Source organism: Morus notabilis, unplaced genomic scaffold, assembly GCF_000414095.1.
Source record: "Morus notabilis unplaced genomic scaffold, ASM41409v2 Scaffold227, whole genome shotgun sequence".
In the NCBI taxonomy this organism is placed as follows: Eukaryota; Viridiplantae; Streptophyta; class Magnoliopsida; order Rosales; family Moraceae; genus Morus; species Morus notabilis.
Window position 1 is genome coordinate 300,586 of NW_010360247.1, and position 66,384 is coordinate 366,969.

The 66,384-nt window shown below is 31.8% G+C and overlaps 4 protein-coding genes and 1 non-coding gene across 5 annotated transcripts; 2 read left to right on the forward strand and 3 right to left on the reverse strand.

Annotated features, from left to right (window-relative positions):
• Window positions 1-13,390: 13,390 nt before the first annotated feature.
• LOC21401753 (proline-, glutamic acid- and leucine-rich protein 1) lies at window positions 13,391-13,903 on the reverse strand. The gene has a single exon (XM_010096120.2). It carries the CDS (start codon window positions 13,854-13,856, stop codon window positions 13,518-13,520), a length of 339 nt encoding a protein of 112 aa, XP_010094422.1. The 5' UTR covers window positions 13,857-13,903; the 3' UTR covers window positions 13,391-13,517.
• Window positions 13,904-19,596: 5,693 nt separating this feature from the next.
• On the reverse strand, window positions 19,597-22,007 carry LOC21401754 (polygalacturonase At1g48100). Its single transcript, XM_024164279.1, has 7 exons — window positions 21,410-22,007; window positions 21,154-21,321; window positions 20,916-20,951; window positions 20,622-20,829; window positions 20,442-20,523; window positions 20,300-20,351; window positions 19,597-20,203 (listed from the first exon to the last, which is right to left on the reverse strand). The coding sequence occupies exons 1-7, from the start codon at window positions 21,860-21,862 to the stop codon at window positions 19,748-19,750; spliced, it is 1,455 nt and encodes a 484-aa protein (XP_024020047.1). The 5' UTR covers window positions 21,863-22,007; the 3' UTR covers window positions 19,597-19,747.
• Window positions 22,008-33,804: 11,797 nt separating this feature from the next.
• Window positions 33,805-35,269, forward strand: LOC21401755 (probable glutathione S-transferase parA). Its single transcript, XM_010096122.2, has 2 exons — window positions 33,805-34,155; window positions 34,735-35,269. The coding sequence occupies exons 1-2, from the start codon at window positions 33,838-33,840 to the stop codon at window positions 35,074-35,076; spliced, it is 660 nt and encodes a 219-aa protein (XP_010094424.1). The 5' UTR covers window positions 33,805-33,837; the 3' UTR covers window positions 35,077-35,269.
• Window positions 35,270-36,755: 1,486 nt separating this feature from the next.
• On the forward strand, window positions 36,756-36,863 carry LOC112091229. The gene has a single exon (XR_002902046.1). It is a non-coding gene; the product is annotated as a small nucleolar RNA snoR100 (small nucleolar RNA).
• Window positions 36,864-44,428: 7,565 nt separating this feature from the next.
• On the reverse strand, window positions 44,429-49,589 carry LOC21401756 (trans-cinnamate 4-monooxygenase). The gene is made up of 3 exons (XM_010096123.2): window positions 48,662-49,589; window positions 48,427-48,560; window positions 44,429-45,231 (listed from the first exon to the last, which is right to left on the reverse strand). Exons 1-3 carry the CDS (start codon window positions 49,444-49,446, stop codon window positions 44,633-44,635), a joined length of 1,518 nt encoding a protein of 505 aa, XP_010094425.1. The 5' UTR covers window positions 49,447-49,589; the 3' UTR covers window positions 44,429-44,632.
• Between the last annotated feature and the right edge of the window lie 16,795 nt (window positions 49,590-66,384).

Genomic DNA, 66,384 nt, shown 5'->3' on the forward strand with positions numbered 1-66,384 from the left:
GAACAAAGCATATGGAGGATTCTCAAAGCCTTACCACTTTTATTTATTGAATTTTCTCCATTTTAAATTGTTCATAAAATCATCAATAACACTCATTCTTTTTCTTTGTTTGATTGCTTACTTTTCTAACGCTTTTTTTTATTTGCTAATCATTTCTTGTTCAATTTAACACTTCCTTGTGGGATCGACCGTTCAAATTGTACTACAATTAACCGCTTGTTTTTGTATACGTTTGGGCGTAACCAGTCACGAAATCGCAGCCAGAGTGGCAAAGGAAGGAAAGCTCACCCTCATGTTTGATGAACGTGGAGGTACTTGAAAGGCAGTTAGAAACTACGACACCTGGTTTGATAGTGCCGTTGGAATCCATGTTAGGGATGTCTGTGAGCCATTCCACGATGCTTGGAAAGACGTAGACATCCAGCATAAGAGAGAGATTCAGTAGCGCCTGCTGGTATAAATTATTCAACTTCATTGTTTTTTAATTTAATCTAAATTTTAATATAATAAAATCATTTAACATGTTTATATTGTATTACAGGAATGGTTCAACCTCGATTATGACCGCGACGATGGTATACTTAGGTCTGTGGTCGACAGGGAGGCTGCAAAATGTTATAAGGATTGGAAAAGCGACCTCCATGGCTATTTCAAAGATCTTGGTGGTTCACAAAATGAGAGTGCAGTTAGGGCCCACCCTCCCAAAAACCTCAAGAATCCAGATCACTGGGGTCATGTCCGACAAGTTTCAGGTAATTGCATCTCTTTTATATGTTGTTTTTATAAAATATATAATAAAGGTTAATTTTACTAACGCTGAATGTAATCATAAATAGAAAAAATCAGGGATCAATAAACTTAATCGCAACAACTAAAAGTGGTCGAGCTTTCATGGTCAGCTGTCGTACTTTCAACATCGTAAGAACAAAGTAAGTATTTGTTCATAATTTATTCAATATAAATGTCAATTTGGTAATCGATTACACTATATTCATATACATTTAAACTACTATACAGTCTACCACAAGGACTCAACAGCCGATGTCCGTCATTGATAACTGGGGGGACATGCATCGTCGTGGCGATACTTGGGTTAATCCTCAAGCTGAGCAGACTTTTGTAAGTATACTCGTAATATTTAATTATATTTTTTTATTTAAATTGCATTATGTATTTAATTATTTTTCTTATATTATTTGTAGCATCAGATGGAGGGAGAAAGAGAAACGCAGATCCAGACACAATCTGCTACTTCTCGATCATCCACAGCAAGAGGAGGATATTATAGAGTAGTTTCTAAGCACCCACAGAAGACATAAGACTGGAGTGGGTCGCACACTCCCACAAAAAGTTTATCGAGAGGATGCATCGTCATCTGGCTCACGCTCGGTAAGATCTTCTACGACACGTGATGACCCACACGTAGAAGAATACTTGCAATAGAGTTACCAAAAAAACCTCCAGCTGTACGAGAGCGTCAGAATGATGCAGGATTTCATCACTCAAATGCACCCCAACATGACTTTCTCCGCGGTTACTCCTCCTATGTCGTATGTCTGTCCAGGTCATCCGCCTCCAAATCCTTCTGATAATAACGGCGATAATTCTAGTGATGCTGCTAATTTAGGAGATTAGATTTTTATTAATGTAACAATTTGTATTTCCACACATTTCTACTATAATTACATTTTTATTTTATTTTATTAATTACTTTTTACAATAATAATTTTTATTTATATCTTTTATTATTTATTTCCTTTTATTTAATTATTGTTTATTATTATAATATCATGATCTATATTTAATATTGGGTTTGAATATATAGTAATATACAACATTAATTAGTAAAATAATAAAAATTAATTAATTAATTAAAATTTTATTTGCGACGACAAATGTGATCGCAAAAAATATAAGCCACATCAGTTAAATCTACATATTTTACGACGACTTAATTTGAAAAATGTCGTTGTAAAAACTCAATGTCATGTCATCTTAACGATGTAACCAACAAAGTAATTGCAACAAATATAATTGCGACAACTGTTTATCGTGGTAAAAATTATTTTTGTGACGAATCAATTACGACGACTGATTTGTGACGACAAGTGATCGTTACATATTCATTTGTGAGGACTTTTTATTTTTGACAATGACTTTTTATCGTTCCTAATAGCCATTTTTCTTATAGTATGAGTTTAAATTGTACTCACTGGTTGTATATTAAGTCAAAGAAGTTTCATCATTGATCATGACCAATAGGTCTCTCTCTTAATTTTCTACAGTAGGTACTAGGTAGAATACTAGAACTAAAGATGCTACTTATATTGCACTACTTGTGACCCGTGAGGGCCTACAAAAACCAATTGTAAGCTAGAAAATTCATTAAAAAAAATAAAATAAAAAAATAAAAAGGCCAGACATGCCAATAATTATCGAACTTCTCTTCCTAATACTTATATAAACCAAAGAAATTACAGCAACCGTTTGAACTGAACTCCATAAATTCTATTAATCACAACCTTATTTAACTCTTATTAGCCCGGGGAAAAGAAAAGGACAGAATAAGCACGAGCGAAACTACAACTTACATATATAGCTTAACGAGGCACTGAGAAAAGTTCTGACTGCTAAGCATAAATGTGAATAATGTAACATCCAAGTTAACAAAAAGAACGAAGAAATATAAATTAATTACTCACTACGGATAAATGTAAACTAGTGAAAGAACACACACATATATATGAAGGTGGGTTTGGAGCTTCCTTACTATATATGCAGTACGTACTTCTACTAGCTACAATAATATTTATAAATTGTACAAATACATCCTTCAAAATTAATTAACCTATAATGAAAGAGTAAGATCCAAGTCATCTTTGGTGCTAATCTGACGGTCTTCTTTTTCATCAGACCGTACTGCACCGATGACATGAGAATTAGAAGAAGAAGAAGAAGAAGACGAAGAATTCACAAAAGTAACAGCCTTAGGGACCTTAAAGAGAACCTCTGGAATATTATTGGTATTAATGAAGTCTCCACGTTGAAACGAAGGCGGCTCCTTCTCTAATTCCTCAGCCTTCCTTCTCTTAATATCAGTGTTAATATTGTGGACATGTTTGAGATCACGATCCTTATTCTCTGCCTGATTTGATTGATTGATCATGATCAGACGGTCACGAGCCTCTCGCATGCTTCTGATGAGAGCGTAAAACTTGTCTATTTGCTGCTCTTCAGTTGCTAATTCTTCGTCGTTGTCGTCGTTAATTACCTTTTTCCTCTTCTTGCTAATTTCATTAATATTATCGGCCATCGCAAAATTACCTAACCTAGGTTGAGATAGTAGTTTGGGTGGAATATTTCAGAAAGGAATAAAGAGACGAGAAATTGTTTTGGTATGGGGGGGGTGTTTGTGGGTTGTTTCCGCGTTGCTTCTGGTCAAGTATAAATGAAGTCACTATTTGTCGTTGGGTTCAATCATCTCCTCTATTGTTATCAGGGAGAAAGATAAAAATAGGTTAAGATTTGAGATGAATTAAAATTAATAGGTTAATAGTTTACACAAGTTAATAAATATGTCAAATTATTATTTTTGTCAATAACTTGTCTGGTTATGAATCATAACTTAATAAGTTATTATCCATAATTCACGATTTTTGTCTATAACTTGTCTGGTTATGAACCATAACTTGACAAGTTTGTCCATAATTTATCTACTTATGAACCATAACTTGACAAATTATAGCTTATTAATTTCTATAACTAAAAATTAGCCTATATACTTTCTTAAACTTTTCATATTGGCATATTTTTTACTATTTTTGTTGTTATTATTATATTGGGGTTTCTCCTGTCAGACAAAAAAATAAAAGTCATTGATACTTTTATTTTTTTAATTGTTTTTAATTGTTAAATTTATATTAAAATTACATATTTTGTATATTTTTTTAATTTTATTTTATTTTTATCGGATTTAATCATCAAAAAATTAATCTGATTGATAGCACGGTATTTTTCTTTATCTTTTAGGTTTTTTGTCAAATGACCAAGCTGTCATGCCCTTAGCTTCGGTTTATTTTTCGAGCCCATTTATTTTACCGATTTAAATTTAAAATTTAAGTTATATTATAATAAAAATTTTTAAAAATAATCATATTTAATTTTTTTATTATAATAAAAAATTTTCACATAAAATTAAATCAATATTATTCTCACCAAGTCCCCAGATTAAAAGGTGTTTTAGGGAATTTATGTTAGGTAGGGAAGAATCAGTGACGTCAACTGATGACCCTCCTATGCGAATCTGCATTTGCGTCATCCACATGTAACTTGGGCGCTGTTTTCGTTCTTTGTTTTTGGGAAAATATTATACAAAAGTTAACTTCGTACATTCGGGGTTCTCTCTTTATTCTAGCTTTATTTTATTTATCAGAATAATTAAGAAATTATGGTACACCTCTACCAAAGAAACATTTTGTACGCGTGTCAAGTAAAAGAATTATTTTTTTTTATATTTACAACTTTATACACGTGTTGTATTTGTAATATTTTTTCCCTAATTTATATTTCTCTAAGATTTCTCTTTCCTTAGTTTTTTTTTTCTACCTTTCTTTTCTTTTCCACAGGTTTCCGTGTACTGGATTCTATTCAGCAAAAGATGATATGGACTGGATTCCAGCCAAAAAAGGAAAAAAAAAAGATTTGTACTGAAAATGTATAATATTGATCTCCTACCTCATCTCAATTAAATATTTTAAGAGAATATAAGAGAATTAGAAGAAAATAATGGTTTCTTTGAAACTCATTTTAAAATAATTTTATTTTTTATACAAAAATAAAAATAAAAATGTTTTTAATTTTAAATATAAATTATTTTTAAAAATGTGTTTAGTAATTTTTTTAAAAGATTATTTTCAGTATAAAAAAATTCATTAATGTCTCTCTCTACTCAAGAGAGGAGAAAATAAAAATAAAAAATGAAAAATGACTAAAATTATTTTTCATTTCTCTCTCATTTTATACTGAACTAAAAAATCATTTTCATTTTTGTTTTTTATTTATAATTGTGTCAAATACCGTTTTTCTCCTGTTTTTATTTTTTTCTCAAAAAACGTAAAAAATAAAAACAAAAATAACTCCAAACACAGCTTAGTTATTGACCCGTAACTAGTTTCCTGAAGCTTAACTTATATAAGAGAAGAACAATAAAGAAACTTGATCAGTTATATATCTTCACTCCCTCGTTGTGGTATGGGTTTTGTGCAAGGCCGAGGCCTCTCATCTGTTGAGCTTGATTAAATTGTACTAATGGAACTGGTTTCTTTGAGGGTTATACATTGTATTGCAAAGTCTTTGTATTGATTTGAATGAAATTTCACATTCTCTTAAAAATAATATATATATGTATATATGAGGAGAAGGATTGCGAGGAACTTTGGAAAATCAGTGCTATTCTGACGTTAAATACTGCATGATAAGTACTATGTAGTAAATATTAATCTTGTGCCTCATCTTATCCTTGATATATATATATATATATATATTTTTTTTTTTTTTTTTAAATGAGAACTGATAAACTAGCAAGAACAATTTTTTTTTTATTAGACCCAATCGACCCATTTGCAATGTGGAATGTTTAGGATATGTTTGTTTCGCAACTAAAATTAATAGAAAAATATTGTAGTAAAAAATAAACAAATTTAAATTTTTATAAAAAAAAACTATAATAATAAAACTTGAGTTGTAATTTAAATTGTGAAATAAAATAAGACCTCATTTAAAGCGTGTGTCTTGTGCGGTAAATCACTTAGACTCCGTTCACTTTGCTGATTTGAGTTTAAAATTTGAGTTTTTCTACAGTAAAAAGCTCTCACAAACAATTACATCTAACTTTTTTCCTACAGTAAAAAACTATCACATAAAATCACATCTCAATTTAAATTCTAAACTCGAATCAACGAAATAAATGAGACCTAATCTCTACCTCATTTAGCGTGACAGCTTGAGCTTTTTTTTTCTTTTTTTTTTTAAATAGCGAGAAAAACAAAACACACATGTGTTTTAAAAGGATGGATATAGGCGCCGCCCTCATCTGATATTTGTCTCCTTAGTCTCTACCTCATCGCGTATGTTTTTGACCCTAATTAAAAAACAATATTTGATCCACTTTATGTATTATTTAGCAATTAGAAAGAGTCTCCAGAATTAAAGGCACTTTTTTTTATTAAGGCCGACATTTATAATATTTTCAAAAGCTAGAGTTGTAATACAGACGACTTAGCGCATTCTCGCGACATTTTTCTTTATGTAATATAATATTGTACGAGCATTTGTTATACCTAATAAATTAATTAAGGTTTTGTTCATTTTATTGATTCAAATTTTATTACAGTAAAAAATTTTCAGAAAGAGTCATATCTAATTTTTTTATTACAGTAAAAAGTTCTCACATAAAGTTAAATCTCAACTTGAATCAGCAAACTAAACGGGCCTAAGGGGACGTTTGGTTGGAGGATTCAAACCATGATTTGAATTATGGTTCATGGTTCACTACAGTATTTTCTCTCACAAAAAATACACATAAATCGAAAATAATTCTAATCACATGATTCTAATATATGAACTAAACGTCTCATAAGTGTTTGATAAAAAAAAATGTTAATTATGAATAACAAGATCATAAGAGATGACAAAAAAGAAAGTTATTCTATCGGTAATGCGAGATCAGCACCAACATTATATCCAAATAAAATATTAACGAATTTTAATAAAAATCCGACAATTAACAGTATCAATAGAGGAATTTTGTACTGTACCAAAGAATTTTTACTAGGATTATTATATTCCCTCCCCTTATTTTCTCTTTTTGAAATTTGGGGACAAAGGGTTGGAAACTCAACTCATATAGACACGGCAAAGCATGCTCTTGCATGTGAGACCCTATTGCGAAGATAGAGAACTTTTACTAGAAAGTTAAGAATATTGAAATGTTAAATAATTACATTACTAGAAAGTTAAGAATATTGAAATGTTAAATAATTACATTACTGTAGACTGTAGACTAGTAAGACATATTTTCAAAGTGATATTGGACCTTCCTGATGTAGGAACACAACCCGTTAAAAACGATAGCTCACATTTAGTATAAGATTCTAGTTACACCAGAAATTAATATATATGTTACACGGTGACAAATTTTCTTGTCACCCACCCGTATTTGTCGTTGACAAAGGCATATACATACGTACATATATTTGAATGAATATGTGTACGAGTTTTTAATAGTTATATGATAAAAATTTAATCTTATTAATATGATAAGATTCTAATCTTATTATTTGTCATAAATTTTTTTATCAAATAATAAATTTATTACAATTATCTGATTAATTTCTCATAATTAAAAAGCAATGATTGATGATAAATACTAGACTAATCATTAAAACCACACTCAAATATTATTTATATACATGTATATATATATATATATATATTAAATTGCCTGCCTTTCAATGCTTCAATCAACGATATACATAAGTTTTCAAAGGGAATTAGGTAAGAGATAGATGATCATTTAAAATAATTATAAAAAAAACTATTGCCGTTATGGTTTTATTGTAACAAATTAATGGGTTCAAATTGTATGTATCTATAAAGGAAGGAGCCTACTGCTTAAGCTCTTCAAAATCGGTTTTAGACGAATTCCAACGTCACATCCAAGTTTCAAAATCATTCTATCCAATACACATCTGAATATTTGTCTCCTTCATTTCACTAATTCAAGTTTTCAGTTATAAATTTTTATAGTTAAAAGGTCTCAGAAAATGTCACATCTAACTTTTTCTGCTACAATTAAAAACTCTTAAAAAAAATCACATCTTAGCTCGAATTAAAAATTCGAATCCGCGAAACTATTGATTCAAATCGCATTAACTTACGAAATAAACAAACTTTTAATGAGACTCTGGTAATTTAAAACTATATATTATTATTGTATTAAGCACCCTTATTCTTCCCAAAATTAAACCTGCTACTTGATAAAGTAAGTCTCGCTAAATGAATGGATAGTATGAGATTTTACCTCAATCAGAATAAATATTATTTTTTGTTTACTATCTACTAGAAAATTTCTTGTGTTGTTAGGGGCTAGATGGTAAAAGTAGTAAGGATGACTGTGTTATTGGCGTCATCATTGTGACGCGCGGGGTTGGATTGTCGAATTTATTGATGTCAAAGAGGCAATACATTATTGTGAGGTGGACCCTATATACATATATAGGATCAATGAATTTCATCCCCAAAAAAAAAAAAAAAAAAAAGGAATAATGAATTAGAGAGATGCTTGGTGACGTATGTGTGATAACGTCGTCTGGCTGCCCAGCACACAAATTAAAGTATTAATTAATTGATATTTATTTGATTTAATAATTACTAATTAGTTTATATGTAATTAATGATCTTGACCTCCACTTCGATCTAGCACTAGAACATTTGAAAAATTCAGAGGTTGTTCTGTTAGAGTGTAATTTGACTGTAATTTTTGAGTTGAATTTAAGTTATAACTTGAGTTGAAGTTGTAATTCAAATAAAATTGAGTAAAGTTGAATAAAATTAAAACTTAAAAGAACGTAAACTTAAATAAAATTTAAGTTATAACTTGAGTTGAAGTTGTAATTCAAATAAAGTTGAGTAAAGTTGAATAAAATTAAAACTTAAAAGAACGTAAACTTAAATAAAGTTCTAACTTAAGTTTAAACTTTTTCTGAGTTTTGTTGCAAAAAAAATAACCCACAGATTTTAGACTTTTTTGCTTGAGTAAATATTACAACATGCAATGGCGCTATTATATATGACCATGCTTCATCAAATTATTGCTTCAGGAGTACAACTGGATTAATTCTGGGTGTGACAAACCATTTTGATAGAACAAATGGGAAGTGGGCAGTCATCTCATTTGACTGCCCAACTATCATCCAATACAATTAGACGTGGCTTGAATTTTTAATAGTACTAATTTTTCTCGAAGTAAGTAGATTTTTTTTTTTTCCAATTAGTATGTACGTACGTGTACGTAGATTAAGGTGACATTTATTTTAAATTTAAGATCATTATTTTTAATTATGTTATAGTATTTTTTTCTCATAATAAATTTAAATTCTAAAAATTAGAATTATAAATGATAATTTTAAATTTATGATGTTACTTTAATCGATAGGAACCACCCACGTACTCTTTTATATATAGATAAAAATTTATAAAAGGATATATGTACAGGGTGTAAACAACTTCATATCATTAAAAAAAAAAAAAAAGAAATTGAGCCTGCCAGCTTTTAAATTCGCAAAACTACAAAAAACTTCCTGATCACTTGTCCATTATATATTCACATCATATTTATAAAGATGGCATGCTAGTGATCATCACGTGGTCTTGAATGGCGTCAAATATATATGAACTTACGGGATACTTACAATTATTCGCATTGAAGATCGATAAATATATAAATAGTAGGATTAATTTTTAAAATACCTTGAACTATAGACTTTGTGTTAAGTTGTCCCCTAATTTTTAAAATGTAGCATTCTCACCCTTTTATTTATATAAAAGTGACAAAAACAATCATTCTCTTAACATCCGTCTATAAAAATAACTGAATGTCTTGCATAATAATAAAAATAAAAAAATAAAAAAACTCAGAATCTGCACAAAGGACTTGGATTTTTTTAAGTTCAATAAATTCAAATTTCAAAGGTCATTCTGTTTATTGGTTGATCAAACGTGCAAAGCAGCAAAGGCTCCATCAAGAAATGACCAACTCAGATCTCTGTTTGAAACAAACGACGCTGTTGTAGGATAAAATTTTAAACCCTAAATGATGGCATTAAATAATCGAGAGCAGCTCAGTCTTGGCCGTTGGCCGTCACGTCGGACGACTACCCTCTTAGGGGTAAACCGCAAGTTAAGGGTGAGATATTCAAAAGAGGTTGACCGCACCAACAGTTGTAGACAAAGATAGTTCTGAGAGCTCTTATGATGTCGAACATACGCAAGTCGAGAGATGCGACATTTGTTTCGGAATTTGCTATTTGTAATTCAAATATATGAAATTTAAGCAATAAAATCGTTCCGATTGATTGTAAGCTCAATCTTTCAGGAAATCATCCCAAAAGATGAGAAAATTATCCCATAATTAAATAGGGAAGACAGTTGGGACAATGGTCAACAATATAAATAAGTGATTGTAGGTTGAAAAAGGGAGAGGTCTCATTGAGAGCAGTAGAGTGTAATTCTTCTAAAAGGTTAATGGATTCTCTCTTCTCCATAGTGAACGCAACTCTTAAATTAAAAGTGATCCATTATAATTCTCGTGTGTTTTTATTGTTTCAATTGTCTTTGATCGCATTTAAGATTATTAAATTCGCGCAAACCGTTTCAAAATTTATTATATTTCTGTTGACGAATTTTCACCATCAACAATGACCATAGAGAAGGAAAAATGGCAGCGAAAATGGGTGGCGGAGCAAGCACCTCCACCCTCCATCGATTCTCCAAAGCTCTCCTATGTCAAGAAGGACCTCGCCCAAATCCAATTCCTTTGTGCCCGAATGAATCGCTTTTGGTACTCCACTGAAATCGAGATCAATCGAAGACAATCATCAAAAACTTTTTTTTTTATTTCCTCTCCAAATCGTCAGTTTTTCCATCAAATTTATAGACAGAAGATGACATAAGGACTGTTTTTACAACTTTTATATAGACGAGGGAGTGAGAATGCTCCATTTTAAAATTTAAGCGGCAACTTGACACAAGGTTCATAATTCATGGAGTATTTTCAAACATAATCCTAAATAGTAAATAGGAGTCTAGTTATATTATATACTAGTAGCTTACACAGCAATATATATAATATATTTACTCGCCCTGCTCTATGTGAATGCTCTTCCATGGCTCTCACCATGAAACTTCTCTACCATTTCCTCTCTTTACCTCTCCTTTTTCTTTTTTCTTTTTTTTCCCCATGAGAGTCCATTCCTATATTCTAACGTGCAGCTTCTAAAAGCAAAGCCATTTGTAAGGATGACCCCTTTAAAGTTATGTTTTGGTTCAATTGATTCATTGATCATAGAAACAAAGGCCAATTGGGAATAATATTGAAGTCTGAAAAGTTGATGTTTTGGTCCATATGTAGCTGATTTCTGGCAAATTTGGATTGATATTTCGTATATATAAAGTTGGAGAGTTTCATCTTAATCGTATTGAATGTGCTAACATTCCGGATATATAAAATTAAAAGTGAACCACCCAACATTGTTTTTTGACCACAAATCCCGACTACGGACTAGGCCACCCGTGGTATACATGTTAGAATATATGCATATATATGAATATGATTGTTTTAACGGTAAAATATTAATGTGATGATTACAATAAATTAAATAATTAATTAAAAAATCTATAACAATTAATAAAATTAAATTCTTATTAAATTAAGTCATTAAATTTCTATATTTAATAGATAACTATAATAAGAATGTAACCATAAGCTCTTCCATATAAATATATATATATATATATATGTGCAGTTATGTATAGATTATAACATTTTGTTAATATTTATATTTCATCATTGGCCTCGAATTACAACAGTCAAGACCATCCTCGATTGGAGTGGGGAGATGGGGTGCGTGGCTTTGAATCTACTCTTTGGAATTTGGGTGCCCTGTCCTCCTCACTTTAAAAAGAAAATTTAGAGTGTGACATTTTAATTAAATTAGATTAGATTTGTTGTTCTTCTTTAAAAATAAAGTGCAGCATTTCGTCCTTTGGACTTGCAAAATTATATATATGTATATATATATATATATATTATAATATATATTTTTTCCGATTTTGAAAGTACCGAAGCATGTCAACTTTCTTCCTTGGGGAAAAAAGTTGCAAACATCCGTAATTTACACTATATGAAAAATTTATTTCAAGTAATACATACACGTGTTAAAATCCTATACAACTGAAATTACTATTTTGTCCATCTACCCTACAAAAAGTTTATCTTTCTCTCTCTCTTTTTTTTTGCAAGTTATTTGCCCTGATAAATCATAAATATTGTTTCTAATGACGTTATATAGTCATAATTCCTAAAAATAGAGGCAAACATTAATATCTCCAGTTGAATACCAGGCAAAGAATAGCCAAACTCCTTTACATTATCTTTTTCTCCTCGTATACAAGAAACTACTATTAATATGGTCTTTTAAATGTAAGATAAATTTAGAAGTATCATAATATTTAATTTTTTAGAGCTTTTTATAATAGATCATTCTATTAATAGTGCATATTTTTAAAAGTTAAATTTAGTGATCAAAATCTAATTAAAAAATTATTTGAAACATACCGAACCTAATACAAATTTGACAATTAAAAAAGAGCCTAACTAATAGAATATATTTTTTTCATACCCTATTGTAAAATTCTTATAATTTTTTAATCTAAATTTAATGGTATGCGGGATAATTAATGTCGTTGGCATCCATACATGATACATTTTGCGTTTGGTTGGTGAATTCGTATCATTATTCAAATCATGATCGGTTATTTATTATAATATTTTTTCTTATAAAAATCACACATAAATTGAGAATGATTCTAAATTTATAAACTAAACGTTCGTTAATTGTTTATCACGTTCCAAAGTAGAACAAAAACCTCTACAGTTCCACTAGAAGTGCTATGTGAATCATAGTCGCATCAGTTGTCAACAATCAAAAACCTCTATGGCAAACCATCGAACACAGCGTAATCCGTATCCACTTGTGCGTTAATATGATGTAAACTCATATTGATAGCCTCGCAATTACTCAAAGCCTTTCGAGGAGGGAAAATTCTTTTATATAAATAAAGAAAATGGATATAATTTGGGAAAAAAGAAATTGTTTCTAAAACTTTCTAGTATAAATTTTCTCTCTCATTTCTGTTTTCTTTCCCTGAGAAAAGGGTCACGGAAAAAAGAAAAGAATTTAAAATGAACACAATCATTCTGATAATGATTCATGAAGTTCTTGAATTTTTAAGTTAACCATCTCATAATTAACAAATCACACGTTAACTGAAATTAGTGGCGCAAGAAAAATTATAGAAAAAGATTAAACGACTGATTTTGCAACTTAATTCTAATATAATATAGACCAGCAACAATAATATATGCTAATTAACAATACAACTCATAGGTTAATACTCATTGACAAAAGTTTACTCGATCATCTATTCGGAACCCAATTTGAACTACTTAATTAGTTTTCAAATTGTACAACCCAGCTATTAGCTTATTCATCATTTCATCAACCACAAAAAAAAAAAAAAAAAAAAAAAAAAAAAAAAAAAAAACAAAAAAAACACTGAAATGAACTTTTGATGTCGTTACAAATGATCTTCATACCTTCAACGTTGTCTGATCACAATGAAGAAAGAACTGTCTTGCGAAAGCCTTAGATCTAACTCTTCTTTCTGATCATCTCAACTCATTTTTTATTGACTGAAGAAGAACCTACACGTATTGACACAAGAGGGTTTTTTAACCGCTCATCACCATCATGGTGATCTTCCATGAAATCTTCACGTTGGAAAGAGGGCTCCCACACTGCAAATTGCTTCTCTTCCTTTTGGATTATCTGATGATCATCATGATCTGAGCCCTTCATCAAACGTTTGCGAGCCTCGCGAATACTTTTGATGAGAGTATAGAATTTCTCGATCTTTTCTTCTTCTTCTTCTTCTTCTTCTTCTTCTTCTTCTTCTTCTTCTTCTTCTTCTTCTTCGTAAACTTGGCATATCTTCCTCTTCTTGCTTACTCTCTCCATATCTAAAATGTTTTTGTAGAATTAATGCTGAGATTTTTTTTTTTTAAGTGTATAGTTCTTCCCAATATATAAAGACTAGAACATGACTTATAAAGACCTTACTTTCTTGGTTGCTTCTTTGACTCTGAACTGTGGAATGGTCACCGTCATGGTGTTTAATCATTATGTACTGCTGTTTTTTTTTTAAAACTTGTTTACACTGATATTTTAAAGATATTTTAATTATATCAGAAAAAAAACTCGATGTAATATTTTTAAAAAATTTTAATTATAAAAATTTAAAATTTAAAATTTAAATCGGTAAAATAAATGATGCATTTATTTATTTTTTTAAATAATAAAAATCTTTCTATGTTTTGGATTAATTTTTTTTTTTTAAATATAATTACTTAAATGCCACCTTTGTTTTATCTCAAATGGCCATATGCTCGTTACCCGACAAAACACATATATGTATGAATATATGTGATCAATAAACTAATTGCACATTTTTCTTAAAAATAAAGAAATTAAAATGGTTTTTTACTGTAAGATATTCTTATTGACACTCATTTGTGATTTATGAAAGGCGACAAAATATTAATGATAAGATATCTTTTGATCCTCTATCAGAAACTCTTTTGTTTTTTTAGTTGCTGGAAGGGCATCCCCTCGAGAGAGAATCAATGTCCATTTGATTTGATAAATTTTACATTATGATATTGGGTTTGCGTGGGACGGCATCATCGGAGATTTGGACACTTGCTGCGTCATTGCATCTATAAGAGTGACGCAATTACTATTATACTTATAACAATATTATTGTTACGGAATATGGCATTTATTTTTATTGGTTCTTTTTTTAAAGTGAAAAGATAGCATCTGATTATCATTGTCTTTTCCCCCTTTCTCAAAAAATGTTTGAGTTTACAGTGATAAGTTTACCTACAATGTGAGGCACGAGCCTACCAACTATATATAAAAGTTGTTCTATTTAATTATTTTTTATTTCAAGCTTGTAATAAGTATGATTATATTCCACGAAAACTAAAGGGAAATATATGTACTGAACCTATAATAGTCCTGTACACAAGACATTACCATGTGCAATATGTAATCATATATCCGACAAAGTTGGGCATATATATATATATATATATATATATAATTGAGCGCCATCAATTGTATTCGATCGTCAGCTAGCTAGCTAGCTAGTAGCCAACTTTACATTAATATGTAATTACTTATATAAGCTGAAAAGCTAATCACGAAACAACCGAGTATAATTAATCTAGGAATTTCAGTTATACACACACAAACACATATATCAAAAGTACCAGACCATGAACAAGAAGAAAAACCACAACCAAAACGGTCCAAACCAATTAAAAAACCATATAAATCATAACTAAAAACTAGATCAATGACCACATCATGAATGTGAATAATGTGTGTTTTTTATTTATTTAAAAAAAGTGATCGGATTATGCAATCTTTGTTTGGTAGAAATTAATCATATTATGCAATAATCATAACAGAGGCATTAGATATAGGTTTTAATATATATTTATATATATATGTGATATCATCTTGGAGATGAGCTGTTTGGCATTTCTTGGGCCTGGGCCGTCCCAAAAATGTCAGTGTACGCCGTTGCCCCGAAAAGAAAAGGAAATGAGCTGGTTAGTCTTTAACTCTTTTCTGGAAATTAATGAGAGAAAAGGAAAGTGCAGTTAGTTGTATATTTCTTTTTCTTTTAACTATTAACTATTGTCCTTTATTCAAGCAAAAAAAAAAAAAAAAAAAAAAACAAAACTATTGTCCTTTATCTATTTTTTAAAAATGTTTTTGCTGACCTCTTACACGTTGTCGTGGTCTATACTTTCAGTCGTTTGAATTTATTGTCGTTTTCACTATTTACATCATTTTAATAAAAATGTCGTGTTTTCCACTTTATTGTCGTTTTATTTGTTTTTACTATTTTTTCAATTCTCATTGTTGTCGTTTTCCTTAAAGTTTGTTGTGTTTTCATTTGACTGTCGTTTTGATAGTTTTCTTGTTTTATGTTTCTTGCAGCATATTTATCGTTTTTTTACTATCAATGTCGTTTTATGTTTCCTGTCGTTTTTGCTACATTATCGTGTGATTTCCGGCTCCTTTTCTTTTAACTTTTCTATTGCTTGCTTTCTACCTTATTTTATATCGTGTTCATATTGCTGTCGTTCGTTTCTAGTTTTTGTCCTTTGATTTATTTTTTCTAAGTATATTTACAGTGTCGTTTTCTTATTATATGTCATTTTCATATTAACGTCTTCTATTTTTTTTTTTTTTTTGACAACTTGTTATTGTCTTTTTCAAACGTAACAAATTTCTCATTTTAAATGCATATAGCACAATACTCCCTTTAGTACTCACTCGGAACGTACGTAAATTCCGGCCACGTTCTGTTTGGCATACGAGAAAACTGCGAAATGTAATTTTAGATAGTTTTTTTTTTTTTTTTTGTTCTCACTTTGATGCGACCCCATTACTAGATTTCACAGGGAAAGAAGCGTTACGAAATACTATTGATCAGCCTCTCAACAAACTCAAGATTAGATCTATCAGTTCTACGTAAATGCTATTGAACTCATGATTTATCTGGATCCTCTTGCAATTAACCACTAATGAGTCGTGTTAATAATTTGCTAGATGTGTGCAAAAATCTCTTTTGCATGTGCCTCACATTTCTTTTCTTCCGTCCATTGCGAGGCACCATGAAATGAATCTACAACTACAAGAAAATTATCATTCCGCTACCCAAAAAAAAAAAAAAATAATAGCAACTTTCCGCAATCAAAATTTGGTCGCCGCTAGATATGATTCGAAGAAAAGGTTTAGCAACCAATTTTGGTAGCTAATAGATATGCATTAATTTAATAGACATGCTTTAATTGTGACCAAAACAAAACTTGATCATTGATATCATAGCGACTATATACATATATTTAGTAAAATAATACTTATATGTGCGTATAAGATAATGTTCGTAGTAGTGGGTAGAGGTGTGGTGTTAGTGGGGTAGATAATAGATTCCTTTCTCTTTATTTGTTTTTTGGTAAACTTTAGGCAGCCTTCTATGACCATATATATATATATATATATATATATATATTATGTGACAATATTAGCAGACGATGTTTATGGCAGTTAGATCTTCTGGTGCTTTTAGCACTTTTCCGAAGCTGCAAAAGACAAAAGCACTACTATTAAGTCTTCCTGGGCTCCTGCCCCATACAATCGAGCACTCCAAAATTATAACATTTAACACCCAATTTCTGAAACCCTTGACATCAATAATTTTTCATCAGATTGTTTGCTTTTCCAGAGATGGGATAGTTTTTGAGGATGCTTGGCCCTGGTCTCTCAGATTCCGATATGGAGAGTCCCATGTAAGATAAACTTTCCATTATAGTACGAAGAAAAGATAGTAAAAGAAGCAATATTGCATCACGGTTTTTGGAGAGCTTTGAAAGTACCTCTCGCTGGATAGAGATTGGATTCCTAGAGAAACTTCATGCGTAGATAATTACAAAATATATGGAAAATACTTTCTTTTTCTCAAAATAAAAAGGGAAACAAGTATTTAGTGTACTCACGTCTCCATCCAACGATTATTTAGTAATCTATTGGGATCACAAGTAGAGCGGGAAAAAGTCTGACCATAAATACTTTCATCAACTAACATATAAAGTGTTCAAAATCACATCAGACTAAGTCATATTAGACAGGCCAAAAATAGACACAATTCCCACCTCACTACATATAAGGAGAATTGATCCGTAGATACTATATTAGAGAAAATAAGTTTATCTTTTACCGTTATGCCACCACTATCAGTTACCAGTGAAAATAAATGTGTATTTAAGATCTCTCAGTGACCGTAAATTTTTGTATTTTAATTTAGAATTGGATCTGCAACATTTAAAAAAAGAAAAATAAATAAATAAATAACAAAGCCATAGCTGATTAACTATAAATGTATGTTAATAATGATGATGATGATGATTGTGATGACGATGATGAGGAGGCGGAATTAGGTCAAAGATTAAAAAAATAATTCCACATTTTGTTATTCAACATCCTTAGTTCGTTATTTTTGTTGACTGTAATGTACTAATCCCTCTCAACTTCATTACATAAGGATAACATTTAACCGCCTATTACTATAAGCATCACCAAAAATTGTAAAAGTTTTAAACTAATGGATAAAGCAAATAAAATGCGCTTTCAAACTCTTGTGTATATATATATATATATGTGCGTGTGTGTGTGTGTGCGCGTGTACTAACTAAAAAAAAATAAATCTATGATTTATGTCAATTGATATGAAGAGTACTAATTGGCAAGGACTTAGCAAATATTGTCAAGACGACTATAAGATTGAGAGTCATTAATGAGTCGTATAGAGAAAAAGGTATATTTGTTGGGTGGGTGGAGAGAATACTGAGTGGATTAAAGCCCCGTGCACCGACTGGCAACTTTTTCAGGGCACTTAAGTCTACCCTCTCTACCCTTCTCATATCATATATATCATAATACTCCCAATCATGATAAACCCTCCCAATCCCTACGCGTGCAAAACAAAGTATGCAAAAGAGGGCTTTTTTTTTTTCACTTCAAATACCAAAGTTAGTGGCGCATCCGACAATATATACCTGTTTATATTCTTCTCTTACATTACTACCATATATTATATTATATTCTATTTTTATATAGTGGTTCTTTATTCAGTTGGTTGTAATAGGATAAGAAATGAGAAAAGCTGTTAATGGTTTAGTTAGCTATATGGCATATTCTGTTTGATTGTATTTTAAGATATAAATAGGCAAATAGAGTATTTTATTGGACAGCATTTTTCATAACCGAAAATAGGAGAGAGAAAATAAGAGAGATTTATGAGAAAGGGGATTTTTCTCTGTAATTCAATTCTTCTCTTTTCTGGTGAATAAAAGCAACTTGTTCTTCTGTGGAAATTCCATGGTGTGTTAATGTCCTGGTATAAAAGATTTACAAAGAGATGAGGCAAGATTATTAACATATATTATATTATATTATATCATATTATATACATTACGTTATATGTGTATATATCTACATGTCAGTCTCATTTTCTGTATTTATACTCTGGATACTTTCTTGTATCCTAGCTAGCTACTTTTGCACCAATTTTGAAAGTTTGGAATATTCTACTTTTTCATTCGTTTTATAAAGTAAAAGGGCCTCTTAATAATAAATAACTTTCTCATGATTCCGCCGCATCCATATATATCCTTGTTTCATCAACTTGTCATTTGATGACAAAATGTTATATGATCTAGGTACTTGATGTCGCCATTGTATATTTTATTTGTTTACTTTTCAATTTTTTTTTCTTTTTTTTTTTAGTAAGAAAGATAAGCAATGAATAGATTGAAGAGACCAATGATATTTGCTAGAAATTTCCCATCGCATGTTTAGAACAAATTTTACAAGGCAAAGTAGAAATATTAGCAGAGTCGAAATAATTGTAAGAGTGCATTGGTATTTCTGCAAAAAAATTTCACACAATTATGTCAAATACATTACTTGCAAAGTACTCCTAAAACCTCTATAAAAGCAATACCAAATTGGTCCTTAGGTGGAATAGCATATAATATACTTCTATTACATAGATATGCAAGAGCAAAAACCAAGCATATCTTTTAAGTTACTCCAAATGACACTCCATATATGGGGGATGAGCAAATATAAGAACCCAACTCCTACATATATATCCTGACCATAGAATCAGATTTATTATTATCATGATTCCCTTTCAAATTATATACATATATTTATATATAATATTGGTTTAGTACATATTAAACTAGCCATGCATGAAAGTAAATAAATCATGAGCAATAACCCTTGTCACTATTGTCCAATTTGGAGTTAGGAACACCCTCCAACAAGCAGGAAACTGGTGGAATAGTGAGTGTCTGCAATTCTCCATAAGCATTCCAACAAAAAGGGTCCAAAACTATGTCCCCAGTAGCCGGAAGAAGCTCAACCTCGGAGAGTGTCAAGTTGGCGCATGGCACAGAATCACTGCACCCAAAATGCATTGGTGGACTCCGGACATCATATGTGCCCTTTATGTTGTCGTACAATATGTCTGATACGAATACTGCCGAGGTCTGGTTGGCACAATTCTTTGGCAGGCAATAGAATTGGTCTATTATAATTGGGTTCCTCACATTGTCCATGTGAATGTTACTGAATGTCACTCCAGATACTGCTCCAGATCCACCTTGCCATGTCTTGATCCTGACTCCGTTGTTCGACGCTTTTATCACCGAGTCTTTGACCTAGTAACACAAAGTCGGATAATTTTTTTGTTTTTCAGTGGGGACACAATACGAAAAATAGAAAAGATTTTTTTTTTGGTCAAATAATTTTCGTACCGTGATATTCGTCACACATGCCCATGAGTTGTGATTGCCTAGACTCCCAATGCTGAGGTGGAAAATGTAAAGAATTTTATAAGCTGAAAGAAAATACATAAATCTTGATCTTACGGGTAAAAAGTACTGATTAGAGTAATACCTTATTCCATGACCGGGTCCACAAGTGACGTTCCTTATGTTTACATCATGACAGCCTGATCCAATTGATACACAGTCGTCACCTTTAGAGAAGATCATTAAATAATTAGTATTTTTTGAGAAGCTTTCTGATCGAGATTAATTAACGGATAACTGAAATTAATTAGGTGAGGTTTTAGACCATTAGAAATGACTGAATTGTAGATTTCAACACCAATTGTGTTCTCTATGTGAATCCCATCAGTATTCGGACTCAGTGCAGGGGCTGTTATAGAGATAGATTCTATATGAACATTCTGGCAGCTGTCGAATCGGAAATGGAACTGCGGGCTGTTCTTGATCCTAAGTCCTTGTACTGTCAAGTTGGAGCTCATGAAAAACCTGATTGCCTGCATCACAATTCAAGTTCTCAGTTCTCACTTAGCAAAAACTTTAAACTATATATAGATGTTGGCAAGACATTTATTTAACTTACAATGGGGCTATCACATGGTCCAGTTCCATTCTTTCCCTGTGACACGTTTGATGAAATATTTCAAAATTTTAGTAATGACAAATGAACAATGATACACATAATGAAAAAATTTATTTATGCAAGTTCTATAAAATTAATATTAACTATTTCGTGCGGAATTGAGAAGAAATTACAATTGAGTGTCATGAAACTGGTTTTTTTTTTTTTCGATTTTATTTAGGAATAAGCAGAGACATACCTTGTGGGGTTTGCAGGGGAGATCCCACCATTTCTGACCTCTTCCATCAATTAGGCCACCTCCTTGCAATGCCATTTCATTGATTCTATAGAAGACAAGCCATTGGCGTCTACTGCTGTTATTTGGCCACGAATCAGGTCCGTCCGGAGGCATTACAGTTCCATCAACCTTAAGTCACCATTTTGTACCAAAACTGGTTAGTCTTATTCTTTTCTAAGAAATTGGCTCAAAGAAATAAAAACCAAAATGCCAATACCTGAAACACAAGGCTTGATTTGCAAGGACCAGTGAAAATGGTGGACTGAATCATGAAGGAGAATCCCTTGGGAACAAGGATAAGTGAGGAAGCAGAGTCACTCTGGCAGGCGGTGTCCCATGCCATCTTGAATGCATCCGTGTCATCCGTCACCCCATCTCCAGCCGCGCCAAATTTTCTCACGTCGAAAACTCCACTAGAATTCGTAATTGGACTGTCATCATTGTAAGGTGGCTCAGCAGGCTCAGGAACAGGCATGGGTGTCGGGGGCTCAGGTGCCACGGGCTCGGGTGTTGGTGAAGTTGAAGGAGGTTGTGATATATGTGATCCTTTGTGATGGTGAAAGTGCTTGTGTTTCAAATGGTGCTTCCTAGCTTGTGTCAAGTGGACTAAGCAAAGGAGGGAAATGCATAACAACAGCACAACCAAATTAGACAAACGAAAATCCTTCATGTTTAGTTAATACTTAAGCTCACTTGAATTTCAAGAATTGGGACCAAAATCTGAAAAGTCGTGCTGCCAATAGGAAATGTTGCGAAAACCAAGCTAACCAAGCTAACTCAAAGGATAGTGGTAATTGCTGCAAGTGAGTGAGTGACCACAGTGTGAGAGACTCAGAGTGAATAGAGTAAGTTAAACTAAGCAAGAGAACAAGTTGCCAAAGTAGTTTATTAAGGTTTTTAAACTAGGGAATGCATATATGAAACATATACACCACAAAGGTAGAATATATGTATATATATAATAGGGATAGTTAGTGGAAGCTGCTTCAAACTTTTTACCTGCACCTTACGTTTGTTTTTTAACATATTTTGGGGGCGGGAACCGACCAATTCCATATAGGCATTTGGCTTTGGCTTTTTTTATTATTATTATTATTTATTTATTTTGGAGTTTGTGGAGTGTGCATATGACAGGTTCAGAGAGAGAGAGAGAGAGAGAGAGAGAGAAAGAGAAAAAAAAAAAAAAAAAAAAAAGGTAAACGGAATAACAGAAAAGATGCGATGGGGAAGGCAGTCGATAATAAGCTACCCATGTTCTTCCCATAACTGTCACTTTCTCTGGTTCCGGAATATACATGTATATAATATTATGGCTATTTCAAGTTTCAACGGTGATATGCACAACACTAGCACTAGTTTCCCAATTTTTTTAATCAATAAGTTCTTTTTTCTTTCCATGCGTATGTTGATTTGGAGCTTGGAGTATGGACAACTTTCATTTCAAACAAGGAATTTTTGTAGATATGTGATGACACTATAATCACAGGCCAAGTCCCAATGAAGATTCTAGAAGTAGTTAAATTAAGCATAACGATATTCAGATTTAATGGGGCTGCAAAGGGAACACTATTAAATACAACTCAATGCACTAGACTATGACTGCCACTGGTATTTATTCTCAATACACACAATACAAGAAAACCTAATTATAGTCAAAGAAGTAAGTATCAATAATTTTATCATTATTTCTTCAACATTATTGTAAATGTAGGTTTTGGATGGAAGCTATGTCCATGTGGAATTTTGGCATAATATCGACACAATTTATACATGGTTTAGTTTTTATCCATGTTGGCATCCGTCTCGATATTGTTCAATAAAAAAATTTCAATATTTTTGTTGGTGTCGATATTTTTATTCTTAATTATGTTGCATCATTAAAAAATAAATAAATCTTTTTTGAGTTATTCAGAAGAAGAAATGATCAAGTAACAAACAATGTACTTTACCAATCTTTTGTTCGGAAAAAATTAGCTTTCAGATTAGATGACATTCAAGTAAAAAAAAGAAGAGAAAAGAAAAAAGTATCACCCGCGCATAAATTGTTAATTTATTAGAGAGTACAATATTGGTCCTTGCGGATATCAAGTGGACAGTTGAATGGCCTTTAAGATGTAGACTAATTTGTATAATTAAGGGAAGTTAAAATGGAAAGTGGATTATTAGTTTAGTAAACGTGAGAAGCAAACAGCCGCTGTTCCTATTGTGGGTGATTTTCCAAATTGGATTGGAGCAATAGGAGCTTCATTTGTGGTGGATTTGTGGCCCTGCTCGATCGACTGTAACATTAAAAAATTTGAACCATGAAATACTCAACTTTTATCTCAAAACCGACCAATTCGATTGCACGAGAGTTTCGTCATCACGTTTGAATTTTGATTTTGTAACTAAAAGAATAAGTTATTTATTACCATTAATAAAACTTTCACATAGTAATATCGTATTTGTTGTTATAGTGTCGAAATTATCGATTGTATATTAGAGCATCATTATATTGTTTGTGTTTTAGTTTTTCAACAAGAAAAATAATATTTAATTATGGCGTACATATCAGTGCATCAAAATTGCCACATAACAACGAGAGATTTAATAACTTTATTTTTATTATTAAATGAGTTTATGTTACTCATTATGTCTGTTGTGATGCATCATCGATAACGATGAGTATAACAATGTACATTTTAAATATAAATATATTACTGCGGATGTGGGTGGCATGGCTTAGCCGAAAAGGTTTTCAGTGATCTTTTTAATGTTTGGTTGGGCAGGCAGTCCACCACTACTTGTTCCACTTAGGAACTTTCTTCGGCCGACCATATTGATCCTTAATGTTGCTTGCATTGCATTGCATGAACTGCGCTTCTTTTCTGGGTTTCTTGGTTTCTACTTCAATTATGACTAGGTCCACTTGGGATCCCTCCTTTTTGGCTCAAATGGCTTGGTGGATTTCTATCTATAATTTGGAACTTAGATATGCCTTGAGTTCTAAGTTTCATCTTAATTGCTGGCGAATATTAGCAAGTCATTTTAATTTGTGGCCTAACTTATACTAATCTAAATTCAACTAATTGATTCTCCTCCACAATTTTTTCTGATCATAAACATTCTCCTCGTCCTCTATGTAGCTACTTAATTATAACTTTATTGTTGTGTTTTTTATTCGCGTTGCTCATTTAGAGAGAGATATTGTGATTCTCCATTTAGTCATTTTCTTGGCATTGGAAGACACTGCTGAAGAATGAAAGTAGGAGTTGGAGATGCTGCAACAAAAGAAAATGTGACTATAAATATTGATATAAATTCACTTTATTTGTATATATAAATAATGTAGAACTCGAGTTTATTTTACCCTTTATACATCCTATGATATAAATTGTACTTTCTAATAACTTAAATTTTTATCTTAAAAATATAAAAGAGTTTAATGTCGTTATAAATGTATATTTGCTTTTACATTTAAATAATGTAAAATTCTGGTATATTTTATCTTTATTTTTTTTCTTTTTGATAAAAACATAGATTTGGGTATGTTTTATCTTTACAAATATGAAAATCACGTGATAAATGATATTATGGAGGTCCCAACAAAATGAAATATGACGTCAAATATTAAACAGAGTAATGAGTTTCAAGCTTCATCTTAATTTAAGAGCGAGTCATTTTAATTCATAGCCTAGTTAATGCTAAACTAAATTCAACTAAACAATCGAATTTATTTCATTAATGCAAACTGTTGCACCATGGTCGAGATTTCATACCAGAGTCGTCGAGGGTTCCATAAGTCAGGATTGAGTTTAGTCGTCGAGAGGTATCAGTTTAGTCGTTGAGTTTATTTTATTAATGTGATTTTATTGAAATAATGTGAATAATTACAAGAAAATGATTAGTTGACTAAATGGCATAAGTCGGCTAGTTGATCCTAAAATGCCTCAAACCTTATTAAAATTTCATGTTGCAGGCCTAATCCTTCGCATGCCTAGGCTTTGGCTGGCATGGGCTGTGGGCCTCAAAAATGAGGCCCAGTCCAGATCTTTCTGTCGTGCCGGGTCGGTGTATAACAGTATAAGGTCAGGTCATACCGAATTAACTACTGTAATGGGCTGGACTGGACCGTCTCAATCCAATTGACATTTCTACTCTAGAGTAGTAATTTCTTCCAATTTTTGAGTAGTTGAGTCTCCGCTTTTTTCCTTGGGGGTTGCACTTGCCGCGAGCTATTTATTCAGTTGCTAATAAGGTGTTATTTTCATTTTTCTACTGTTGTATATATATATATATATATGGTTGTTTATTGTTTTTCTACGACAGTATTAAGTACTTATTGTAATTTTCATTTTATTTTCATCAATAAATAGAGTGGAGAACTTGGTGTGAGATAGGTATCTAGCAGGTTGACTAATTAGAATAAAGATATATGCAAAATGTCACGTTGACTAATTAAAAATTATTAATTTGGTGATGGAAGACAGGCTGTGTGAAAAGAATACAGTTTTGGTTTGCCCTCGAATCTTTTCTTCTTTTTTTTTTCCTTTTTGAAATGAAAAATAAATGCAACTAATTCTTGCCTACCAATGAGATTTCTGGTTTGACCAAAAATTCAAGAATGAGAAAGAAATATGCCGAGGTGGCCACTCGCGCGTCAGTTAATTCCCAGCCAAGTGCGTCAACCAGCGTGCGTCAGCGAGCCACAGCAGCATATCTGCTGTAGAGTTCGCGCCCCATATCTCCCACGTGCACCTGCCTGCCTAGTCCTCTCCCAGATCGCCACGTCTCCAAGCTATTACTGCATCCAATCGACAACCGCCATGTGTCACCTGTGAGTCAGGGCGCTTTTTGGGTTGTTTCCTTGTGTTGCTTGCGTGTGATTCTAGAGGCAATTTTTTTGAGGGATTCTAGAGGCCTTTTTTTTTTTTTTTTTTTTTAACTGACAAAAAAAAAACTTTTTTCTAGAGGCTTCAAAAATTTTTGAAGCTTCTGAAAGCCAGCGAGAGCCGCAATTTTGAAAGGGGCTCGACTGTTGAAGGTTGAGTTATGGATTTGTTCTCTTTTAAATTAAGATTTTGTGTTAAAAAATAAATTAATATGAGAAAAAATATTATAATAAAAAAAATTAAATTTAAATTTTTATTAAAATTTTTTTTGACTTAGTGAAATAAATGGGGCCATAACTTAACCTTCCATAGTGATTTATTTGCAGAGTTATCATCAAATGAAAAAATAAAGAATTGATCTTTAAAGAGTGTATGAGTCTCGATATTTACCCTTTATTCTTAATAAATATCCTTTTGTTAGTGTAATTATTTGATTAAAAAGATTATGAATCAAGAGTAAAGGGTAAAAATCTTAACTCATGCACTTTCAATGAGTATTTGTTAAGATTATCCTTATCAAATTGTTCAAAAACAATTTTGCCCCTGTTTGGTTCGCTACTTAGAATTTTATTGATTTGAACGGAAAAGTTCAAATTGTATGGTTTAAATTGTAGTTTGAATTGATATTTTGATGTGCAGTTAAAATTTTAATTTGAACAGGGAATAAAATTTGAATTTGTATTTTGGTAGGTGTGAAAGTAGAGAGAGTGGGCACCTTTTTACTGTTCAAAAATAATTTAAACGTCTGAACTTGGGGGGGGGGGGGGGGGGGGGGGGAGTTTTAACTTAGTTTAAACAGCGAATGTAATTCAAACTACATGTTTACCAAATATTAATTCAAACTTTATTCACTGTTCAAACCGAGTTAAACTAAATTAAACTGGTAAAACAAACAAGGCTTTATTTTTCACGCAGATAGTACTACTACATTTTATCTTAGCAAGCCCCACACATGGGCGTTCGGTTGTCGATTCTAGTGGCCAAGGTTGTCGGTTAAACCGAATCGACCGACCATTATTACACACTTAAAAAAAATAGATTTTTGTACAAGTGGAGGTTCAAACCTTCAACCTAGAGAGTAGAAGAACATCAACTAAATACTAAACCACATTATCCTCTTTGGTATTATTGTGGTATCAATAATATTTATTAATATTTTATGCTTTTCAGACTTTGTCAACTAACAACTGAAGTTGTAAAAGGTAGAACTACTGTGAGCGGTCTAAACTTCGACCATTATTTCTTTCTTTATATTGTAAAGGAGATCCAAGTTCTTTTCCTCCTTTTTTCCCAATGTCAAGTAAAAAAAAAATAAAGCGAGAATGATTTTTTTTTAGAAATGTTAGAGGGGAATCCATCAAGGTTTTTGGCTCGCAATAAAGAATAGATGAAAAAAATACTATCTCAACTACTCTATATAAAGGAAGTGATAAAAAAATATATATATATATATATATATTGTTTAAATTTTTGGACGGGTTTCAACAAAAGTTTTTTTTCTCTTAATTTTGACTATATTAATAGTTGAAAATGATAAAAAAAAAATATATATATATATATTGTTTAAATTTTTTTAATAAATTTTGATTTTGGTAGGAACCGGCCATAGTTCGGACAGTTAACCGACTAAAGTCTCTTTTCTTTAGTTTGGTTTCAGTTTTAATTTTTAGAAAATTGACGTGGTCGGTTCGGTTATCAAACCGAACCGACCAAAACCATTTTAAACCGAGCAGTCTTATTTCCACTGCATGTCAAAAGTTCCAAGTACGAATGAAGGGAAACCAAAAAATTATCATCAATTTTCAAATGTCCAATATCCAATCACTTTTTTCCTTTAAATGACCGGGTCTTGTTAGCTTCTATGAGTTAATAAGAGGAAATTAAACTTACGTTTAAAATGCATGAATTTAAATTTTTACTTTTATAATTTATTAGCATTTTTTTATTAATATAATTATTTGATTATAGGGTATTATTTAACATCAAGAGATAGTTGTCTCATCTTTCTTTTACATCCAAGATGGCAATTTGCCATCGATCATGCTTGGACTACTTCAGACTTCTTGCCGTTTATTGGACTTCTAAAGACCCAAGACAATAAATTGGGCCGGAAAGCCCAAATGACGGTTCAATTTTGGAAGGCAATAGTTTTTTTGTTTTTTTTTTTTTTTGTTTTTTGTTTTTTGTTTTTGTTTTGGAGTAGGGAAGGCAAGAGAGTTTGATCAATAAATCTTTCTGTTTTTCTTCTCGTGGTTGCTAAAGTTTTGTAAGTCATCTTCTCGCACAACCTTATATAAAATAACATTAATATTTAAATTTAAGACTTTAAAGCATCCAAAGTATTATTATATAATTTATAATTATAATTCCAAGACTACATATATTCGTTTCTCTAGCTATATACATGAACTCAAGTCTTCTACGCAACAAAACCATAAACGTTATTAAACTTATCACTAATTAAGCACACAAGGATTTCTTAGATTTGCATGCGTTGGATTTGTGATGGGTATAATATCTAGCCACAACCACTTGCGATTGGCCTACTCACCCGAGCAACTATCAAATTCAAAGGAACACAACACTAGACAGCACAAAAATTACCAAATCATTACATATATGTACTTAAAAAGATAATAATAATAATAATAAAGAAACGCACATTTCTAGTGAAAAAGGCAATGATCATTTTTCATTATACTCAAATACAAGATCAGTCAAATCTCAAAGTACAGAAAGCGTATTGTAATCTAATCTCACTAGTCAAATCTCAAACAGAATTATATATCACTAACTAGCCATTAGATCTTAAAGATCGTATTATTATATTAGCATGCGCTAGTACGTACTTTAAATGATGATCAGAACCAGGACAAATCTATGATCATCAAAAGATCAACTACTCCGGAAGGAGATCGATTAATCTAAAAAAGAGACAGTCCGGTGATCTCACCCCCGCGACTGCGCTCTTTCTTGAGCCTTTTCTTCGTGATCCTCATTTGCTTGATCTTCTCCATCTCGTCGGCGCTGTTAATCTTGGCATCTGCAATCGCAGCAGAAGAGGCCGGAGACTCGGCAGCAGAAGAAGCAACGACTTCGTCGGAGCTCTTGATCGTCTTCTTGCAGCTGGAGGTCGCCATCAAGAAACAAAGATAGCTATCAAGGCAGGAGTACTTAATCTTGTCGGCGGAAAGCTTGCGCGCCTCCAGAGGATTGTTCCAGTAGTCGGCCCCGTGACGAGTGAACCACGGAATATTCTTCCTCTCCGGCCTATCGATTATCATGTCCCTTCGGATGACCTTCTCGACGATGTCGTCCAGATTATGCTGATCGAAGAAATTGAGCTCAGGGCGGCTTCTGCGCGCGATGTCCACAACGTCGACGGCATTCTCGATCTTGACTCCGTGGATCTTCTCGAGGTTCTCGGTCAGAGCGACGGCATTGAAGGCGACCGCACGAACCCTAGGGTTCTCGAAGAACGAGTTGAGGTATTTCGCCGTAAATTTGTCCGCGTCGTATCTCGGGGGGAAGAGGTAGAGAAGACAGTGAGATCCGACGCAGAGAGAGAGGAGGCCGAAGGCGGAGGACTCATCGCCGGATTCGCGGTAGGCGGAGACGCCGATGAGGATCGTGTCGCCGTCGCTGGCGCTCGGAGAAGACTTCAGCACGTTTTTGAGCCACTTGGAGAGATTGAGAATGTTCTCCGTGAAGACGGTGAGGATGCGGTGGTCGCCGATGTGAACGCTGTAGACGTCGTAGCCGCGCTTGCTGTCGTCGGGCTTTTTGGCGCTCTCCACTGTGATTTCGATCGCCATTGATGTTTCTTGCTGAAGAAGGATGATCGGAGATTGTTGTAGAGAGAGAGAGATAGAATGAGAGTGGAAAGAAAGAAGTGCGTAGTATACTTGTTATATTGGAGGTTAGACTGTTTCAGTGTGGGTGTGACCGAGTGAGGAATGACGATGCTTTGAGCGTGGCAAATTGTTTCGTAACGGATTGGCGGTTATGTCAATTTCGAGGGGAAAAAAGAAAAACTTCTAACTAATTTGGTTTTCGTCAATTATTCCTAACTACTTCAGCATAGTATATATAAATATAAATATATATATATATATATATATCTATATATAAGGATAGTGCTTCCGTCCAGGAGGATGGAGCATTCGTATAATTACTATCAATTACATTTGAGGGTCTTGATTTACCGTATGAACTTTTACAAGTCTCGTTTGAATGCCCCATATCCGGTTAAGCTCCATTTAACATTAGAAATAGAACGACTTGTCGTTTTTTTTTTTTTCGTTTGCATTCCGACTCTCCAAATATACATCTTCTTACTTCCCTCATTCTCTCTTCTATATATAAATATATTGTGTCTCTATAAACCAAGACCACGACCTCAATATCTGCTCTTTTTTTTCCCCTTTTTTGAGCCAAGACGATTTGCTCTTGTAATAAAAGAAGAGAAGAGGCCTTACACTCCATTGGGTAAGAAAGAAAGAAAAGAGAATGATAAAAAAAAAAAACACATAAAAAAAAAAGAAAATATGAAGGAAAGTAAAGGAGTTGATTTTTTTTTATATTGTTTAGAATGATAAAAATTAATTGCCCCATAACAACTTTTATCTACCTTATTTTCCTTTCTCATCTTTCTTCTTAGTAAACAACTCACTTTATCATTTTTCGTTTAATAGTCCATTTACCTACTTCCTTCATTTATCTTTTCTATTATATTCGTACGGATAAAGAGAGAGAGAAAAAAAAAAGCACAGACCTCTTATTTCGCTTACATCGTACATGCCACATTGTTTATTGAGTTTCTCTTAAATGACATTAAACTGGAATGTCAAAATACTTAATCTGATAATTACAGATTATAAAAATAAGAAAGTTCACTACTTTATGAGCTTTCTCTTTATGATATCTGTTAATATATATATATATATATAACATATTACTAGGAACGATGAAGAAGACAACATAATATAGAGTAAATTTTATAAATTCTATCCGAATTTAGGTCAATTTTTCATTTTGACCTTCGAATTTCGAAAACTATCGTATGCTATGTAATTAATTCTCTATGCTGATGTTACGTTGTCGTTTGCAATATTACATCCATTCAATAAACAAATATTTCAGCTTCACCTATCCCACGCTACATTACGTTTGAGCCACTCAAAATAAAAGATATTTACAGAATTGACAGGTCAAAGCATGGTTCCATTGGCGGTAACCGGTTCCCAACAATAAACAATAACGATGCATTTAGTAGGAGGGATTTTTTTTAGCTTCATTTATTTTATCATTATTATAAATATTTCTTCAATATTTATTTACAAAAGTCCCCTGTTTATATGTAATATTAGATGTTATTAGAGTATTAACAAGTATCCAAGCACTCGAACATACACATGTAAGCACTAGACCAACAACACGGCGATCCATAATGATACAAAACATCAGGTACAATAAATTTATACTTTCTTTCCTCACACTTTACTTTTATGATTCAATTTTATTAATCATTTTTATAAACAACTTTTTTTCAACAGAAATGAACAACTACAGGCTATGGGGACATAAAGCCGATTAATTTGATGAAAATGTACTCAAAACACTGAAGGCACCACTTGTGGCAGTTTTCTCAGCAATGTTGACGAAACAATATCTAGGTATTTTTAAATTACTTTATTATAACATTTTTATATACATATATAAAAAAATATAGCATACATTTATTATTTACTCTATTATATTTCTAGGTAACTCATATGTTTCAAGTACATTAGCAACACTTTTCTATATTGACCCAGACATCCTAGAAACAACAACATTAAAGACAAGGTAAACACACACACACACACACATATATATATATATAGATTATATTCTAATAAATTTATCATATTAGATAATCATAAATTATATTTATATTTTCCTTAACTTATTCGTACTTTTATACATACAGATTTTCCCATCAAAATCAACAAATTGAATTCCTACCACCACCAAAAACACTTATCCAAACAATTGAAGAACAAACATCAGCAAACAGAAGAACAATAAACGAACTCAAATAAACATCAGCAAACATAAGAACAATAAACGAGCTCAAAACATTGGATGCACGAAATAATCTGGTCAGTACTATTAACTTTTCGATTATTTTTTTACTACACTTAGTAAAAAATTTAAAACCACAATATTTTATCTTTTATGCAGGGTGGGAAATTCACTGTAAGAGCGACCATAGTAAACTTTTTAACATCTCAAGGATGGTTCTACAATTCTTGCCCCAGATGTTATCGACAACTAAAATAGGCAAGAATAGGTTGGTGGTGCGACAATCATGGCCATATAAAATCAACACCATCTCCATGGTAATTAAATTTATTACCATATCATTTGTATTTATTATATATCTTTACTTACTTTAACGAAAAATTAATAACATTAAAAACAGATTTATATACATGTTACAGGTACAGATTAACAATCCAAATTGAATATCATACTGGAGACATGGAAGTTATCACTTTTGGTAAAACCGCTCAGGCATTAATAAAAAAATCGTGTTCTGCACTAACAATTGACGAAGGCTTTACTGATCCATTTATAATACCACCAGCTATAGATCAGATCCGAGGACAATCAAAAATCTTCCAAGTCTTCTTTCAACAACGAGGCACCCAAATGAGCACATTAATTTCCAAAATATTTGAAGACATCCAGGTCCCATCATCGCCACCAAAACAGTTAACTACAAGAACAGAAGATCCACAAAGGTAAATAATGTTTTTTTAAAATTTTTTATCAACTATATATAAATAATATTTTTATTATATTTATCACAATTTTAAAAATCTTATTATTTTTCAGCCCACAAGCAATACCATCATCACAGCTATCAATATCAACCACATTTGATCCACACACTCCAACACCAAACAAACCTGGTACAAGGTAAGCATAATTCAACACAATATATATTATCAATTAATTTAAAAACATATCTACCAATTATTCTATTTTTTCAGCCCTGAATCAAGAACAACAAGACAATCCGCAAAACGCCCAAAAACAATGTAATATAAATATTTTTATAATATTTATTTTATACTATATAATTTAACCATCTTTATTTCTCTTAACACTTATATTTACAACTAATTTTCTCATTTTTATATTTGCAGCTGAAAGAAATTAAATGATCAAGAACCACAACAGCGTTATTTTTTATTCTGTATAATCTGTATATATATAAATATTATAAATAATAATACTATATATGCTTATATAAATATGTTTGTACAAATTTTATATTTATCATATAATATAATACTGTATAATACATGTATATATATAAATATCTTTTAAATACAACTATCATATAATATAATACTCTATTCCGTAGCAACACGCGAATTTCATGCTCGTATCATCTAAAGGAAACAATAGTCAGAGTTGTGGTCTACAAGACAAAATTGTCTTAGTGCACTGAATGAATACATATATAATGACGTATATATATGCCCACGTTCTCTCCTCCTCTCCTCTACCAAAAATGTTAATTTACTAAATAACATTGAAAGAAACTAACAGTTGAAGCTCAAGCATAAGCGATGACGTAGTGAGCGAGTTTGAAAAACATACGGAACTTTGTTACTGTTGATAAACTATAACTATAAATACTTAAGAATCTGTGTACATTATTAGTACACAATCCCACAAAGTACTTTTAAGATTTGATCAGCCAAAATTAATAAGGAAAATGGAAGACAAAGTGGTGTTGTTGGATTTCTGGCCAAGCCTTTATGGAATGAGAGTGAGAATCGCCTTGGCCGAGAAAGGGGTCCAATATGAGGCCAAGGAAGAGAACATATTGTTGGAGAAAAGCCCTCAGCTTCTTGAGATGAACCCGGTTCACAAGAAGATCCCAGTTCTCATTCACAATGGTAAACCCGTTTGTGAATCTCTCAATATCGTTCGTTACATTGACGAAGTTTGGAACCACAATTCTCCTCTGCTTCCCTCTGACCCTTACCAAAAAGCCCAGGCCATGTTTTGGGCTGACTATATTGACAAAAAGGTTAGGATATGTACTTGTAGTTTCTTGGGTTTTTTTTCCTTTTTTTTTTTTTTTTTTTTTTTTTTTTTTTTTTTTTTTCTTTTTCACGTGAACTTTAACTGAATTGGCAAGTTGTTACTTGTTACATGAGCTTTTAATTGTGGTAAATTAACCTATAAATTTAATCAAATGTGGGTCTTAAATTAATAAATGAAGTGAAAAGTTTGAAGGAAACATCCTGATACGACTTGTGCCGGTTATTTTTGAATTTTTCAGTTTCTTTTTTAAACGAGCTTGTGTAAGGGTATTTCTATTAAAGTTTTAACAATTTATGATTTATTTATAGACTCTTTGTAATACTTATTCAAATAAAGAGTAACTTGTCTAAATTGAAAGTTTAAAAGTAACTTAACATTGGCAAAAGGTCAAGGAACAATGTACGAAATAAATAATTTATAACAATTGTAATCTATATTGCCTCAAAAGAATTATTTTGTTACATCTGAATTCATCCAAAAAAAATAACTGTTACATCTGAATTTATTATACATTACACTAAATCTAACATATGGTTTGTGGTGGGATGATGAAATATTGCAGATATTCATTCTTGTAAAGCAAGTGTTGAAAGCAAAAGGGGAAGAACAAGAGGCAACAAGGAAGGAGTTTATAGAGTGCTTGAAGACCGTAGAAGGAGAGCTTGGAGACAAGCGTTATTTTGGTGGCGAGAGATTTGGTTTCATCGATCTTGTACTGATTCCCATCACGACCAGGTTTTACTCCTTGGAAGTTTGTGCGAATCTCAGTATAGATTCGGAGTGTCCCAAGCTTATAGGTTGGGCCAAAAGATGCATAGAAAAGCAGAGTGTGGCAAAGTCACTCCCCGACCCTCATAAGATCTATGGTTATATTTTGCTTCTCAAGGAGAAATATTGGTTTTAGAGTAGCTTCACAAAATAAGAAGAACAATAGTATTCATCTTCATAGCATAAACCTCTATAGCTCATGGAAAGAGGGATCCACTTATTCATTTAATCTTATAGAGATGAATAGGAGTTCTCAAATAAGAAATACAAAAAAAAAAAAGTATCTATTACTTATATACTAGACCTACTAGTTCTAGTGAAATCAAACCGGGGGAAAAAATAAATAAAAGAAATGGTACTATTTTTTTTTTTTTTGACTATTTAGTTGAGTTTTTTGTTTGCTTATTGTTCATATGTTTTTATCATCACTGAGCTAATAAATGAAATGAGTTGCCTAAGACCTTTTGGACTAGAGACACTAGGGGGTTTTGGGTGGGGTGGAGTTTAGATTGGGGGTTGTAGGTTCAATCTTGTGTTGTATAAAATAAATAAATGAGTTTACACTTATGATTTGTGCCTTTTAATGGTTCATTCACTGCCAACCAAAGTTGTCCTTTCTCTTTCTATAATCTTGTGCTGCCCCTAATTGATGATTAAGGCCGTTAATCCTCGATGATGATTGTATTTTGCCATCCTTTAGCTTGAGTTTATTTCTTGTAGTTCGTGCTTTCTGGCGTGGTATTTTTTTTTTTTTTTTTTTATAGAGATTCTAATGCGGAGTACAAATATATGCATGTTATGTTCAGATTTAAATATATAACTTACAAGATTTTTTTCACTAAAAAAATGAACTATTGAAAAAGTTTTGTTTTCAGCACTTACAAAATGTCTCTTACACATTTTCTAACCTGATCTGATTTTGACAAGATTGAATGATCATAAACTAACTCTATTAGTAAGAAAACCTTACTTAAGAAAGTCCCAATAACTTATGTGATCAATTGTTTATTTTTCCGTAGTCATTATCACTTTTTTTTTCAGTCTATCATTCATTTTTTTTCAAAGGAATTCATTCATTCTTATTACAAGTTGTTTCAAGAATTTATGTTGTTTTATTTTTTATTTCTTTTTTAGGGGAAGTTGTTTTATTTATTTTCATTGTCCCGTTCGCAATTTTGTTCTCATTTGTATATATGATGTCGTCTTATTATATTTGTGTCGTTTCATTTGTCTTCTAGCTTTCTAGTTTATAGTTGTTACTTTTCTTTTTCATTCATGATTCTCCATTTTTTTTTGTTTTGTGTTTGTATATTACTATATGTGTTGTATGTGCGAGTGTTTTTCTTTTATTTTTTATTTTTTCGGAATGTTGTTTGTTGTTTTCCGTTTCTTGTCGTTCAAAAATTTTATTGTCGTGCTAGAAGTTTGTTGTCGTTGCATACTCCACTTGAATTGTGGGCTTTTAGACTTCGGGCCGTTGACCCATAAAACTAAATGGTGGTCCTGCTGTAAATTTGACAAATCAAAGATGGCGTTTTCGTACTCTTAACGCTGATGAAACACAAACCCTAGTTCTCCCCCTCCCTATAAATAAAGGATGAAGAAGAGTCTAAGCATCGTGGGGTGGCTGAGCTGACCAAATGTATTGTTAGGTGCTTTATTTTTTATATTAGATTTGTTCTTAAACGTCTCTGTTTCGTTTTTTGTTTTCCTTTTAATTGTTTAATCTTTTTTTTTTTTGTTCGATCCGAAAATGATTCATTTGATCAAATGAAATCCGTGCACAATAAGCCGATGCTCTGGAAGAGTAAAACTGGATGAAGGTAGCATGGTAGTGTGCACGGAAATGGAATTATGGGTGAACATGTCTGCTCTCTCTGACGCTTTCGCTTTGATTTGAGGGCCTGGTTCCTACCCACATCTTCAATTCTGTCTTTGCTCACAGTTTTTAGAGACCAATCTTTTTTTTTTTTTTTTTTGTGTTTTACTTTTTGCGAGAGGTTGTTTTTCTTGCAGTAGGTTATACCCTGAATTGTATTTTAGAAAATTCCAGCCTCCAAATAGAGGGCTGATCTTTTCTCCTCTTGAATAAATGCCTATGTAAAACACTTTTATAAAAAGCACATTATAATTAGCAGATTGCTCATTCGTTTTTTTTCTTTTTTACACAGAATCCAATACATATGATTATAAGAATTATTATTATGAGTCTGTTAAATTTTACGATCATTTTTAGTTTTCTTCCTCAATTTTAAAACTCTCATTTTATTTTTAAATTTTAAATTGTTTTTAAGCTTTTTTTTAACCTCTTTGATTAAAGAGTTTTGCAAATTAATTCCTCAATCTTTTAGTAATTTGCTTCTTAAATTTTTATATTCATTGCAATATCAGTCCAATTAAAAATGGAGTTAAAATTTTAAACGATATCTTTCATGTCAGAATTTAGTGAAGATAATTGTGATCTTTTTTCATCAAATTAAACTCCTTATACACATTATTAATGATTTCTTGTAAAAAAAATTAGAGGATTAATTCAATACAAAAAGATAAGAATTACCCTTATTTAACATTGTCAAAATTTTAAATTTGTTTTTCGTTAAATTAACAATACAATGAATTTTAAAGTTGTAGGGGTGAACTGCTAAGAAAAAAGTTTTGGGATCAATTTACTAAACTTGTAAAGTTAGGGGTGTCCATACAGATAGAGAGAAAAAAAAGAGTAATAGTCTTATGCTATTTTTGATTGATCCCTCAACTTTAAAAACTCTAATTTTGCTCTTTGAATTCTGAATTGTTACTAAGCTTTTTTTTTTCTTATACCTCAATTTTACGAGTTTGACAAATTAGTTTTTTAACTTTTTTTTTTGGGCAACTTATTTCTTAAACTTTAAAATTTATTATAATATTAATCAAATTAAACATGAAGTTAAAATTTTAGATGATATCTTCTACGTGAGTTTTTAAGAAGAATAATTTTACTTTTTTTTTACATTGAATTGAACCTTTTATACACACCATCAATGATTTTTTTTTTTTTTTGAAATTTGGGGACTCAATTTTTGTTTGAAAACTAGTTAACTCTAAATTTGAAAAAAGCTTTCGCTCATGACGTGCATATGAGTGAGGATCAATTTGATGCAAAAAATAAGAATTGCCCTCATTTAATACTCATGTGGAAGAAACTGATCATATTTTTAACTTTGCTTTTAGTTTAATCAACATCACAAGGAATTTTAAAGTTTAAGGGGTGAACTGACAAAAAAAAAGTTTAAAGACTAATTTAACAAACTCATAAAGTTAAAGAGGTGTCCATATAAAAAAGACTTGTCTCCACTTAACTTCTTATATTAGAATTTCTCTTAAATACAAATAGGAAAAAAAAGATTAATACAGTCATATGTTATTTCTGATTGAACACACTTAACCATTTTTTGATATGATTTTTACAAAAATTCTTACAAAAGGGCTTAAATGAGATTAATTTAAAATTGAGGGCACAAAATGAGAATTTTTAAAATTTAAGGGGTAAATTAAAAATGAATTTAAAATTCAAGTGGTACTAGTGATAATAATACAAATAATGAGCATACTTTCAAATTAAATATTCAATTACAGCAGCTAAATTTAAAATAAATTGCTGCAAAATGATCTTTAAAAAAATCATTTGTATTTGAGAGTCCATTTCTTTCTTGCTCGAGAAATTCGTGAATAAGAGCAAATATTTCCAAAATCTGTCTTAGTCTTCTACGAGAACTTAAGTTTTACACTATGTTTGGTAAAGAAGAAACGTAAAAGGTGGAGAGATTTTGGGAGAGAAAATAAAAAAAGTGAGTTGTTTGGTAAAAGAGAAAAAATGAGGGAAGAGAAATTATAAGGAAAAATAGTACTAAAGTCCAATAACAGTACATGACTCGAGGACACAAAACTACCCAAAAACCCAATGATACAATTGATAATGTTATGTTTTTTGTTGGCATTTATGGCAACAATGTTGAAGAAAATATTCAGCAATTCTGATTACTTATTTTGTAATTAAAATGTGTCAGATATAATTGAATTTCAAAAAAGATTCTATGAGATAAGTTTCAAAGATAGATGCGTCTATTGACACGTCAATAAATACTAGCACCACTCTTTATGTCACTCTTTTTATCACTCTTTAGGCCCGTTTAGTTCGCTGATTTGAGTTTTTAATTCGAGTTGAGATGTGACTTTATGTGAGAGCTTTTTACTGTAGTAAAAAAGTTAGATGTGATTGTTTGTGAAAGTTTTTTACTATAGAAAAACTCGAATTCTAAACTCGAATCAGCGAAATAAACGGGGCCTTTGCGTTCACAGTTTGACTCACAAATTTTATTAATATAATATATTATTATTTAAATGAAAAATTAGATAGTGAATGAAGTTAACGTGTCAAACAGTGAATGTAAAGAGTAACAAAAAAAATGATGTTAGTATTTCTCTTAATACCCTTCATTTTACCTTTTTTTTTTTTTTTTAAGAACCCTCATTTTACTTTTTACGCACATATTTTTATTAAATTTGTTATTTCTAAATTTCCTGTTAATAAAATTACTTTTTAAGATAATATTTTTTTATAAAAAAAATACTCATTCCACACCCTACCTTTTATATATATATATATATATATATATATATATATATATATATTACCTCATAATTAAAGAGACCGTGCATATATGGCCGATAGGTCTTATTCCACGTAAACATGCGAAGATTTTCTTAACCGTGAATATCATAATTACTTAGGTGATGAGTTTTTACTCTCTCGAAATTAACATTGTTCGGAAAAAAAAAATCAACCGTGAAGAAAAAACAGAATAATATAAAATTATGTTGTTGGTAACTAATGAAGAATATTGTAATTATGAGCTTGTGCAGATCAAAACAAAATTTATCAGAAAGATCTATTAAAACAAGACCTGTTAGAACGAGTTTTAAACAATAGTGTATTACAAGACGAGTAAATGCAAATCAAATTGAAGACCGTAAAACAAACTGAACGACTTAAATTCAAAAATTTGATGTATTAAAAAGAAGAGAAAATGAGACAAGTATCTCTTATAATATATGAGTTTTAAATTTTTATTTTTTATACTTGATTAAGATTTTTTAGTCAAAAAATTATATTAGCTAAAAGAAATGTAAATGATAAAAATATTAGAACAATGCATGCAAAGAGTGAGTTCACCGATTTTCTCTAAAAAGAATGTAAGGGGTAGATGAATTAGTTACCATTTGTTTTTCCAAATTTAATAACTATTTTTAACTTCTTTTTTTTTCACAATTTAGTAGAATTGACAAGGGAATAAATATGGTTGAAAAAGGAAATGGCTGTTTAATCTTTAAAAAAGAAAAGTAGGTGAAAAAGGGAAAAATAATTCAATTTAGTTTAAGAGACTTTTTTAAAATTTTAAGAGGGGTGTAATAAGTATAATTGAAGTGGTTTAAGAGCGGGTGTGTGAAAAGTAGATTAGGGAGGGAACGCACCCTCTAAAAAATGTGTTAGCTAAAATCATGAGGAGATAAAGTTGAATTTTTATGTGGATATCTACTGAGGATTTACTACAACTTTTAAAAATTTGAAAAGATTATATTTTATTTGGTCGAGCAAAAAAGTAAAAAGAAAATAACTACTAGTTTAATTAGAAATAAATTCGAGTTCTACTTGAATTTACTATTCAACTTTGAGAAGGAGTCTGTATGGATTGCTCTATATAAGTCATAAATCAGATGAAATTGATGGCTTTCTGAGGCATTTGTCTAAGAGGTCCACATTTAACGTTGTTTGAGAGAAGAATTTGCAGTGTTTGGAAGAAGACACTCTCGAGTGTTAAAGAGATTTCAATCAATCATCATTTTTTGGAAGAAGTAGTCATCTTCGGGAGAGGAAGATATGCGATTTGAAAGGAGTTTAAGTTAGCAAACATTAAAGATTAGTGGTGCTTATTGAAAAAGTTCATCAACTTGATTTTACATGAAAGCGACAAAATCAAGAAGGGAATCTTTGTTTATATAAGTCCGATTGGTATTTGTATTCGTTGAGACTTAATGAATTGTTCAATATTTGAACATAGTCTCGTGGATGCAAGTTTTTGCCGAACCATGTAAAATTTCCTAATTTTATTCTTTAATTTATGCTTTCGTTAAAATAATGTCACGCCCCCAAACCGGGGTTAGTGACTTAGATACTTGTTTAGAAACTTAAACCTGTTTAAGAGACTGATTAGCAAATAATGTTGCAAATATTTTAATTTTTCAAATCTAAAACATCCAGGTATTTCCAAACAAGCCCCCTGCATTCAAGAAGAATTTAATTTCAAGAAAGGTGGTGGAATTTCTAACCAAACCAGTTTAAAACCACGTTCCTGGTATCAAGTCAGGAATTTCCACATGTGTTTGGCATACATGAATATAAACAAAAGTAAATGTGACATCAACCACAGTTTAACAATATTTAATTTTACAATCCATAATCTTTTATACATGCCTTGAGATAAAAGATAAGAGGAAATATAACTCTTCACTTCCCGAGGTCAAGTCACGTCACCGGTAGTAGCTACCTACTCCGCACTACTCCTCGCGTCGCCTGGAGGGGTTTAATATATATTTGAAAACAAGAAAAGTGAGCGAAATGCCCAGTAAGATATAATTTTATAAAGCATTTAAAATAAAAATACTCACGGTCTGAAGATATACACCCGGAACCGGTCATCCCTTTTTAGAAAAGGAAATACTCACATAGTATAAAATGTATGTATAATGAAAGTGTGCAGCTCATCATACCACTAAACAAGAAGCGATAAAATGTATGTCTAGTGAAAAGTGCAGAGTCATAGTTCCACTAAACAAGAATTGAATCCGTACGGGTTTCGGGACCTGCCCCCAAGGATGCGATTCCCACATCCCGATCTCTGAGGCCACCATGCGTTGTATCATTCCTTAAAATATTTCATTTTAATAAATGATACTCTTTAAAATCTCATTTCTAAAATCATTGAAAAACTTAATAGCATTCTCATGCTATTTCTTTAAAATCATTTTCTTTAAACATATTTTGTTCTAAAACATTTTCATTGGCCAAAATAATTTATAATGAGACTAACAAGGATATGGACAAAAATATCCTACCTCTAAGATGTCAAACCTGGGCTAGCCTTCCGTTCTCCTAGCCTCCGCTTTCCTTAAAGCTTTAATACTTAATATTCTCCACTAGCTTTATCACAAAAGTAATATCTTAGGAAATATTTCTCATTCCTAAAACGAATTAAGTTCAATCATGTTTGATTATTTTCTATTAGTGTGCCTTGATTTAAATCCAAGTTTTACAAATGATTTTATAATTCAGTTTGAGAGTTCTTTAAAATTAGAATCTAATCCATAGGTTTGGTTTTCCTATTTAATTTTAGTTTAAAAACAAGTTTTTAAAGAAATTTTGACTGCATGCCGGCATAAATAGGAAAAATGCCAAACCTGTAATTCAAGTCCAACTTTAATATATATTCTCCAGAATCCATCAAAATCAGTTTCCAATCAATTAAACAAGTCCAATAATTAAAAATCCCCAAATTTCATTCAATTTCAACAACAATTGTTCAAATTCAAACCCTAACTCAAAATTATTCAAATCTAACTAAAATTAAACTTTCTCAAGCTTAAAATTCGAATCAAAGAGTGGGTTTCAAAGGATTTTACCTCAAATTAGTTGCTCAAGCTTTGTCTCCCTCAATTTCTCTGTTTTTCATTTTTTTTTGTTTTTTTTGTGGTGGTTCTCGGCCAAACTGCCGAGAGAGGGAGGGAGAGAGAGAAAGCAAGGGAGAGAGAGAGAGAACGCCGGCGGGAGAAAGCCCGGAGAAGGAGGTGGCCGGTGGTGGAAGAAAATAGAGAGAGAGAGGGGCTGGCGTTGGTGAGAACAGAGAAGAAGGAAGAAAAAAAAAAAGAAAGAGGGGGGGGCTGCACGGGAAGGGAGAGGGGGAAAAGAAAAAAAAGAAAAAGGAAAAAAAGAAAAGAAAAGGAAAAGAAAAAAAAAATGAAAAAAAGGAAAAATGCATAAAAATTTAAGTGTATTTTTAAAAAATTTTGAAGTAAAATTATAAATACTGAAAATAATTTAAAGTCCATTAATTAATTATAAAAATTAAATTAGACACACTAATAATTTATAATTTAATATAATTAAATATGTTTAATTCTAAAGCACGTTATAAATAAATAATTTGATATTTATTACATCCGGTAGATTGTCAAAAAAAACGGATCTTCCAAATAAAATAACCCATAACCACAAGTCATTTGACTCCTATATTTATTATTATTATTATTGTGCCCCTTAAAAAAAAAAAAAAAGAAAGAAAGAAATAAGAGCTGTAGTTGCACGATCACATCCATAATCTTGGGGCCCACGTGGAAAATTTCACTCAAGGAATTCAAACATGCCTTCTCCAATATTGGTCCCATTAATTGTACATCAATACTAATTTGCTAGATCACATGATAAACGAGAGCCGGAAGCTCTCTTCAGTCTTCAATTCTTCTTATTACCATACGCGTAGAGTGGTATGGCTCTCTGGAATTCGCATTTATAGATTAGCAGGCAACAACAAATGGTCCTCCATTTTCTTTTTTTTACCAAATGATACCAATTATAATTCTGATTGGAAGTTCCAGTTCTTCTGTTTTATGAGCATCAATTTAAGTAGTAATTTCTCCAAGGTGAAAACATAATCCTTACATGTTGGCAGCTTGTTTTTCGCTGAGTTAAAGCTTTGGTTATGTAAGAGTAAGTTGGCAGTATTTGCTCCATTGATCTAAAGTCTTGGTGACACACTGCTTGCAAACTTTTTTGCACTTTCATTCTAATATGAATGCGATTTTTTTGTTTCGGACATTATCCTTCTTCATTTAAACAAATCTAGGTCTTTCGTTATTTTAAAAGCTAAGACATAAGCAAAACCTATTACAATCTTCCTACTCATGGTACCACAAAAAGAAGACTGCAACAGTTTTACCTTTCTATTAGCAGAAAAAAAAAAAAAGAAGAAAAATCAGAAATACCATTTAATATGACAAAAAATATTACTTATATCACTTCACTAAAAAATAAATATAAGTAATTATTATTTAATTAATAAAAAAAAATAAAAAACTACAATGACACTTAATTATTTAGAGTATTAGTATAATAATAATTCTTCACAAAATTATGACAAACCATTTACTTTTTTGAAAGCGTATATTTTTTTTTTCGCATTAAGGTTTGATTTTTTGTTTGTCGTTTCTCTCATGATTTCATGTTATTAGTAACTATTGGTTTTCTCGTCATCCCTTGGGCGAAAAGTTTTAGTTTATGTGAAACAGAAAAAGCAGGGTACATTATAAAGTAACGAGATAGGACAATTAGAAGTCAACTGTGAAACATCCTGAATCTTAACCATATTTCTAATGTTTGCCACGAGGCTTGAAATTAGTTCAAACAACAAAATAAAGAAAAAACTTATCACTTATTGCAAACTTGATGATGTTCGATAAATTTACAGTCACAGCCCACATGTATGTCACATAATTCAATTTAACATTCAGCTCAAAATTATCTTCTTTCACTTGGAGAGAAATTCTTGGTTACAACCACACAAACATCAAAAACTAGGTCCGGCTGGGACATGTAAAATAATCTAAACCGACCTCGGCTTCAAGACAATGGTGGAGTGCTTTAATATGTGCAAGCTGAACTGTCCACCTTTCTCGGATGTGTCAATCTTAGACTGTCCTGCTGGCGGCAAGAGCTCAAAATTCTGCACCAAACGCCCCAAAGTAATGCCGAGAATTGGCAAGGCGAGGATGATTCCGGGGCAGCTCCTTCTGCCGACGCCGAAAGGAAGGTAGCGGAAGTCATTGCCATTGGCCTCGACCTTGGCTTCCTCCTGCAGGAAGCGCTCGGGGCGGAACTCCTCGGGGTTCTTCCAGTTGGCGGGGTTGTTGGCGAGCCACCAGGCGTTGACGAGGATCTTGCTCTCTGCGGGGATGTCGTAGCCGCCGAGCTTGGCGTCGTGGAGGTTCATGTGGGGGACAAGGAGAGGGATGGCCATGCGCAGCCGCAGGGTTTCCTTGATCACGGCCTGCAGGTAAGGCAGCTTGAGCATGTCTGGCTCGGTGATCTGCACGCCTCGTCCAAGGACAGTGTCTAGCTCATCACGCAACTTCCTTTGAATTTCTGGATGGTTCACTAGCTCGGCAATGCCCCACTCGATTGACCATAGAGTTGTCTCAATTGCTGTTTTCGTCACAATGATTGACAACAACAACAAAAAAATCTTAGTTAGCTAGCTAGCACTTGATACTTCAAAATCATGAAAACTTAACAAAAGGTGCTGTTTTTTGCAAGTGATCACTTTATTTCGGCGTGTGCGATATTTGGAAAGGTTCAAAAATGGTGGAAACCTCACCATGAATCATACTGTGGCCGGAACTACAGTACGACCGAATTTTTTTGTTATTATTGTACCATTGAAATTTAAGTTGCTTTTATTACGTGGAACCAAAAGGAAAACAATTGACTTTCAAATGTTTCCACGGTTGATTTGGTGTTGGTGGTACTTTAAAGCGTCTCTCAATATAATCACATACCAGTCCCAGAAGTCTAAAAATGTTTGGTAAAGGTTGAGAAACAGAAGGCGGTTGCTTGTTTTTTATAATAAAATATGCAGTGAACCAAAAGCATTAATGATGGAGTGGATTTCTATAGCCGTAAAGGGATCCCTGACCTATGTATTACATTGCAAGCAACCTTATAATAATACATGTATGATCTATGAAGCCAATATTTAGTTCGTAACAATGAACGTAATTGTCCCACTTTGGTTAGTGGGCTTGTAGTGCTCAAAACTCATAGATATCCTTGTTCTCGTTCCTATCTACCTACCCCAAGGCACAAATCACCGAACCTTGTGGGATGTTTGTTTCAAGAGTTCATTTCTGATTCTAAATCATGATTTTTTATTCTCTATAGTGTTTTTCTCTCACAAAAAAATTAAATTTTAAAAATTAAAATCATAAATAAGAACCAAACGTCCTATAAGAGGTTCAGGGAATTCATTACCATTACGGACAGAAATGGAAAAACGTGTCAAACAAAACTTGTGTAAAACCGAGGTAAAGAATAGGTGGGGATAAGCTTATAATATCTTGTGGGCTAGGCAAAAATGAGAGTTTCTCCGGTAGAATAAAAAAAATAAACTACTAATAATTTTTTTATTTTTAACTGATAGATCTATATATTTTAATGTGATTTTAATTAAATTTAATATTTAAAAATTAATTCTATCGATAAAGAGGTCCTACAAAAGAAATCTCAAAAAATTATTTGATTTCAACAAATTATTTCCTCCATGGTTAGTACGAGTTGAAAAGGGTGGGAAAGAAAGACTGAAAGGAAGCAAGGAAGGGTGATGACGAGGGGAATTAGAATCCTAAAGGATTAACTTCACGTGGTAGGACGCCAAAAGGAAAAGTCAGTTACACCTAACTCCTAAGTTGAGAAAAACTACCTAAGCTTTTTGATATATTAATTTCAGTCATTTATTAAATAATTTTTCTGGGGACTATAAAATACATAAAATACTGGGTGCTGCAAGTTGCTTATTTTAATATTTAGTAGATTACTGGATATACGCGATCATCTTATCCCATCCATAATTGAAGGGTAAAACATCATATCTTATGAACAACTACATGAAAGTACGCAACTTATAGTGCATAAAGTGTGATATTCAAACTCCATAATTCGGTGAGCAATATCTGAGTTTGGTCTGCAGAAGATTTTGCAAAGAAAAAATGGGACTCGAGTCACTGGACTGCTCATAATGACAACTGTTTTTGAGCTACAGATGTCCCCAAAGAGAATTGTGCCAAACTTCTTTTATTTTTATTTTTTTTTCTTTTCAGGAGGAGAGAGGAATTGACACCCTTTTATGTGCCCCTTTCATGTACTTTTTAATAAATATCATGTAACGTCGTTAAAATAGTCCGTCAAAATTTCAGATTGTATCAATTAAAACGTTTGACAGTTATTTAACGTATAGTCCGAGCAGGGAGAGGGCTTTTAAAGGCTGTACAGAGGAGGGAGAGAATCAGAAATGTTTCCTTTTCCCTTTTCAAAAGGCAGTGTGCCCGAAAGCCCAAACCCAATCCAATTTTTACCTCACCAATTGCGGAAAAGTAAGAGGGTGTTTGGTAGAGGGATTCGTTTCCTGATTCGAATAATAATTCATGATTCGTTATAATATTTTTTCTCATAAAAAATTCACGTAAATCAAAAATTATTCGAATCACATGATTTGAATTTTCCAACCAAACGTCCTCTAAATCAGATTGCCAACCAAATAAAAAAATATATATCCTGATTGGTCAAAACGCCCACTAGACATAAGAGCCTTTTTTCTATTGGGAAATCTCCTCTTTTTCTTTTTCTTTTTTTGATAAAAAGTAAACGCCCTTTTACAAATAATAATGAAGTATGGAACCTGTTCTCGAGTCAGTAGTTGTAATGTTTGTAAAGAACAACTTTAACTCTCCCGATAATGTAAAAATATAAATAAATAAAAATTCAATAGTGTATTTACAAATCTTAGTTCAAATATTTTGATAATTTTTAGTTTTAATGTAATATAATAGTTTAGAATTGCATAATATTAACGATGATTTTTTTTTTTAATTCCCATCCATGGAATCTAGCATGAAAATAGCACTTTCATTAAAAAAAATGCTTGAAGGAGCATAGTGATATCTATGATTTCCACAGGAAGGAATAGGATGCTTAAATTAATAATAAATAAAATTTTCTATTTTCTACGTTGTTTGGACGCACTAGTGCATTAAATATACTTAAATAATTAGGTAGAAAAATTTAAACACAGGAGAATAAGTATTTTGGCAGCTATAAATAAAACCTTTTTTTTTCTGAGATTGCCAATCATGCCTGTGCGCAACATAAATAAAAGGTTCTACCAAAAAAAAATCATAAATAAAAGCTTTTCTACTAAGAAAAAAAAAACAAAACATTAAAGAAACGTACCATATATCCTCAACAATTAAAATTAACATCCTAAAGGCGAGTCTTTTAAAGGTAATGCACATTTATGGTCCATCCGTTTCTATATTTATCATGTCATGTTGCGTAACACATCCAACAAGGTCTGAAGATTTTATTATCAATATGTAGATGTAATTTTTACCTCAAATGTTCATTTCTTTATCGTTTCCAATAATATAAAAGTCAGTGTACTTTCCAATAATAATTATTGTTTTCTATAAAATGAACCATTAACCTCCAAGACAAAACTACCCTTCCTATTTTCAATATTCGATCAAGAAAACATTAACCTTATTGGAGGGCATATCAGTAAATAACCAACCATAATAAGACTAACAAAATAAAAACAAGTGTAAATTAGGAACAGAAACCACTTACCGGCAACGTTGATGTTCTCAACAATGTAAAGAACATTGTCCTCGTTGATCTCTCCCTTCTGCTGAGCTTCCAAAATATGGTCAATCGCGCATTTCAATCCTTCATTATCCGTGCTCTTCGGGCTCGACAACTTCCTGTTCATAATAACAATCCCAAAACGACATCAAAAATAAAACCAAAATAAACAAATGAATACGACAATAAAAAAAATAAAAAATAAAAAAAAAAGACATACTTCCTCTCATCAACGAAGTAATCCTTAAAGAGCTTAAGCCTATTCTCCTTGACTTCCTTACAGATCTTCAAGTATCCCCTAAGGAAAGGCCTCAAGATTGGAATAAAATCTCCATAGTTATACTCAAAGCTCTGAGCCAAACGACTTCTCTCACCATTCAAAGCCTTGAGCTTGTTAAACAAGGGGTCTTCCTCGCTGTCAAATCTTCGGTCGAACATGATTCTGTACATGTTGTTGTACATCATGAGCTGCAACCGCCTCCTCAAAACGATGCCGTTTCTGGCCGCCTCGGGGTTCTTCTTCACGTCCTCCACCACGCTCGCAGCCTCCGACTCCCACCCGTACCGGTACTGCTGGACCACCTTGTTGGTGAAGAAAGGGACGGTCATGATCCGCCTCATCTTCCTCCAGTGCTCACCGTACACCGTGAACACCATATCCTGGCCCTTCCCGGTGAAGATATCAAACACGACGTTTCGGGTTCTCGACCCGAACTCGACCCCCTGAGTGTGGAGCACCTCCTTGGCAAGCTCCGGCGATGATACGATCACGAGGTTTCGCTGCCCCATTCGGAGGAGGAAGATGTCGCCGAATTTCTTCGCCAGATCGGTCAGGTTCCGGTGGTTAAGGTCGTCGCCGACTTGGAGCCAGTTTCCGAATACCGGCACGGGGATGGGCCCAGGCGGGAGCTTGAACCGCTTCCCGCGGAGCTTGGAGATCACGATGGCGACTATTACTGCTGCAAAAAGGCCCAGAAGGGTCTTCTCCAGCAGGAGGAGATCCATGGCTGCCTACGAACGAATGAGGAGAGAGAAAGTGAAGAGACAGAGCAAAACAGAAGTTTGAGTTTTTTTCCTTCCCTGGTGGATGGGTTATAGGTGACGGGTTTTTATAAGCGGTTGTGTGTCATATTAAATTATATATATATGTGTGTGTGTATGTATGTGTGTGTGTGTATATATATATATATATATATATATATATATATAAAGACGGCTGAGAACGTTAGGTGAATCGTGTGGTGGAAATGGTGTGGGTGTGATGACTGATGAGGGTGGGATCGTGGAGTGGGTAAGAACAAGACCATCAGGCTGTTACTTGACGGCGTTAGGTGTCTGACGGCGACTTTTTTTTTTTTTTTTTTTGGGTCGGAGAATGTTAGAAGAGGAGTGTAAGAAATTGGGCATTTTAAGGGAGTAGGTAAGATGGAAGGGGGTTGGTGGGCGAAAATGTGTCAAATATTAGGTTCTGCTTCCGCATCATCCGTACGCCACCACTTTTGCCACCACGTTTCTCACCACTCGATTTGCGTTACGTCATAAATTGCTTTCATTTGTGGTGGTGATCGTCTGGGGAGGAGTTGACAATTCATAAACGTGCAATCTTGATAGTTTCTTGGTTGAAAATGAATTATTTACATGTTACTCTTGTGGTCACCACAACACTGAATCCTTTGCCTTTTCTTTCTTTTTTTTTTTTTTTTCTTTTCAATGTGTTATTAATTAACTAAGATCGAAAACAGAATCATTTAATGTTTTTTTATTTCCTTTTTTGTTCAGCAACGTATATTTGTTTATTGAAGAATGGTTGTGATGTGATTCCACCCGTTCGATTACTTGATTTGCGTGGCTTCACGTGAACCTTCAACTCTGCTGCATGAAATATAGGCCTCGTTCATTTCACCGATTCGAGTTTTCAGTTTTAGGTTTCTACAGTAAAAAATTTTCAAAAAATATCACATCTAACTTTTTTTGTTACAGTCAAAAACTCTCACAAAATGTTATATCTCAATTCGAATTAAAAATTTAAATCCGTAAAGTGAACGAGGCCATAATAATGAGCCCACAACTCGTAAATGATACACCGAAAATTGTTCTCCAGCACTCAGCTGAGTTTTTCCAAATATTCTCTTAAGAAAAAAGAGAGAGAAATTGATTGCGAATTTTCCAAAAAGAAAAAAATAAAAACTAAATATGACAGTTTCTAGTTTCACCTTAGAAAAGGAAGTTACCAAATACAAATGCTGAGGTTGCGGCTGGAGGGCACGAAGTATGAACTGGTGGGTCCACCAGATTTGTTTGTGTGGTATGTGGTTAAATGACATAGGACAAATTATACAATTACCTTTCGAACTATAGGCCAAATGCTCTTCAAATTTTAATTTATAACATTCATTTTTTCCTTTCTATTAAAATTTTGACAGAAAATAATATGTGGCCCTCATTTACAATAAGAGTAATAGAATTAAAAGTACAATTACAAAATTGCCTATAAAATGATGTGCAATTATACAGTATTTTTTTTATACCTCTCAACTTTCTCATTTATCAGAGATGGAATCTCACCACATGTTAAAACCTATTTCCTAAATTAATCTATAGCAAACGAAGCATTAAATGAGCAGAAGATCTTGATTTTTATAAGCTTGTTCAATGTGAAATTGATGAAACACTAGCTTTTCTTTTTTAGACGAGAGGACAAAGATTCGAAGGGACAAAAAGGTCGGGCTGCCATTTATCTCTAACAATAAAGTAGATGTTTATTTTATAGATTCAGAATCATTTTTAATTTACGTGTGTTTTTTATAGGAAAAAATACTGTAACAAACTACAAATTATTATTCGAATCATAGCACGAATCCACCAACTAAACGCACTGAAAGTTAAAATATGGATTCGTTCGTTTTTGCTTCTTTTTTTTTCCAGTGGTTCTTAGATCTAAACAAACCCATCTTACAAATTACATTCGAATTCATCCCATAACCTTCAAATTAGAAATTCTCAATTTGCATCGCGACCGTCATGACAATGGAGGTCGACCCAAGCGGGTGCCCTCCTCCCATGCGCTTCGCGGCGCCTTGCCTTGCCTTTGGGTGGCGATGGGTTGGAGTTGTTGGGGACTCCATCACCGTGGTCGTGGCCATCGTTGGTGTGAACGAAGGGGTACTGTTTGACGATAAGGAACAAGACTGTCAAGGAGATGATTTTTTTTATTAAAAAAAAAAATTGCATTTAAATTTTTCTGGTTTGGACCTTTCTTTTTTTTTTTTTTTTTTTTTTTTTTTTTTTGTGTTGTTTTTTTTTTTTTTCTGTTACAATTCGGTGTTCTTTCGGGAGAAGCTCATAACATGTTTAAAGAAAGGAATGTAAAGGTAATGAATTTTACCACTAGTTCTTTAAAGATATTGTATTGCATATCTGTTATATCCTTCTTCAACTTGAGAAAATATTGATAATGAGCGTACAAATGAATCAAATTCGTCATTAAAAAAACTGAATGTTGCATCTATTATTGCTTTTACTAAAATGCCCTCAATTTTGTTAAAATTTTAACATAAGGGTAAAATTTATAAGAGTTTTAAGGCCTCGTTCGTTTCGCTGATTCGAGTTTTGCTACAGTCAAAAGCTCTCACAAACAATCACATCTAACTTTTTTGCTCTCACATACAATCACATCTCAACTCAAATTCTAAACTCGAATCATCGAAACGAACGAGACCTAAAATTTAAAAATAATGGATGTTATAAATTAAAGTTCGGAGAGTGTTTTATAGTAAGGCTTATAGTTCGACGTGCAACTTTGTAATTTGTCTAATGATATAATAAAAGAGAATAACTTTTTTTATACCCTATACCCGGCTGACCGGGACCCTACTCACTCATATAATTGTGGGGTTCACATGAGTCTTATAAATGGACTCTATCACTATAGAAATGATTGGCCCGGACCTAATGGGACTCTTTAGTATTGCTCAATAATATTATGTTTGGTAAGAGGGAGAGAACATAAGATGGAAAGAAAAAAGACGAGGAATAGAAAATAAGAATGGCGATAAAGAAAATGATTTTCTTTTGTTTTTGTTGGTTTGGTATGAAAGAAGAAAAAGAAAATGAGTTAGTGTATAATAACTATTTGAGATATTCTCTAATACGTCAACATACCGATAGGTTAGGTTTTTTAACCGTTGGATCCAACGGTTATAAAAACCTAACATATTGATACACTAGGCGTACCAGAGAATCTCCCTAACTATTTTATATATTTAAAATTATAATGTTAATCTATAATTGTGGTTAAAAAAGTAATTTCATCTTGTTATAAAAGTGAAAATTTTCCCTTCTAAAATCTCTTTATTGTGGAAACATAAAATATGGTAGTCCCACTTGCACTATTTTCCCTTCTAATTTCTCTCCCCTCTTTTATCTCTCCTACCAAACAACCTATTTAGCAATTTTATCTTCTAAAATCTATCCACATTCTTCCTTTCTTTCACTTTTTATCCCTACCAAACATACGTCGGATGATCAAATACAACTCCTTGTTAATTGGGGCACACTGAAAAGTTTTAGGGTCCTATATGTAAATATGTATAAAAATTTGAGACAAATGTTTTTAAGAATTTACTTTTTGTCTCGCAAATTTTAAAATAATATAATTTTGTCCCAATTTTCAAAATTTTTACGTAAAGACCCCTAACCTTATCAACACATTACCAAAACTAGGAATAGATTAGAAAATTTAATCATATGCTTTCCTACACCCTCCACCCTCCATTCCTTCCAATCCCCTAAAACTATCCTATCAAATGTTGTTCTATCTTGCATGGTAAACAAGCCTTGTATGCATAATACAACTGTAGCAATATTTTAATATCGTATCTAATTATATTTTACTAGTTTATACATTTGATTTGGTAGTTCGTAGTTTCTTATGTCAATGCTATATTTGGAACCAAAAGATATGAAAAGTGACTATTATATTTTGTGATCAAATGGATAATGCTATTACAAATGTTATGTCTACTTTTTTCATAATTATTAAGTTTTAGAAGTTATAAAAGTAAATTTTTTTTAATTTTCAAATAATCCGAAAATAAATTATCATTGTGATAATTAAATCAAAAGGAGGATATATACATATATATAAATATATATTATATATAAACTAATACCAATTAAATGCTAAAATCTATCATGTTTAGTATGTAAAATTTAGTAGCAAATATCGCATATGTTAAATTTAGCGGAAAAAAAAAACATTACATTGCATAAGGATTTTCCTTCTCAAATATTAAACTTTGAGATTATCACGTTAGTTTTGTAACATTTTTATTGCAAATGTAAATACTAATATCATGTTGTATTTGACACTAAAAAGTATGAAAATGAAATATATATTTGATGTTATTATGAAAATGAAATATATATTTGATGTTATTCTATTTTGTGCTCAAATATATAATTTTTATTTCAAATGTTAGATACACTTTTTTTTAGAATAAGAGTCTTTCTATGGTAAGGCCTCTTATCGGTGGTCTACACCAGTTGGATTAGGTGAAAAAATTAAATCAAAATGAAAAAGTATGTAGAACAAATAGTTTATATCACAAATTTAATGATTAAAAAAAACTTACAGATAGTTTAATTTTTTCAAGCCATATAATAGAAATCTCTTTAAAATAAATTTAAAATCATAATATTGTAATGATTAAATGAAAGGTTAAGACAACAGCCAACAACAATTAAATGCCAAAATTTGATGTAGTTTTATTTGGTGCTAAATTTATTACTAAATATAGCATAAGCCAAATTTAGTACCAAAAATAGTATTACACTAGAATTTTTTTATTACGTATATTAAATAAAGTAGAAGCATTTACATTAAAATATTACGTCGTTCCTGCCAATATTTCTCCTGAGAATCCAACTTTGTATGTTAGAGTAGTTTAACTGGATGTTATTATTCTAGAAGATTAATCAAAATCAATTTTTTATTAATTTCAGCTGCAATTCTTTTCATGATTTTATTTTTCAGAAAAATAATATTCATGGTCCTTTAATAAGGATCAATCATAAAAAATATATATTTTATAAAAAATAGTAATAGAAAAAAAAAAAACAATGATCTATTTTACCCGGTCTGGATTTAGGAAAACGAAAGGCGTCTAGGCCTCAGTTCCTCACCAAGCTGCTTATGCGAATAGAGTATTTGCAATTCTTTAGCCTTGTTTGACGTTTGATTGTAAGTTTATAGGTCCATAGATTAGGTAATAACTCAGCCAATGAGCAAGTTGAAAAGGAAATATTTATAGGTGTGTTTTAATGTATACTTTAATATATATATATATATATATATATACACACACACACTAGTGATATCACGCGCGGATTTAAGACATTGGTTAAATAAATTGTTGAAAAAGAAAAAAAAAAGAAAGATTTAAAGCAAAAAGTAATGAAAAAAACCTAAAAAGTTTAAAAGCCCGAAAGTAGTAAAAAGAAAAAAAGTTTCACTTGAAGACAGGGAAAATTTTTTTTGCGGAATATTTTGCAAATACTAACGGATAAACTTATCCTCTTTCAATAATGTAATAAGGATCAGCAAAGTGCTTCCTACATTAGTTTAAAAAACCGTTAAATTTTGGATTATTTCTCTGCTTATAACAGACGATTCTTTACAATGAAGCAAAAGCAGATTGCAGCTAAACAAAAATAATGACAACATGTGAAGATTCTTCATTTTAGTGTCTGTAGACCATCAATTTCCTGTTATGACAATAATTTGAAAACCAATGCTTAGACATATTGAGCATTTTTCAACTTGATATGGAAAATCAAAGTCCTTTGCTTTCGTTTTCAATTCATCATAGAAAATAATGAAGAATAGGACGTGCAATGCATCCACTCTCTTCCAAAATACAAATAAACAACAACTGTAGAATGGTTCAAGTAAGCTAGCAAACGTTCATGATCAAGAAAAGAGTAAGTGCCCAAAAATAAAAGCTATCAATCTTTAAAAATAAAAAGTCAACTAGAGGGAAAAGCGTACTATTGATTCTGTACTTCTTGATGAGGTTGAACATTTGATCCATGATTAAAGAGACGTTTGGTTGGTGGATTCATACCATGATTTGAATTATGATTCATAATTCGCTACAGTGTTTTCTCTTACAAAAAATACACATAAATTAAAAATAGTTATAATCTCTTGAACCAAACGTCTCATTTTCAAACTCCCTCCTCATGACTCAGTCAATGTGACATGTACGAAAAGTCAAAACACATGAAGTGAGAAAAAAAATCTTATATTTTTCTATTGAATATGGAGAAAGACTCTATCGCTCTGTCTTGACCTCCAGATCTGAATCATGTTTCATAATTTTTACATATATATATTTTATATTTTAATGTAATTTTAATCAAATTTAATAATAAAATAAAATCATTTTGTTACTTGTTATATTGAAACATGTTATTGGTATTTTTTTATCTTTAATAATATTAAAATGATATTTCAATGTTTTAAAAAATGTTTGTTTAGTATTTTAAGGTTAATTTTTAAGATGTAAAATATTTCTACTTAATATGTAAATTTATTTTTACAAATGATTTTATACCTCAATGACTCTAAAAGCATGAATTAAGCTCGAAAAATAAAACGGACATGTACAAAGTAAGGCAGTAAACGCATATCAAAATAAATCCACACATACGGCAGTGATCTATCATCTATGAAACATAATTAAGAAGTAAAGCCAAAAAAAAAAAGCCCCCTTTTATTTTCGGCTTTCCGTACCCTTCCGCCAAAAACTGACGTTAAATTTAACGGCATTTGTTTAATAAATTGGTAATGAATATGTCTGACTTTTACCCAAAAAAAAAAAAGAACATGTCTGACTTCTTATTCTTGTGCTTGACGAGACGTTATGGCTCCCAGCCTCCCACATGCTATCTACCCCGGTACGCCAAAGCTCTATCTTTCGCGTTGATTTTTAAGAAAAAGATTATATTTTCTATTTTCTTGAAAGCTAACTTATTATTATTATTTTTTAAATTTGGTTTGATGGAAATTAATCTGTCTTCTTCACGCTGCTTTCATCTTACACTTTCGACAACCAAGTCTTTGCTTGATTATCCTATTTATTTATGTTTTCTTATAGATATACTTGGATTGAATTGCTGACTTGGCCATTCTTGCTTTCTTGTCCCACGTCATTGAAGGAAAAAGAAATGCGAGCTAGGATGCAGCCAAAACTGTGTTCCATGATCAGCTAAAAAAAGAAAAACAAAATAAAATACATCATTGAATGAAAAATGTTAACCTTATCAGTTTTTTAAAAGGAAAAATATATTTCAAAGTTGAGAAAGTCAATACAAACACCAATTCATAAGCAATGAATGCTTAGGCATTCACCAATTCGAGTTTTTAATTATAATTTTATTACAGTTAAAAGTTTTTATAAAAAAATCACATTTAATTTTTCTATTACAGTAAAAAATTCTCACGTAAAATCACATATCAACTCAAATTAAAAATTTAAATTAACGAATTAAACGAAATTAGAGAAAAATAATGTGTATTGGGTATTTCTGTTCATCCTGAACCAGGCCTAAGAGATGACTTAGGATTAGAGGAGGTGGAGCCCATAACCCCTCTAATCCCAAATCATCTCAACTCGAGATGAATATAAACGACAAGTGGTATCATTTTTGTCTAAGTACCGAATTTGTGGTTCACCTCTAATTTTCTCTTAAAAATTAAGGCCAAGAGAATATATACATCTATCTCTTAGAAAAGAATATATACATATATGTATATATATGTATATATATATATGAGGAATAGGTCTGGATAACATTGGGTACTCCACACGTGCCGGAAGGAACTGACTTTAGGCCCCGTTCATTTCACTGATTCGAGTTTAGAATTCGAGTTTTACTACAGTAAAAAACTCTCACAAACAATCACATCTAACTTTTTTACTACAGTAAAAAGCTCTCATATAAAATCACATCTCAACTCAAATCAGCAAACTAAACGGGCTTTTTATCTGAGTGTTGATCCAAATTCTCAAAAGTCACGTTATCCATGTACTTAAATTTACAATGTAAAAAAATAATTTGCAATCGTACTTGCTTGAACATCTGTTGTCCAAACTGGGATTGCAAGATTTATTGCATCTAGCACGTTTATCTTCTCTGGATTTGAGATCCCAATTTCATAACCCTCTAAAAGTTTTGAATAAAATCAGTGGCCATAATGCATCTTAAAAGCTCGTGTGTGTGATACATAATATAATGACAATTCGTAATTCAGTAATTAGGTAATATTCGTATAATCACAATACACAATATTAAGTTTAATGTTTTGATTAAAAAAAGTAAATTAAATTTTTATTAATTAATGTTTAAATTCATAAAGTATTAATTTATTGATTTAATAATATTTCGAGCAATTAATAAATTATCATGATTTTAAGGCATTAATTTATAGAAGTTTAACTGCAGAAGCAAATGGTCCCCACCCTCATGTAGGTGCAAACGGAGCAGCTGAAAAGTCTCTAATATTTTGATTTTACTCTTAAAAGTGTTTAGATCTTGATTTTACCCTTTTATTTTTTATTAATACATTTTTTAATCAAATAACTATGTTAATAAAAAAGTACTAAAAGTAAGTGATAAAATTAAAGACTAACGCACTTTTTAAGAGCAAATTTAACAATTTTCTATATAATTAATAATGAAGCTAATTAATCATCTAAAATTCTTGGAAAAAGAAAAGCCCAATCCGGGAAATGAATATAATCTAACGAATTTCAAAGCAAATATAAAGAGAGAGAAGACAGAGACAAAATCAACCTTTAAGTTATGAGACGAGTTCCAAGGCTTACCTACTACCGTTGAAAAGGATGTGGTGGGACAATGTAGCAGCGCAACACCTACCTCTTCCAACTAAGCCACCACCATCACCACAACCACAACAGCGTCAATCTGCTCAAAACTCAAGCCTACCTCCTAAGTCCCACCACTCCAGAATTTTCTAACTAAGTTCATCCACGTGACCGCCTTGTCGCTTGCATTAGCATATATTGATGGCAACAACAACTTGTGTTCGTACTTTCTATTTTTTTTTAAGAGAAATAGTAGGAAATAGGTCAATATGAAAAGCTTAAGAAAATATATATGTCATTTTTTAGTTATAGAAATTAATAGGCCATAACTTGTCAAGTTATGGTTAATAACCAGATAAGTTATGGATAAACTTGTCAAGTTATGGTTCATAACCAAATAAGTTATGGACAATAACTTGTCAAGTTATGGCTCATAACCAGACAAGTTATAGACGGAAACAGTAATTTGGCATATTTATTAACTTATGTAAATTATTGGCCTATTAATTTTAATTCATCTCAAATCTTAGCCTATTCTATTCTTTCATCCTTTTTTTAATGAGTTATCTTGTTTCTTTTCGTTTTCTTAAATAACTACTAGAGTTATCTTGAAAGTTTGGGCCTAGTCCAAATTTAAGAATTTTAGGTCTACTAGGGGGCGTTTGGTATGCGGGAATCAGTAGGAATCATATTCCCAGAAAAGTGATGGAGGATAATATAATTCTTAGGAATAATACATTACTGTGTTTGGTTCCACACAGGAATCTTTTTCAAATTCTCAGAAATATTACATTATTGTGTTTGGTTGTTCACATAGAAGAAGATCTTTATTAATAAATAAAAAAATTAATAAAAATAATAAAATAATAATAATATAATAATAATATAATAATAATAAATAAAATAATAATATTATTAATATTAATATAATAATAATATTATTAAAATAATATTAATAAAAAAATAATAATATTTATTATTATTATTTTAATAATAATATTATTATATTAATATTAATAATATGAATATATTAATAATATTATTTTATTTATTTATTATTATTATATTAATATTAATATTTTATTATATTATTTTTAATAATAATAATAATATTATTAAATATAATAATAATAATAATAATAATAATAATTATTATTATTATTATTATAAATATAATAATAATTATTATTATAATAAGATTCCCATGATTTTGAGATTCCTGAGAATTTGAATAACACCATGTTGGGTGGTATTCAGATTACCTTAAAATGAGGGAAAGTGAATCCCATGGTAATCACTTTACTGGGAATCTAAATATTATAATTCTTGTACCAAACATGGTAATATTACAGATTCTCATTCCCATCCTTAAGATTACTACATACCAAACGCCCCCTAGAGTTATCTTGAAAGTTTGAGCCTAGTCCAAATTTAAGAAGGGAGAAAAAAAGAAATATATCAAGACTTGAGATGAATTAAAATTAATAGACCAATAGTTTACATAAGTTAATAAATAGGCCAAATTACTGTTTTCGTCCATAACTTGTCTGGTTATAAACCATAACTTGACAAGTTATTCACAATTTTTGTCCATAACTTGTCTGGCTATGAACTATAATTTGATAAGTTTGTCCATAACTTATCTGGTTATAAACCATAACTTGACAAATTATGGCCTATTAATTTCTATAACTAAAAATTAGCCTATATACTTTCTTAAGGTTTTCATATTGGCATATTTTCTACTATTTTCCATTTAAGAATTTTAGGTCACATTGGTCCGGTCCTATAAAGAAGGTCCACTAATTTAATCTTAGGCCCCGTTTGGTTGGGGGATTGGGGTCTAAAGATTAGAATCATGTGCTCAAATCTATGTTTGGTGTCGTATTGGACTGAGATCATAACTTGAGTTATGGATTATTTTTGGGGTCCTGATTCAAAATCAGGCCCTCCCCTGATTCAGCCCACAACTCCAATCTTTGCACAGTAACGACACTGTGCTCTGTGGAGTTAATTCCCAACGCTCATTGTAGTGACCAAGAAAAAAATCCCATAATTTTAATAATATAATTCATGTATTCAAGTCAAGGATTTTCCGGGAAAATCATTATACTATGTACATTTTGTGATTGAAGGATTTAGGGAATTAACATCTGCATTCCTAAATTCTGTAGCAGATTTCACGTTAAGTTCACATTTTTCCGATCAAGTAAATTCGATCGATAAATTCTCACCGTACTTTAAAACGGAAGAATTTCCAGTATAGATACAGTTAGAGAATCTTAATTTTAAGAATCTCCCAGCACAGTACAACCTAGCATCCAGAACCCGTATACAGGAGAAAATAACTGTCAGTATGAGTTTGGACAGTTTTAATGAGTAAGTTAAGGGAATGGACAAAAGTACAAGGTGTAGGTTAGTGTGTGTGATTTGATGAGATGTGATGAGAGAGGTGAATAGGACTAATGATTAGTTTTTTTTTCTCCTTTTTCTCTTCACTTGGCCGGCCATCCTTAGGAAGTTATATCCAAAAATTTTGGTTATATGTTGAGTGTGTTAGAAGGCTACAAGTTAAGGTGATGGGATGGTAGTGGTTGAAGGGGAATTAATGGCAATTTTGACTTCTCCTTTTCTCCTTCCATAACCGGCCAAGATTGGGGAAAATTGAACCAAAATTTGGTTGATTGAGAGAGTTGATGTGGTGTTAAAAAAAATAATTTCCAAGTGCCTATAAAAGGAACCACCATAGGATAAGCCTCATTTTTTTCCCTAGCTTTTCTCTCCCCCTCAAAATCCGGCCATACCATACTCCTCCACTCTTTCTCAAATATTTTCTCCTACTCCCCCAATCTTGAGCCACTACAAACCATAGAAGAAGAAGAAGGAGACCAAAGGGTCTAGGAGGAGTCTAGACAAGCATTTTTTCAAAGGGTATAACTCTAAATCCTTTTTTTATGTTTTAGTAAAGTTTGAAATGTAGAAATATTCCTCTTAAATTTCCTTATACTTTCTAGTTCCAAGCCAATAACAAATCTTAGAGGAGTTCAAAGTTTTCAAGGGAGAGAGATAGTTCTTCAAGGGTAAGCTCTCAAACTCTTCTCCATTAATTTCTAGCCAACTTTAAGCTTGGATTTGTGGATGTAAATTTGAGGTTCTTGAGGAGATGAGTTGTAATAAGGGTGTGTGAGTTTTATGTTGGTTTTGTGAGTTTTGAGGTTAGCTTGATGTGGTATGTCTATGCTTGATTTAAGTTGCTTATTTTCGGATTAGAGGAAAAAAAATTTCGGTGACTTTGACCGCGAAAATGAGGGCCATAGAGTGAGATTTTTCAATGTTTTAAAGCTTGAACTTATAGCCCTGGATGTGTTGAACAATTTCGGTTACTATGACTAAACCTAATTTTAACTCTAAAACCAAGTTTGAAGTCATTTTGCAAAAACGGACAATCTGTCCAACACAGTTTCAAAAAAAAACTGGCAGCCACCAATTCAGCCAAACGGGACCCTTAAAGGCTGAATTTTGATTTTTCACAAAAGTGACAATTTTAGTTTTCGACGAGAGGAAGAAATTTAACGAAGAAAAGATTTTCAAAATCCGACCCTAAGAGGTACTAAAACACAGATTCCCGAAACGGCACAGTTTTTGACTGAAACAGTTTAAAACAAAACAACAGCTACGGTTTTCAGCCAAACGAGGCCTTTAGAGGCCGAATTTCAATCTTCACCAAAAACGACAATTTTAGATCTCGACGAGACGAGAAATTGTCGCGAAGAACAAAATTTTGAAATCCGACTCTAAGATACAGTAAAACGTAGATTTCAGAAACTGCACAGTTTTTAACGAGACAAAACTAAAACAGTGGCGGTTTCAACAAAAGTCATAAAAGAACCCGAGATAGAATTTTAGTAAAATACAATGACATTAAACCTCATTTTAATGAAAGTATTCATAAAGGAATTTTTCAAGGAAAAATGATTTCTTTAAAGAACGTAGAGGTTTACCGACGAATTATCCCGACGGGCACCTACGAGCCCAATACGATAGGTCCGTAGAATTTCGAATATTTAATGTGGGTCCAACGCCCACATTAGTTTAAGAGACTCCGTTGGAGTATAAATTTCAGCGGCGTAAAAGTTAGAATGCCATGTATAAGTCCTAGGCCGAATTGGGCCTTAATATCATACCAAGGGAAATCTAGGAAAATAAGATTTTGAAGATTTAATAAATTAATCTTTATTATCCTTTAGTAAAGGAAAGGAATATATGCCTTATGGAAATGGTTAGATTTTCCTTCATAAGTTGCTAAAATAAAATAGCAAATAATAGTTAATCTCACACTCTTAATGGGTGTTCAGTTTCAGAAGAAAGCAAGAGACTAGGCTGATAGGCGAAAAAGGGATTCCAGCTTTGAAAATCAAGTAAGTAGGAATCTCGCCTACAGTATAAATAGATTTTAAAGTAAACAGTACACATGAACTATATATGTTTGAGTACATTTAATGTTATGAATGCTATGCTATGTTATACTACATACACTTAGGCAGTACACCCGAATTATATGTGTTCGAGTACATGATATAGTATGCTATGCTAGGTCATATTGCATACACCTTAATAAGTCAAGAGGAACTTATAAGACTAATCTCAGTTGAGTGCCGTACCAGCCTCCACAAGGGAGGTAACTCAAGCTCCACAAGGGAGAAAAAAAAAAAATAATAATGATGTCCTCCGACTCAAGGGAGGCATTCAAGTTATAATCACGGTGTCATGGGGGACCTTGCAAACCCTCACGTCCCGATGATTGCGCGCAAGTGGTACGAGCACTCGGGCCCATCAGTAAGAAAGATAAGATAAGATAAGATAATAAGATTCTGATAAGACATCATAATTAAGCATAATTGGCTCATGCATATTTATTCATGTGAACTTACAGTTATTTTACGGGAGATAGTTCCTACTTGCTGAGCGAAAGCTCATTATAGAATGTTTATACTGTAGGTAAGCAACCGGCATATAATGCCTGATGGACTGCTGGCGAGTGGACGAACGATGTGGAGCTCGGGATATGGATACCACTCGCAAATATTTCCGCAATCAGCTTTATGTTACAAATAGTTTTGTTAATTATGATTATGAAACAGATATGTTAAGGTTTGAATATTTTAATTAAGAAAGCAATTTCGTATTTTATGTTTATAATAAGACCTTTAAAAAAAAAAAAAAAACGTTCCGTAAATTTTAAGAAATTTCAGTAAGTACAAATTAAAAAGTTAGTTACAGTGGCGGCCTCAAAAGAGGGTCGCTACAGTCCTAATCCCAAGGAGGACATAAGAGTGTCAATCTCATTCCTAAATCTCAAATTTGAGTGGGACCGACTAATTTCACTCTCATTTCAGAATAATAATAAAAAAAGTAAATATGGACTTGACTCTCCTTCTCCACTCTCATTTATAAATCCCGGTAAGTAAACATGCTAAAACTGTTTCACCATACCCAAAATCACCAAGGTTTTTCAAGAGTACTCTCCGATGAGCGCACCTCAATCATAGACTGATGAGCCAGCCAATACACAGAACGAACCAAGTACCTTCCTTTTATCGTCATAGTGCAAAGTGATAGTGTCCTCTCATCGTCGAAAACTAAAACGAATTGGCAAAGTGCCAAGTGATAAGAGTATCCTCTCATCGTTGAAAACTAAAACGAATGCCAATAATATATGCACGGTCAATAATAGAGAGAAACATTTATCAATTTTGTGTGTGTCCCACGTTCAATATGTGCGTAATTAAATCAGCCACCAAAAGATTTCAATTAACGTCCAAGGCTGGAGTGATGGACCTAAAATTAAGTGCTAGGCTAGGAATCCAAAGGGAGTTCGAAAGCATTACAATTCCCACTATCAAGGAGGGCTCGACCCTTAAAAGATGCTAATCTACATGTAAGAACATAGAACAATTCTGCTTCTGTCGAGCCTTGAGGAAGGAGGTGTAGAAAATGATACTTAGCTCTAAGAACCCTAGCCATAAGGCCGCAATCCAAGAAGTGGAGGATGGGCCAAGCTTGACGAGCCACCAAAGCTTGAGTCTAGCCCATTTGGACCTCACGGATGTGGGTAATTTAAATAATAATAATAAATAAATAAATAAAACTCGTTATAAATTTATGGGTGTGTTTAGAACTCATTCCAAAATGATTTTATTGAAAACGTTTTCAATCTCAAACAAAAATTACTTTTGAAAATGTGTTTAGTAGTTTTATCAAGATATTATTTTCAGTGTAAAAAAACTCATTAATGTCTCTCTTTCTCTCTCTCTCTGCTCGAGAGAGGAGGAAACGAAAATAAAAAATGAAAAATGATTAAAAATCATTTTTCATTTCTCTTTCATTTTACACTAAACTAAAAAATCATTTTCATCTCTTTTTTTTTTGTCTTTATTGCGCCAAACGCCGTTTTAAAAACGTTTTCATTTTTTTTTCAAAAAATGTGAAAAAAGAAACTGGAATTAATTCCAAACACGGCCTATAGTTCTTCAAATTTTCATCTTTTCTTCTACATGCTCCCTAATAAGTTCAAATACTTTTCTCTTGTTTCCACCAATAAAAGAGGGTAGGCCCGAGTAGACGTCAAAAGTTTGATTCAACGGCATCCCCGAGAAGTTGAATACGCACCGTATAGTTAATTTAACAGGAGACGGATGGGAACATACATGTAGTTAAGATTGTATATGCGTTCATTTCACCGATTCGAGTTTTTAGTCTTAAGTTTTTACAATTAAAAATTTTCAAAAAATGTCACATCTAACTTTTTCTACTACAGTTAAAAACTCTCAGAAAATGTCACATCTCAGCTCGAATTGAAAACTCAAATTCGTGAAGCGAACGAAGCCGTAGTCTTTATGCGATGATTACCATACATATAGATTGAAGTTTCTTTTTATGTAATGGTCCAAAATTCAAATTCAACGAGAGAAAAATATAATATTTTATCATCTCATTATTTATGCCATTAAAAAATATTTTAGTGGAATAAGAAAAATATCCTGTCAAAAAATTATTCTAAAAGAATATGAAAGATGTACTAACTACTAGATTATTAATCGCATAAATGAAAATTTTAAAATTAATGACAGAAATAAAATAGTGTTTTCTTTTTTATGGCATCCTTAAAAAATTTTATAAAATCAGCTTGAAAAGGGGAAAGGGCCTTGTTTTTATGTTATGGTTGCTTCTTAAATTAGTTTTCCACATGCAAATTAGGATTTTGCTGAATTTATCCTAATATAAAGAGTTAGCTTCCTCAAGAGTATTATGAAATAATATATACTTTGACTCTTAAACTTTTAATTTTAGTAAATTGCGCAATGAAATTTTTTTTCAACCATTTTAATCCCCAAGACAATAAAATCAACAAAGGATTAAGAAATTTAACATACGTAATCATTCAATCATCACGTCGTAACCTCAAATTTTATATAAATAATTATGTTATTTGCAAAAATTGTATCCTCCATAAAACTAGAACATTTTATACTTGTTGTAACTATATTTATGTAAAATTTTCAATTATTATATTATATGGGTATGATTATCTAAGTTATAGTTTAGAAATTATTTGTCAATTTCAATAGTCAGGACTAAACCTGCCAAAAGACGAAAATTCAAGGAGCAATCTAATAAAGTTAAAAATTCAAAAACTAAAATATCATAATACTTGTGGTTCACGTATTGACAATGTCAATAACCCTAAGACAAAATGTTGCTATAAAATTATACAAAAAATTACTAGGAGAGATGTTACTAAATTTTGCAGTTACCCAATTTAAATCATTTAACGTAGTGTTTGTTCTCACAAAAATTTTAAAAATTTAGGACTTGTTCTTTTGCAAGTATTTTTGAGTTAAGTTTTTGAGTTGAATTTGAGTTGAATTTGAGTTATAACTTGAGTTTAAGTTGTAACTTGAGTTTGCGTTTGGTTGTGTATACTTGAGTTATGGTTTGAGTTAAGAATTTTTTGAGTTTGTGTTTGTTTGTGATAAAACTTGAGTTGTGAATA

Excerpts from the sequence above, each read along its gene's own strand:
- LOC21401754 (XM_024164279.1), bottom strand. The coding sequence starts at position 21,862 with ATGAAGGATTTTCGTTTGTCTAATTTGGTTGTGCTGTTGTTATGCATT. Across the intron at positions 20,952-21,153 it reads TCCCCTGCAAACCCCACAAG|GGAAAGAATGGAACTGGACC; the intron begins GTATGTCTCTGC and ends AACGTGTCACAG. Across the intron at positions 20,204-20,299 it reads CATGTGTGACGAATATCACG|GTCAAAGACTCGGTGATAAA; the intron begins GTACGAAAATTA and ends TTGTGTTACTAG.
- LOC21401755 (XM_010096122.2), top strand. The coding sequence starts at position 33,838 with ATGGAAGACAAAGTGGTGTTGTTGGATTTCTGGCCAAGCCTTTATGGA. Across the intron at positions 34,156-34,734 it reads CTGACTATATTGACAAAAAG|ATATTCATTCTTGTAAAGCA; the intron begins GTTAGGATATGT and ends GAAATATTGCAG.
- LOC21401753 (XM_010096120.2), bottom strand. The coding sequence starts at position 13,856 with ATGGAGAGAGTAAGCAAGAAGAGGAAGATATGCCAAGTTTACGAAGAA.
- LOC21401756 (XM_010096123.2), bottom strand. The coding sequence starts at position 49,446 with ATGGATCTCCTCCTGCTGGAGAAGACCCTTCTGGGCCTTTTTGCAGCA. Across the intron at positions 48,561-48,661 it reads TACTTCGTTGATGAGAGGAA|GAAGTTGTCGAGCCCGAAGA; the intron begins GTATGTCTTTTT and ends TATTATGAACAG. Across the intron at positions 45,232-48,426 it reads TGAGAACATCAACGTTGCCG|CAATTGAGACAACTCTATGG; the intron begins GTAAGTGGTTTC and ends TGACGAAAACAG.